The sequence below is a fragment of the Sarcophilus harrisii genome, chromosome 3, assembly GCF_902635505.1.
Source record: "Sarcophilus harrisii chromosome 3, mSarHar1.11, whole genome shotgun sequence".
NCBI classification, from domain to species: domain Eukaryota; kingdom Metazoa; phylum Chordata; class Mammalia; order Dasyuromorphia; family Dasyuridae; genus Sarcophilus; species Sarcophilus harrisii.
Window position 1 is genome coordinate 163,982,782 of NC_045428.1, and position 72,089 is coordinate 164,054,870.

Sequence of the window (72,089 nt, forward strand, 5' to 3'; positions counted from 1 at the left end):
GTCAGAGATCTTATTACCCAGCTCACTGTCACCTTGTATGTGAAGAATTTTCACCTCTACCCCCAAATGTTAGTGTACTTTCCCCAGGCTAATTTATATTTATTTTATTAATTGTTTCCTATTTATCCTCTGTAGAGCTTGCTTGGTACATATTTGTTTGTGTATTGTCTCCCCAATTAGAAGAAGAGTATAGTGTGCCTCTTTGCATCCTCAGTGCTTTGCACAGTACGTGGCACTTTGGCAGTTAATAAATAATGATTTGTTGATTTTATATGTTGTTCATTTTTTCTTAAAAATAATGTATTTTCCTAATTACATATTAAATAAGATTTTTAATATTTTAAAAAATTTTTTGAGTTCCAAAATCTATATTCCTTCTATGCAATCATTTAACTTTTCCATTAGTCATTTTGTACAAGAAAACTTCACCAAATTAAAAGAATGAAAGAAAGAAAGTAAAAATAGCATACTTGGATCTGTATTCATTTTTTTTCCTGCATGCAGATAGCATGCTTCATAATGAGTACTTTGGAATTGTCTTGAAATTATTATATTGGAAAGAATTAGCTAAGTCATTCATAATTCTTCATTATACAATCTTACTATAACTGTATACAATGTTCTGCTCACTTCACTTTGCATTAGTTCATCAAAGTCTTTCCTGATGTTTTTGAAATCATTCTGCTTGTCATTTCTATTTTTTTATTTTAAAATTTATTTTATTTGAAAAAACAGAGTAAGAAAAAAAGAACAGAAAAGAAATACAAAACAAAAAAAGAACATTATCTTGTGCTCATCAGAACATCAGAAAGGATTCAAAATATATAACAACGAATTGCCAAATCAAGAAAAAAAATATATATATATAATTAGTAGAAGAAATTATATTCATGAATGTCCATTTTTTTTCTTTGCTTCCTTGTAAATTGTTGTGATTTTCTGCTTTGTACCTTTTTTACTTTATTTTTTTCCCTCTATTTTGTCCCCTCTCCACTCCCAAGCAAGCTACAGTTAAGAAAAAATATATTTATGTATACATATATATATATATATATACACACCCCACATAAATATACATCTTTCCTATTCCTGCTGCCTCTTTAATTAAATTATGCTCCATAACTTGCCTTGCTATTACTTAACCTCCTCTTACCCAAGGATCCTTCCTTTGTCATCTTCCCTCACCCTTTGCTTCCCCATCCAATCATCCCTCTTGCCTTATTTCTTTATAGATTTAGGAGGATACTATACCCTTCCTGGTATATATGTAATGTTGCCTATTGAATCCAGATGTGAAAGAACTATAAGCCCTCCTTCCCCCCTAATGCTTCTGTGTCTATTCTTCTTCCTCTGCACCTCATTTGTATTACATGATTATTCTTACCCTAACTCTGCCAGTCTTTCTTTTAAACTACCCTATTGTTGATGTGAATCTTAAACATATAGTATACATTTCCCCATTAATGGAAAAAATCCCCCACAATTTGTCCATGTCTAAACAGTTTGTCCAATTTAAGTTCCTTAAAATTGATATATCGTATTAACCTTTAAATGTTAAATTTTCTGTTAAGGTCGGGTTTGGTTGATAGAAAGTCCTGAAAATCTGCAAGGTTATTGAATGTTCATTTTTTCTCATTCAAAATTATATGTAATTTTTGCTGGATACGATATTTTTGGCTGCAGACCTCTTTCTTTTGATTGTCAGCAAATATTCAGGAACTGCGGCTGCTGATAAATGCTGAAATAATTATAGCTCCAGCATATTTGAGGTGTTTTTTTTCCTTGTTTCTTGTAAAACTTTCTCTTTGATCCGGGGGTTTCAAAATTTGGCAATAATATTTCTGTGTGTTTTACATGAAGGATTTCTTTGAGGTGGTGATCGGTGGATTTTTTCTATTTCTACTTTCCCCTCATGTTCTATCACTCCAGGACAATTTTCTTGGATTATTTCCTGCATTACTGTGTCAAGGTTCTCTTTTTGGTCACAACTTTCTGTCAGTCCAATTATTCTTATGTCTGTTCTCCAAATCTGTCATTTTTCATTTAAGATGTTTTGCATTCTATTCTATTTTCTTGTTCTTTATAATCTGTTTTGTTATTTCTCGTTCTCTCATAGCTTCAATGGCTTCCCCTTTCCCAATTCTAATTTTAAAAATATTTTCATCTTTGAGATTCTGTACCTCCTTTTTCATTTAGTTAACTTTTTTCCCCTCATAAGCTTCTTGTTTTTCTTGAGTAGGTTCTTATTTTTTATTCTTTTAGTTTTTCCTCATCTCTCATTTCATTTAAAAATTCTTTTTTGAGTTCTATAAATTCTCTCTGGGCATGTTACTCTTCGGGATAGAAGTTTGTTTTTTTTTTCCTTAACTAAAATGTCCTCCTCTGAAGATGAACCCTGGTCTTCCCTGTTCTCATATGTTTCAATGGTGGGGTTTTTTCTTCTTTTATGTTTCATTTTTTTTTAATTAGAGCTATTAGTGTGATACCTGGAGATACCTGGAGGTATCTGAACTTCTGACAAGTTAATCCTGAGCCCAAGGTCTTTCTTCATATCTTCTCAGGTTATATCCACAATACCCGGTTCTGCCCCAAGTCTTTTTGTTTGTTTTTTTCCCACAATCTAAGTCTGCCTTGAGACACACATTTGTTCTGTTGAAATTTACCAACCTACTCCCCCATCTTCCCAGAATCCTCCCTCTGCTTGTCATTTTTTATAACATAATAATATTGCTTCAGAATCATACAAGTTGTTCAGTCATTCCCAATTGATTGTCATACTCTTCATGTCCAATTCTTAATCACCATAAAAGTTTTGTATAAATAGGTCCTTTTCCCTTTAAAAAAAATCTCCTTGGCATTGTACACAGTGACAATAAGATTATGTGATGATCAACTTGATGGACTTGGCTTTTTTTTTTTTCAGTCATGTTTAATGCTTCATGACTCTATTTAAGAGATTCTGGAGTGGCTTGCATTTTCTTCTCCAGCTCATTTTACAGATGAGAAAACTGAAGCATAAAGGGTTAGGTAACTGGCTCAGGGTCACACAAATAGTAAGTGTCCCAGATTTGAATTTAAGAAAATACGTTTTCCTGACTTAAGAATTAGCAATCTATGTGCTTCACCATCTAGCTGTTCTATGTATACTTATATGACAATGCATGTTGTCTCTTCTAAAAACTGCAAACTCCTTAAAGGTGGAAATGACTTCACTTTTTCTCTTTGTAGTCCCAACATATAATAATTACAAAGATAATAGCAATAATAGAATGGCAGCTAACATTTATATAGCACATACTAAGTACCAGACATCGTGCTGAACATTTTACACTTATTATCTCATTTGAATCTCACAGCAATCCTGAAAAGTAGATGCTCTTATCATCCCTAATTTATATATGAGGAAAAATAGGCAAACAGGAGTTAAATGACTTGTAAAAGATAGTGCAACTAATAAATGTGTAAAGATGGATTTGTACTTGGGTCTTTCTGACTGCAGGCCTGTTATTCTGTGAACTATATGCCTTCTAGGTGCCATTTGGACATAATGCCTGGCACTTAAAAGGCATCACCAGATGACTTCATTCAGAAAAAAAAAATCTGTAAGGTTCTGATTCTACCTTTTAAAGGATATACAAATGCTGTAATGTGTATTTATGTATAAGACTGCCCCTTTCAGATGGATACATTTTAATTGCTGAAAGGAGCAAAAAAAAGACATGTGGGAGAATTACTTTAAAGAGTTCTGAAGACCTAATAAAAATAGCCCCTCAGACAGATGTATGTAGGGGACTTGGTCCAAAGCAGTTTAAGGGTACAAGTTCCAACGAAAGATGGCAATGACTATGAAGCCTTGTCACCAACTAGTATATTGGAATGTGACTGTTTTCAGAGTCTTAAAGAATATATCTAAGAATATACACATTTAGGAACTCTTTAGGAACTATGGAATAATTAAAGAACTATGAAATTTTCCCCAAACTAAGTTAGAGATTAATCAAGTATAAAAAGGGCTTGATATGAATCATTATGAGCTATAGAAGAAGACAAAGGAGCCACCTTAAGAGAGAAGCTAATAGTAGAATCTTCCCCTTCATGCATGGGAAAAAAAGCAAAGTGAAGGATGATCAAAAAAGATTAGTTGCTCCCAATAGAATCTATTGAAAGCTTATAGGAGCCAACTAGTCTCTGAAAGATGCTAGTGGGTCATTTGAGGAAAGTGGAATCAGCTTGTGTGAAGAACTGGTTGAGTTTTAGCATCCTCTTGTAGAGAATATGTTGGACCCTAACTTTGGGCCTTAGGCTACACTACAGAAAATTACTAACATAATCATTTTGTAAAATCCCTGATTTAAGCATATTTAGATCTGGTAACAGCACAGGAGGAATGCTTTCCAAGTAACTATCCCTTGAACCCAGACAACCAGATAAATGTTTTGACCATTTATGTTTTCTGTAGATTCTGTGGCTAGGCTACTATCTAAAAAGATACTGTTTCTAACAAGCTCAACCTTTCTATAACATTTTAATATTCCTAACTATGGCTTAGAGCTAGAATTATGGTATATAAGCATCCTTGTCCCTGATCTTGATAACCAATTAGTTACCCATGGTACTCAGCCCACTGCTTTAGCCAAATAAAGCTTTGGTGAAAGAGAATCTTGTAGTGAATGTTCTCACTCCAACTCTGAACAAAACATTCTCTTAATAGCATTTTTCCTGATGCTGAAACCTGGGAAAAGAGATCCCCTTTTTGGATCCTAGGACCATCAGTCAAAAGGAAAAGTAGATGCTTCCCTAGACCATTCCCTGACTCTCTCTCCCTCTCTTTCTCCCTTCCCTCATCCTTTAGCCTCACAGATGGGTCCCTTGGAAGACCCCCTAACTTAGAAGCAGCCACTAGAAGCTTTAGATTTTGGGGGATACTGGCTGCTGTATAGATCTGGTACAAGACCTCCCTATAGGAAATGCCCTTTATGACATCTATTTCCCTTTTTCTCTATCCACCCTTTAGGGTGCTGAAGTTTGGAAGGAACCTGTGAGGGAAGGGACAGGGATCTTTGATGCCCAGAGATTCCCCTTGGAGTTGCTTGATGATGAATAGGGAGAAATTTGGGGCACATGATCTTAAACAGAAGCATTTAGTTTTTCCTCTGCAATATGATCTGGCCACAATACACCACAGAAGATCAAAAGAAATGGCCAGTGAATGGGTCACTAAATAATTGGACTTTTTCTGTAAATGGGAAAAGAAATAATCAGAGGTCTTCATATATGAGCTTTCATGACTCTCTCCCAAGACCCAGACCATAGAGATTCTCACAAAATGCTTTTGGCTAATGCAAAAATTGTCCCTAATGTATTAAATTTATAAAGAACCTACTATATGCTAGACTCTGAGCTAAAAATTGAGGATAAAAGAAAAGTAATAGATAGTCATTGCTTACAATAATCTCAAAATCTAATAAAGGAAACAACTTGCAAACAGAAAGCTACAAACAAAATGTACATAGGACATGTTAAGAGATAATTCGTAGAAGGAAGATTCTAGCTTTAGTGGGGATCAGGAAAGTATAAGTAGGTTTTTATCTATGACAGGAAAGTATTATTAGGTTTTTATCTATGACATGAAGGCAGGCAGGAGGTGGAGATGAGAAAGGAAAGAATTCTAGGTTTGGAGGAAAATCTGTATAAATTCATTAGGTAGAACTTCTTGCTTGAATAATAGCAAGGAGAAAAATGCAAAAAATTGCAGAGTGGATACTTGAGAGTTAAGGAGTAAGAAGACTTCAAAAGTATGAAGGGACAGGTTATGAAAGTTTTGAATATCATACAGAGAGACTTGTCTTTTATACCATAGGTAAACATAGGGATGAGGGTGACTAAATCAAACCTGTAAACATTTTGGCAACTGACTGAAGGTTGATTAGAGACAAAAAAGATTTGTGACAGATGGATCAACCAGTAGGCTTTTTCCAATAATCCAAGGATTACAGGATTAAATTATTGACCAGTATAGTGGTAATGTCAGAGGAGAGAGGGAAACTTTTTCTTATATCATTTCTTATTTTATTTCATTAGTTTTTTTTCAGTTGCTATGAGTTCTACGACCCTTCAAAATTCTTTCACATAATGATTTAATAAAGGAATGAAGTATTCTTTCACTTTAAACCTGGAAATATTTTAGTCTCTGTCTCTGTCTGTGTGTGTGCATATGTGTGTGTGTGTGTGTGTGTGTGTGTAATGAACAACTTCATATATGTCTTTCTTGCCTTCTGCCCCTATCTGCCACATATAGAAATTATACTTATGTATTTATTCCTGAAATATTAAGAGAATTAGAGGAAGACCCCCAAGGGAGCTTGGGGCAGATTTATTGGAGGACAAAGATGTTGCTCACATAGGATAGGTGAGCAGGGATAGATAGAAAGATTGCCATCTATATTGTTGGAGGTAAGAATCAAATTAGTTGCATCAAAAATCCATTTCTTCTTATTCTACATATTCTTATTCTACATATTTGAATAACAGTCCATTAGTATACCAAAAAACCAAATGAATATCTATATGTATATATCATTGTTTCTGTCTCTGTTTTGCTCCATTTGACATAATTGATGTTATTTTCCAATTTTAGCTCACTGTTCAGTTCTGTATGGTTTCTCTGCATGGTTGGGCCAATAGTGGAGTAGAGGATAGACACCTATGGAGTTATTAATTTCTTATAAAGATGAATTCATATATAAATATCATTAAAAATAAAATTGCATATGCAATTGAATTTTAAGTATATGTATCATTTAATATAGCACTTATCACAAACCAAAAGAAAATAGATATTTTCTAATGTGTCTTAAGTCTTCATTTTTGTCTATTGTTTTAATAACTAAAAAATAAAATAATTTTTAGCTCTCAATGAGAGATGTACATTTCTAATTTTACGTTTCAATGTAAAATTCTCCTCCAATTTTTTACCATGTACTTGAGTAAGCAAACAATTTAAATTATTTTAATTTCAATAAAAATACAAAAATAAAATTGAAAATAAAAGGATCTATTGACTAAGTCTTAGTAAAGTGAAAATATTATCAAACTATAGCATGAGTCTTTAAATGGGCCTCTAATGAATTCACCATTAGCAGTTCCTTCTTTATGTCCCGAATCATGAATAAAGAGATTTTCTTTCTCAACCAGAAGACTGTCTAGCTAGGAAGAATTACTCACATTATCATTTTCCAAAGATTATTTCCTCCTTCAACAAAAGTTTCTCACTAAAAGCCAACTATTTTACTTATCTGAAATTTTTCCTTATTGAGCAAGATTCTCTTATATCTAAGTTGCTTTCTGATCTAAATTACACAATGGACTTAATAACTTATTAAATTCCTTCTAATGATTTGAAGGAGGTTATGTAGTCTTCCCAAATGCCTGATTTATATGCAAAGAAAAGTTCATGTAGTGAGACAATCTATCCATATGCTGCTGTTCATAGGTCCTAAACAACATTACTTCTAAGATCACAGAAACTGACAGAATCTATAATAAGTATAAAATAATTGAATGTAGAAAAGAAAATCTTATACTTGATCGCCTCTTAAATGATACTGTTTCATTGAAGGAGAACTTGGTGAATAAGTAAAGAAGAGCTTTGATGTGCAGATGCTAATAATAATCTCTATGTTAATGAGACATTGGTAAAATAAATGCTTTAAATTCTTAGGATATAATTTTTATCTAGTAAAAGAATTTCCTTATAATAGATATCACTTTCTAGATTGTTATGATAAGAAGCATATTAAGGATTTTATTCTTTCCTTTGATTAGAGAGGTGTACTATAATGGTTAGTTCTCCAAAGTATTTAAATTAATTGACATTGTGCATAAATATGGAACCAGTCAGCCCTAATGAAAGGGATGTTAGAATTAAGGTTAAAGAACAGGGGAACAGAAGAGTTGTATTAAGATCATGTTTAATTGCCTAAAACTCCTGACCACAAATTGACATAAGGAATTCTGGATCATCATTTGTCAGGGATATCACATATAGAATTCCTGATATCATTAGATTCATATCATATGTCTTGTGAATTCTCTTTCAAATACAATATTTTATGAATGTGACCTCACAATTTAGTTATCTTTCTTCTCTATGGTATTGCACCTCTTAGAAAGACTAAGCAAAGTCTTTCTAACCTCGCTTCCATCTCACCCCCCCAAAAAAAAAGAAAAAACCCAACTCTACTAACTAACCAAAAACTTCAGTGTACCCTTTACTTTATCATGGTTACATGGTACCTTATACAATAATAAAAACCAATTTTCTGTCATTCATGTGTACCAGGCATGAGGAGAAGTGGAGACTGGTAAAGTAAAAGAATACCAGCCAGAGGAATATAAAGTAAGACTGCTCTTCTGAGACTGCAATAATGTGGTGAAGACTTGGTAGGAACTCTGAAACACTTGGGCACTGGCAATGCTATTCATTGAGTTACCACCCTTGCCAGTTATATTTTTCCTTCCTATGTCATAGACAATGTGGCAACAGTTTGTAAACTGTCACTACTCTATCATGATGACCAGCTTGACAATAAAAACAGTAGACCAAGTGACATTGTGTTGCAGTACTCCAAATCAAGTCAACAAGCATTTATTAAGGTCTTCTGTGTACCAAGCCCTGTATGAAGTGCTAAAGATGCAAAGAAAAAGCAAAACAGCTTTTATCTTTAAGGAATTCACAATCTAATGTGGGGAGACTTGCAAATAATTGTGGACAAATAAGATACAGACACAATAAATTGAAAATAATATCAGAGGAAAAGCACTAACATTTAGGAGGAATGGAAAAGGCTTCTTGCAAAAGGGATTTTAGCTGATGTTCAAAGAAATCCAGGGAATCCAAAAGATAGAGATGAAAAGGGTGAAAGTTCCTATCATGGGCAAGGGAAGGTGGCGGGGGGGGGGGGGGGGGGGGGGGGGGGGGGGGAGGGGGGGGGGGGGGGGGGGGGGGAGGAAGGATGGGGAAGCTATGAAAATGTACTAAGGCAGGATATGAGCAAGAAGTTCAGAATCACTGAATCATAGGGGAATAAGGTGTAAGAAGAATGAGGTCCATGTTATTAAGGGCTTTAAAAGCGAAGCACAGGATTTTATAAAACAATAGGGGGTCACTGGAGTTTATTGGGTAGAAATTTGCTTTAGGAAAAATCATTTCAATAGCTAAATGCAGAATGTAATTGAGTGGGGAGAGAGCTGAGATAAAGAAGCATAATACATAAATATAATAACAAATACCAAAGCCAACTTGGTTTGATGATACTTGGTGAAACTGCTTTGGTAAAGATATTACTGACCACTAAAGCAGACAAACTGTGAGTGATAATGAAATGAAGTGAAAATATATGAATAAATGTTTTCCTTTTGTAACATTACCATAGCATATCAAAATAGGAAAGAGGTTTCAAAAGTTACAGGGGCAACTTTATTCTGCTTTTGGGTAATAATATATCCTCAATTCTAAGCTGTACAATATATTGCAGATCAGTACATTGCTATCATAAAAAAATTACTTTATTACTGCATCCAGATTAGATTAAATAGGAGCAGTAATTGAAGAGTTTCTTGAATACTTCTTTGTTGTTGTTGTTCCGTCATTCGTGTAGATTGTTTTTGACCCCATGGATGCCAATATTAGAATGATTTGTCATTTCCTTCTTTAAAATTAATATTTAATGATATTTAAATGATAAAAAAATACTCAATAATATAATCTTGTGTATTATATAATGGCATTTTATATATTGCTATTATTAATATTATATAATACAATAGAACAACATAATAAATAATATTTAAACAAGAAGAGGGAAAACAGAATAGTTGAAGAGATTAAAAAAATCTCCATTTAGCATAAACTATAGGAATCTTACTTAATAAAGAAATAAATGGCAAAAAATAACAATGCTGTTTTAAAAGTTATATACAGAAGACAAACATTCTTATATAGCAAAACTTTGAAAAGTCCTTTTTGAGTTTTCTAGTATAAATCTAATTTCTAGTCCAATGATATTCAAAACAGAGCAATTTAAAAAGCTGATATCTTCAATAATCAGTATAAATAACTATTCTCCCATAATATTTGATATTTATTGTAAAATTATTTTGGTGCATGCATACACAACAGAATATGTCACAGTTGTTGCCATGATGTAGAAGGGAGGGGAGGGGGGGAGGGGAGGGGAGAAATGTGTTGAATAAAATCCAGAAAATTCAAGTATTCAGAAATCTTTACAAAAAGTCAAAAAAATGTAATCATAAAAGAAGTCAGATCAGAAAAAAATAGACAATTCAGCATGAATAAACAACTATATTGTAGATGCATAAGAAGTAAAGAACTCGGGGAGGAGAGAAAACCCCTGATAGAGGATGTTAGTGATTTTTGTTTATCTACATCAGGAGTAGAGAAGTAACTACAGGTGATGACAACCTCCCATTACTTGAATTCTTTATGCTGATAATTTTGTATCATTCACAAATGATGTTATAAATATCCAAAAGACTCCTGGCAGAAAAAAAAAAAGTTTCCTTACCTTTGAACATGGTTGAAAGAACTTCATCACAACAAAAATAAACCTGGATCAAAGGTGAAATAGAAAGCTTGCATACAATGAATATGATTAATGACAAATCGTTATATAAAGGGAGGTGACTGAAAGTCTGACTTCTCTATGAAACTGGAAGACAGCAGCTCTGGATAAGATCCTTCATTATTGACTCAAATGTTTCACATCAGTACATGTGTTACTAACAATGCATTTTACCAATTTCTTTTCTGATGTAAGTCTGATCAATCAATAAACAGCACTTATGTATCTACTATATGCTAGTTTCTGAATTTTTACAAATATAAAAAATGAAACAATCCTTACTCTTGAAGAATTTATTAATCCCATCTTTCTTAACAAAGAACATCATATATTTATTACCAAAATATTACAACATTAGGGACTCCTCCAAATAGAACTCAATTATATGTTTATATACTTTATATAAAGCATTGTATATAACTTGTGTCACTAAAACAAATCCATAAACAGTTACAAGAAAGCTGTATTGGCTCAGAAGCAAAAAAGATGTGCCAAAAAACCCCAGGAATAAGAAGAACTCATTATCAGTTTACTAACTCAGAAGTTCTCTAATACTTTACCTCCTTTATTATCTCAAAGTCGTCAACTCATTTTCACATATTGCATAATCTTATAACATATTTAAAATAGTGTCAAGCACTAGAATGCTAAAGTATTCATTGTCCACATGGAAACTTTTTTTTTCTATTTTACTATTTAGCACTCATATACAATACAATTTCAAGAACAATATATAAAATATGATATATTGCAATGATAATAGAATAGTGCTATGCTTTTTTTCCTAATCTTGAACACATTTTCATCATTTTTAAATAGAACTGAGTCCTTTCAGATTAATTAGGGAGTCATATTAAAATGTCACATAAATCAGGGCTTTTTAAACTTCTCCACTCATGACCCCTTTTCATCTGATAAATTTTTATGTGACCTTAGGTATATAGATATATGTAAAAGGTAAATTTTTAAAAAAACTACTGATAATAAGTGATAAATAAATTTATTTTAAAATAATTTGAGGTACACATATTAATTACTATTTATTAAAAAGAAAAGCAAATTTGCTTACTAATGAGATTAATGTTTTTAATAAAGAATAAAATCTCAGTGGAATGTTTGATGTCTTTTACTGTTGCCAAATTTTTCATGACCTCCACATTACACAGATCATGACCTACAGTTTAAGAAACTTTGGTATATATCACTGGGTCTACCTGGATGGCATCAAGTTACTTGACTCCACTGAAAAGTACCTTAAACAGCTAAATCATCTCTCAGAGTCTTTCTGTAGTGATATAAAAATGCCATTTTAATTCAAAAAACAGAAAATTCTTATTATGTGAAGAATAAAACTTGGAAATTTTGATCTGGGAGTCAAAGTGAATCATTGAATGAGAGCAATAGTTATAAATACCTTTTATCTTTGCTAAAAAAGATATATTGCATGTAGGTCTATCAGAAAGAAGGCTGATTTTTTTTTGAGACATCCTAGCATCCTGAAGTGAAAGTTTAATGGAAATAACATGTTTGGAACAATAAACATCTATACAATGCTAGTCTTCATGTATACTTTTCACATGGTAAAATGGACAACAGCAGATCTGGTAGATATATAAACAAAAAATCCTATATTTTGTTAAATAAAGTACAAATCTCATCACCTTTAAGGTAGCTACAGAAAAATGTATATTTCTCAGTCAAAAAAGAAGAAATTGACAGTAGTTCCCAGAACACACAATAAATTGCTTAAATTTTTTTCAGAAATTGACTATTTCAGACATCACACAACATTGTAAAAGTGAAGACTGACTAGATATATAGCACTAGATTCATCAAATGGAACTGAAAGTGTTCTCTCTCCAGAAGGAGTCTAGTATGTAGCTAAAATTGAAGAGTGGGATCAAAAGTCACTTCACAGGCAGTATCCACATGAGCTTAATCAACAATAGGTTAACAAAGAAGTATTTAATAAATGACTTATGCAGATATGTTGCTAGAAACAGAATGGATTACATTGATGATTTAGGGTCAGGTCATTGTTACTAAAGATTAGAGAAATGTTATGCTTAATGAGTATAGATTTATTGGTTGGTGCAGATTATGAAACAAATGGATAGAAATAAGGAAATATATCATGGCAGACTACAAAAAATTAGCATCCTTAAAGTGATGTGAGTTGAACCAGGAAAACATTGTACATAGCAACAGCAAGATTATACAATGATCAATTCTTATGAACTTGGCTCTTTTCAACAGCAAGGTGATTCAGGTCATTTCCAATAGTCTTGTGAGGAAGAGAGCCATTTTGCACCTAGACAAAGGACAGCGGTGATTGAGTGTGGATAATAACATGGTATTTTCTTTTTGTTGTTGTTGTTGTTTGCTTGCATTTGTTTCTTTCTCAATTTTCCCACTTTTTAATCTGATTTTTCTTGTGCAGCATGATGATTGTGGAAATATGTATAAAAGAATTGCACATTTATATTGTTATATATTGTTTATGTTTTATATATATATATATATATGTTATATAATGGATTATTTGCTGTCTAAGGGAAGGGGTGGAGAAAGGGAGGGGAAAAATTTGAAACAAAGTTTTGCAGGGGTAAATGTTGAGAATTATCTAGGCATATGTTTTGAAAATAAAAAGCTTTAATAAAATAAAAAAATAGTGCCTAACAAACACCTAGATTTTATAAATTAAAAGTTGAAAAAGCCTTGTATTATAAAACCTCCAAATGTCCTTAAAGATTAATTCCCTAAATTTAACTGAAATAAAAACACCCTTATAGAAAAAAAATATTGCTTAGAACCATCTGGACCTAGAATTGATTTATACATTTATACTAATACTTATAATCTAAAAAACTTATTTTATATAGCTCTAACATAAGAAAAAAACCAAACAAACAAACAATGCATTTAGGACAAGACATGAACTATTGGAGTTGTCCTGAAGAAGTTTTCTGTTAGTTTACAGATGAGCCTATATCCCATTACTCTTTATTCATTTGTAAAAAGCAGTTTTCCCCCCACTTGTTTAAATCTGACTTCAGACACATGTTATCTATGTGATCCTGTTTCAACACTATTTGCTTCAATTCTTTATTCATAAAATAGGATGGAGATAGAAATGGCAAGCCATGCTAATATGTTTGCCTAGAAAATCCCAAATGTGAAGAATCAGGCATGACTGAAAAAACTGAAGAAAAAAATGATTTTAAGATAGGCATACAAATCTTGCCTTGTCCTAAAAGATCAATATCATTTTAGAATATATTGCACTCTGTCCTATATTTAGATGCAAAATGCCTTATTAATAAATATCATATATTCTTGAAATGAATTAGCAAAGGACATTTGCTAAAATTATAAATATACTATATATATATATAGCACACTTAAAATTCATCTTAATACAATAGAATAAATATTTACTCAGAACCTTTTTTGGGGGTAAGGTACAATGCTAATCAGTATGGAGTAAGGAAAAGAGGACAATGATGAATAAAAGAAAGCATTTTTAAAAATATAAAATAGAAGAGAAGTTCAAAAGAAAATGCTGCATTTCACTTTTGAAACTGTTTATATGTTATTTTTATTTTCAATAGTATTTTATTTTTCTTAATTACATGTCAAGAAAACATTCAGCATTCATTTTTACAGAATTTGAGTTCCACATGCTCAAAAAGGTCTAAATATAACAGTGCATACCCTTTGCTCCAGCAATGTTTCTACTGGGCTTATATCCCAAGGAGATCTTAAAGGAAGGAAAAGGACCCACATGTGCAAAAATGTTTGTGGCAGCCCTTTTGTAGTGGCAAGAAACTGGAAATTGAATGGATGCCCAACAGTTGGAGAATGCTGAATAAGTTATGGTATATGAATGTTATAGAATATTATTGTTCTATAAGAAACGACTAACAGGATGACTTCAGAGAATCCTGGAGAGATTTACATGAACTGATGCTAAGTGAAATGAGCAGAACCAGGAGATTATTATACATAACAACAAGATCATATGATGATCAGTTCTGGTGGATGGCTCTCTTCAATAATGAGATGATTTAAACTAGTTCTAATTGTTCAGTGGTGAAGAGAGCCATCTACACCCACAAAGAGGATTATAGGAACTGGGTATGATTCACAAAAGGGCATTTTCTCTTTTTGTTGTTGTTTGCTTGAATTTTGTTTTGCTTCACTTTTTCTCTTGTGCAGCATGATAATTGTATAAATATGTATGGATATATTGGATTTAACATATATTTCTACCATGTTTAACCTATATTGGACTACTTGCCATCTGGGGGAGGGTGTGGGGGAAAGGGGAAAAATTGGAACACAGAGTTTTGCAAGGCCTACTGTTGAAGAATTGTCTTCAATTCAATTTAAGAATTGTGTTTTGGAAAATGAAAAGCTTTAATAAAAAAAAAATAATTTGAGTCCCAAATTTTTCTTCTTTACTTCCTTCACTTCACTCTTCTGAAAATGGAAGGCAATTTATTATATGTTATATGTATGTTGTCATGCAAAACAAATTTCTGTATTAGTTACAATTGTAAAAGAAGAAACAGAGGAAGATGAAAACAAGAGAGGAAAAACAAAAAAAAATAATAAAATAAATGAAAAAAATATGCCTTGATCTGCATTCAATAGTTTACCAGTTCTTTATGTGGGAGTGAATAGCATTTTCCTTTCTGAGTCCTTTGTGCTTGTCTTAGAGCATTGTGTTGTTGAAAAGAGCTGTTATCCATTATTGATCATTACTCAGTTACTAATATCATGTGCAATGTTTTTCTAGTTTTGCTCATTACACTTTACATCAGTTCATACAAGTCTTTTCCAGGTTTTTCTCAAATCTCTCTGTTCATAATTTTTTGTTGCATGAGAGAATGTCATTACATTTATATACCACAACTTGTTCAGCCTGTCCCCAATTGATGGATGTCCCTATCCAATATTTTGCCATCTATGAAAAGAGCTACTATAAATATTTTTTGCATATGTGGGTCCTTTCATCCCTTTTAATGATATCTTTAGGATACATACCTAATAGCGGTATTATAGAATAAAAGAATTTGCAGTTTAGTTGCCATTTGTGCATGGTTCTGAACTGCTTTCTAGAATCGTTGGATCAATTCACAACTCTACCAGCAATGTATGTTTCCCACATCCTTTCCAACGTTTATCATTTTCCATTTTTTGTCATATTGGACAATTTGATAGGTTTGAGATAGTTCCTCAGGATTGTTTTAATTTGTATTTCTCTAATCAAAACTGATTTAGAGAAATTCTTCATGTGCCTGTAGATAGCTTTGATTTCTTATCTGAAAACTGCCTGTTCATATTCTTTGATCATTTATCAATTGGGGATTGGCTTGTATAAATTTGACTCAATTCTCTGTATGTTTGAGACCTTTATCAGTCACTTGCTTTAAAAATTGTTTTCTAGATTTCTGCTCTCCTTCTAATCTTGGTTGACATTGGTTTTGTTTGTATAAAACTTTTTTATTTTATTGTAATCAAAATTCTCTATGTTATATGTCATAATGTAATTATGTAATTAGCTTAACTTTTCCTTTAAGAATTTAGATGCTATACCATTTGGTGCCTATATGTTGAGTACTGATAATGCTTCATTTTCTATGGTAACTTTTAGCAAAAAGTAATTTCCTTCCTTATTGGTTTTAATTAGGTCTATTTTTGCTTTTACTTTCTCTGTATCCTGTTTTTTAAAACTTCAGTTAAAGCAGAATATATTCTGGGTTTTGATCCATTCTGCTGTCTATTTCCATTTTATGGAAGAGTTCATTCCATTCACATTCACAGTCATGTTGATTAACTGTGCATTTCCTTCCATTCTAGTTTTTCTATTGTTTGTCCATTTCTTTGATCCTTTCACTCCTCATCAGTGTTTTTTAAAATTCTTTTTGGTTTTTAAAAAAATTTCCATGAGTCATGTTCTCAACAGTGTTTTTGCTTCTGTCAACTACCTCTCCCAATTTGCTCTCCTTTTTGTCATTTCCCCCTCCCCCTACCTTTATTTAATCTTCTCTTCTGCTTCCTTTTTGGATAAGATAAATTTCTATATTCCACAAATTGTGTATATTATTTCTCCTTTGGGCCAATACTAATGTGAGTAAGATTCAAGAAATGCCTATCACCCACCCTCAAATTGTTCCTTCCACTGTAATGGGTCTTTTGAGGCTCTTCAATGAGAATAATTTACCTCATTCTACTTCTACCTTCCTTCTGCATCCAATGTACTCCTCTTTTTCATTCATTCATTACTTTTTGCCATTCCCTCACATTCACCTTATATCTATGTATATTCTGTCTATGTATATTCCTTCTAGCTGTACTATTAATGATCCAGTTTTTAAGAATTTTAAATATCATCTTCCCATGTAGGGATGTAAACAGTTTAGCTCTGTTGAATCTCTTTTCCCTTTTTACCTGTTTATTCTTTTCTTGGGTCTTGATATCAGAGTTTGAATTTTTGGTTTATTTCTGGTCTTCTTGTGAAAGCTTGAAATCATTTTATTTCATTGAATGACTATTTTGCCCCTTTTATATTATGCTTAATTTTGCCAGGTAAGTAATACTTAGTTGTAGTCCTAGCTTCTTTGCTTTCTGGAATATTATGTCTGACCTCCAATATTTTACTGATGCAGCTACATCTTCTGTAATCCTTATTAGGACTCCCCAATATTTGAATTATTTCTTTCTGTTACTTATATTATTTTTCCCTTGATCCAATAGTTCTGCAATTTTGCTGTAAGGTTCCTTACTTTGGGATCTCTTTCCTGAAGAATACCCATTTTGCTCTTTGGTTCTAGGATATTAAGGCAGTTTCCCATGATGGTTTCCGATGATGATTTCCCAAAAGATACTATCCTAATCATCCTTTGGATTATGACTTTTAAGAAGCCCAATGATTCTGATATTGCCTTGAATCTATTTTCCCAGTTAATTGTTTTTTTTCCAAGAGTTATTTAATATTTTCTTCTATTTTTTCATTCTTTTGAATTTGATTGATTCTTGATGTCTCATGGAGTCATTAATTTCCACTTGCCTAATTCTAACTTTTAAGCAATTTTTTAAAGCAGTTGTTCTCTTTTTATTCATAATTCTCTTACATTACTCTCATTTTCCCCTCAATTTTCTTCTATCTCTCATATATTTTTTAGGTTTCTTTTTGAAGTCTTGTATGACTTCTTTCTGGGCTTGCGACTACTTCCCATTTTTCTTTGGGTTTTAGTCTATAGGTGTTTTGATATTGTTTTTCTCTTCTGAGTTTATTTTTAATTTTCCCTGTTAACACATTTGTATGGTCTATGGTCAGATTTGCTCTTTTTTTGCTCATCTTATTTGCCCTTTTTCTTTTCTTTTGAATGTGAGCTCTACTCCCAGAGTAAAAGTGGCTTTAGGCTACAAGCCCTGACTGTTAACCTAGTACTGTACTGGTGTTAACCCTGAGGCTCCCAGGAGACCTTTATATCTGAGGCTGCACTGAAAGGGTCTCATGGTGGGTTAACTGGCCCTGATTGATGCTATAAGGGTCTGGCATCCTATTGGTGGTATCTTGTGTGTGCTGGGGCTGATAGTGCTTTCTATATTTCTCTGGGGTTCTTCTGGGGTTCACTGAAGCAGTGAACTGTGATCTGAGCACTGGTAACTGTTTTCCCAGGGCTAACCTGAAGCAAGTGGCAGGGCCCATTAAGGGCAGCTACCTATTTATTTTGGACCTTAGAGATTTTTCCAGGGCTACATTGTAACACAGAGAGGTCTGGACACTAAAAACTGCCTGTTTGCATAGAGGCTATCAGGAAGCATGTAGGTAGTTCTCAGAACTGGAGTCTGCCCAGGCCCCTGAGGTACATAAGGGATCATGTTGTTGGTGTTAGCCCCAGCACAGTAGATTAGGCATAGGATCTGCTACTGATTTGCAGAGGTAGGCCTTGCTGCTGGCTTGTTGAGATTATTCCTATCCTGAATTATGCTCTCATTTTACCTGAGTGAGACTCATATTTCCTGTCAATCTTCTAAATTTTAGGGCTCAAAGATTCTTTCACTTCATCTTTTTCTGTTTCTGCTATTCCAGGATTTATTTTGGGAATTTATTTCATGGTTGTCTGGAAGTGAATATGGGAGAATTACATTGATTTATGGCTCACTTTTCCATTTATGCTAACTGAAACAAAATGAAGTGCTAAGAGAACATTGCACATAGCAACAACAAGATTATGTGATGACCAGCTATGATGGACTTGGCTCTTTTCAACAAGGAAGTGATTCAGTCCAATTCCAATAGACTTGTGATGGAGAGAGCCATCTGCATCCAGGAGGAAGATTATAGGGACTGAATGTGAATCACAACATGGTATTTCACCTTTTTGCTTTGTTCTATTGGTTTTTTTCTTTCTTTCTTTTTTTTCCTTTTTGATCTGATTTTTCTTGTGTAGCATGATAAATGTGGGCATGTGTTTTGAAGAATCGTTCATGTTTAACCTATATTGGTTTACTTGCTGTCTAGGGGAAGGGGGAAAAGAAGGGAGAAAAATTTGGAACACAAGGTTTTTCAAATGTGAATGTTGAAAACTATGTTTGCATGTGTTTTGAAAAACAAAAAGCTATTATTAAAAATAAATAAATGTTAAATTTAAGATGTCTATGGGGCATATAATTCAAGATGTCTAAAAGTCAGTTGGTGATATAAGACTGGAATTCAGGAGAGAGATCATGACTAAGAAACTAAAGAGATCTGGGTATTTCCTACGTGGAAATGAAAAATTGAACCCATGGGAACTGATTACATGATATGAAATACCATAGAGGAAGAAAACAAAAGGGACCAGAATAGAACCTTGGGAGATGCCCAGTTAATTGGTATGATCTTGATGAAAAACAGAGAAAGGTACTGAAACGTGATTAGATAGATTGGAGGAAAAACTGGGAAGAATAGTGAAATGAAAACCTAGACAGAAAAGAATATCTAAGAGGAGATAGTGATTTTTGTTTTTTATCCTTCATGCATAAAGAGAACCAAAATGACATCATGATGTTGAGGTCAATGTACAATGTATCCTGCTGTGGTATGTGATTGATATGGTAGTTTCTATGTTTATAAAGAGGTCAAGAAGAATGATGATGGAGAGAAAACCATTAGGTTTAGCAATTAAATATTACTCATATACATAGTTATGGAGAGAATAGTTTCAAATAAAATAATGAAATTGGAAACCTAACTGGAGAGGTTTTAGAAACGAGTGGAAAGTATCAAAGTGCAATAACATAGTATAGATAGCTTTCTCAAATAGTTTAGTTCAGAAGGGTGAGATATAAGGCAATAAATAATGGGGATGGTATGATCAATGGAAGGATAGAAGAGATATGCATGTTTTTTATAAGCCTGGAAAAAAAGTCAGTAGATAGTGAGAGACTCAAAATTATAGAGATTGTGGATAATAGTGAAGACAATCTGTTGGAGAAGATGGGAGCAAGGATAGATTCAAGAGAAGAATTTGTCTTGGCAAAAAGAAGGGTAAATTTTTTATGCAAGTTAAAAATTAAGGAGAAGATCTGACCTTTTATATTGGAAGCACATGTGCATTTTGGGAGTTCTTTAAATGTGGAATCTGATATTAATCTAAATCTGATTTCTGCCAGATATGTCAGTTTTTATAGAGGTATTTTTCCCCCACCAACAGAAACCCTTTTTCTCAATGGCTGAAGTTCTTAGATTTATCAAACATATATGAATATAATGTAGCTAATACTTTATAAGTATAATGTATATGATATACTTGTTTTGGGATCATATTACTCAATTTGTTCCACTGATCTATTTTTAAATATTTTATCAATAAATAATTTTCATCATTACTGCACTGTAGTATACTTCTTTATTACCAATTTTCATTTCCTCAATATCTTTATGTTCTATAAGTGCTATGTTTAGAATTTCCAGGACCAAGTTAAATAATAGTGATAACAATTCATATTATTGATTTACTGAAGTAAAACAAGTATCTTATTAGAGCAAATATCTTATCAGAAAGAAGTTTAGTGTTATGAAAAACATGATGCTAGTATTGTTTTATATAGATATTATATACCATGTTAAAGAAAGGTTTGTTTATTAAGATGGTTTCTAATATTTTTATTATAAAATGGTTTTATATTTTGTCAAAATGATTTTCTTCATCTATTTACATAGTTTTGATTTTTATTCTTTTTATCATTAAAATAGTCATGTTTGCAGTTTTCTGATTTTGACCTAAACCTACATTCCTATTGTTGTATTATAGTTTTAAACTAGTCTTTTTACTAATATTTTATAAAAACATTTTTGCATTGATATCCTCTAAAAATGTTAGTCTCTAGTTTTATATCTCCCTAGTTTTAATATCAAAGCTTTGTTTGTTTCATAAAAGAAGTCTGGTAAAATTTCCTCTTTTATTTTGTAAAAAAAAAATATAAAAGATTGAGATTAATTTTTCCTTGAATTTTGAAAAAAATTCACTTGCAAACATTTTTTTCATTGATGGTAGTTCATATTTTGTCTGCTTATCTTTTTTTTTTCCTTCTGGAAACTAATGTATATTTTTTATTTATTTTTCTTGTGTTATAAATACATATATAATATGTATTTATATACATATGTATATAAATATATATAATATATATTATATATATGTAAATATAAATTATATAATATATAAATATGTATGTATATAATATATGTGTATATAAATGCATATGTAATATATAAATATAAATAAAATCGGGTCATTTTATTTTTTTGTAAATATTGATCCACTTCATTCAAGTTACAATTTTTTAACATAAAATTTGTCTGGTTTCCAATAATTTTCCTAATTTCTTCTATACGCTATATGAATGATCTTTTTTTTTTCATTTTGTGGTTTAGCAATTGATTTTTTTAAATAGTTGAGTTTGCCTATTTTATTAGTTTAAAGAAACTATTTTTAATATGCACTTACGGAATCATTCTTTCTTTTAAGACTTTTTGAGTGTTTCTGGGTTTTTAAAATGTCTATTTTTATTTAATTAGAGTTTTGAGTTGTTGTTTTCCTTTTTTTTCAGTTTCATATGCTATTCTATTCTTATTCTCTCTCTTTTTCTGTCTCTCTCATTTAAATGTTAAGAAATATTCTCTCCTAATGACTGCTTTGTCTACATTCCAAAAGTTTTTGTATATTCTTTTTTTGTTATTTTGTGTAGTGAATTTTTTTTTATTTTCACCCACATATTCTTTACAGCTATGTTATTAGTCTCTAGTTTTATCTGAATATTTTCTCCAAATGTATGTGATATATATTGTTTTGTGGACAGTTAGGTTACATCTAATATTTATGCTTTGCATATTTGTTTGAGTTCTTATATATAATGATTGTTATGTACAATAATTCTTGAAAAAAGTATTATTCACAGTTGAAAAACATGTACCTTTCCACTCAGTAATTATCAGAGATTTATCACATCAAATTTCTCTAACATTCATTTACATGGTTAATTCATTTATTATGTATCTTTTTTTTTGCTAGATTTGTGGATCTAAATGGGGTTCATTGAGGTCCCCAAATGTTTTACATTTGCTATTTATTGCTTGCTATAGTTCAATTAGTTTTTCTTTTAAGTGCTCACCTGCAATGCCTTTTGGTATATTTATATTAAATACTGATATGATTTCATGCCTTTGATGACTTTAAGCATAATATAGTTTCTTTTTTTTACTTCTTTTAACTAAGCTTATTTGTACCATTTCCTTGTCAGAGCCCATGATTTCCACCCCTGCTTTTAAAAAAATACACTTGAGGTATTATAACTTATTTTCCAAACCTTCATTTTAATGCCCCATAAATATTTATATTTCAGTTGTGTTTCTTATAATTTGTATCTTGTATTTATATATTTTTAATATTTTGCTTTTCTACTATATTCTACTATAGCATTTTACCATTCTACTATAGTCCTCCATTTTATGTATAAATTTATACCATTCACATTTACTGTTATGATTATTAATTCTGTATTTCACTTATTAATATTTCTCTTCTTAATATCTATCTCTTTTTTTTACTATCCCCCTTTAGCAACAACCAAAAAAAGTAGCAAGAGAATTGGAACTGTCAATACTAGTAATCTGTAATTGAAGTGTTCTAATTCCATTTTATACTGCCCAAATTCCAATCATTGGTTGTAATTCTTTATTTCTTTTTGTTCTTTTAATTACAATTCACCCTCTGATGTAGAAGTTGGTTTTTCTTGTAACTATTCACTCTGCAATTCTACCTTTTATCTTAAAATCCCCTCTTCCTTTTTTCTATGACTGCTTATTTCTTCATTGAATTTATTGATTTTACACCAAAATTGAATATGTTTGTGTGTGTGCATGCACATGTATGTCCTTATTTTAATGTGCTCAGTCCTATTCTTCATGGTTCAAATAAGAATTCCATTCAAGAGATTTATGCTTACTCATTCTCATTTAGTGCTTCATATTTTTATACTCTTCTGATAATAATGATGAGAAATAATGGCTTCCTGACATACTTTTCATTTCTTTCCTAGTGTTTCTTTTTCCTCTCATAAAATCAAGAAAACAAAATCAAATCACACTCAGGTTTTGCATTTGTCTTTTTTCATTCCTGGAAGACAATGGAATTTTGAAGAGATATTTTTCTTTTCTCTTTCTTTAGAATACATATACAGTTGTTACCTGGTTACTTTTTAAAAGATTCTTTTTTTTAATAGCCTTTTATTTACAGGATATATGCATGGGTAACTTTACAGCATTAACAATTGCCAAACCTCTTGTTCCAATTTTTCACCTCTTACCCCCCCCTCCCCTAGATGGCAGGATGACCAGTAGATATTAAATATATTAAAATATAAATTAGATACACAATAAGTATACATGACCAAAACGTTATTTTGCTCTACAAAAAGAATCATACTCTGAAATATTGTACAATTAGCTTGTGAAGGAAATCAAAAATGCAGGTGTGCATAAATATAGGGATTGGGAATTCAATGTAATGGTTTTTAGTCATCTCCCAGAGTTCTAAAAGATTCTTATGACTGTTTTTGGTTTCAAATTTTCTATCCAATTCTGGTTTCTTCATCAGAAATGATTCAAGTATTCTATCCATTAATCAACCAACATTCTTAATCTCACTTTATCTTTGTTTGACTTAGTTTCACCAAGTATAAAATGAAGGAAAATTATAACATCTACCACCCAGGATCAAATGAGATAATATTTGTAAGGCACAACATAGAGTGCCTGGCACACAGTGGATGCTTAATAATTGCTAATTACAATTATACTAATATTAATAATGTATGTACTATGTGCCAGACAGTTTGCTAGTAGCTAGCTATACAAATATAAAGGACAGAAGAATTTCTAATTACAAGAAACTGATATTCTAATGAGAGAAATAAAAAGAAAATGTACAAGTCCATCATGTGGAATAAATGCAAACAATATAAATGTTGTTTAATTGTTTTCAGTTGTGTGCAACTCTTCATGATTCCATTTCATATTTTATAAGGAAGATACTGGAGTTATTTGTCACTTCTTTCTCTAGCTCATTACATAAATGAGACATTAAGGTAAAAAGTGTTAAATGACTTACACTGCTAATGAGTATCTGAGGCTAGATTTGAATTCAGAAAGATGTCTTCCTAACCATAGCTTAAGTGCCATTTAGTTAAGAGGTAAGAGCATTAAAAGTAGGAGAGATCAGGAAAAGTTTCATTTAGAAAATGATGTTTGAGCTACTTATTAGACACAAAGTAGAATGGATGCTAAAGATGTTAATAGAAGTATAAATTGCCATATTTGTCAACTGATTGAATATATATATAGTAAGAATGAGCAAGTATGAAGTGAGGATAACACCAAGGTTACAAATGTAGAAAACTACAAGAGTAGCATTACCTTCTGAAAAAATAACACTTATTTCAAAGAGTAATGTGTTTTTTGGGAAATGATTCTGAATTCAGTTTTGTCATGTTGAGTTGGCCATATCCAATTTAAAATGTACTATAGGCAAATTGGTAATAAAGGACTGAAGTTCTGGGGAAAGTCCAAGGCTGAATATAGAGATCTTTGAGATGATAATTAAGCCCATGGAACATGATAAGGACATCAAGAAAGAGGGTAGATGAGGAAGAAAAGGAGGCCCAGGACAGAATCTTAAATGCAAGATTCAAGGGATATGATAAATACCTTGAGTAATGAAAAGAGTCTGAGGAGTGATAGGACAGGGACACTGAGAACCAGAAGAATGTAGTGTTATGAAAACTCAGAGAGAATACTCTACAATGTCAAAATATAGATAACTCACAGCAGTGATTGTCTCTAATCTGTAATGATTTATAACATTTTTAAAAATGACAATGTATATAGCTTTGATTTCTTGAAAACTACCTGATCATATCTTCTGACAATACAAAAATTGGAGAATGTCTTATTTTAAAATTTATTTAAATCTGAGTCAATTCTCTGTATGTCTGAGAAATGAAGCATTTATCAGAGAAACTTGCTATAAAATTCCTGACATTATTTCATTATTTTAGCAAATTGAAGTTTGCCTGATCATCTTTCAATTTTTTGCTTTTGCTTTGTCTAAGATCATGATGACTACTCCTGTATTTTTTTTTACTTCAGCTAAAGAACAATATATTCTGCTCTAGTTTCTTATTTTAATTCCACATATATCTTTCCATTTCAAGTATGTCTCTTCTAAACTACATATTGTTGGATTTTGGTTTCAAATCCATTCTGCTATCTGCTTCTGCTTTTTGGGTTAGCTCATCCCATCCACATTTAAAGCTATAATTACTTTATATTTCCTTCCATCTCATTTTCTTAGGTTTATCCTTCTCTCTCAGTCTCTCTCCTCTTCAAAAGTTTAGTTTTGCTTCAGATCACTACCTCACTTGATATGCCCTGCCTTTTATCATTCCCTCTCCCATATCTATTATCCCCTTTCTCTCCTATTTCTCTATTTGGTAAGATATTTTTATACCCAACTAGGCATTTATATATCTTTTTCTCTCTTTGAATCAATTCTTATGAGAGAGAGGGTCAAGCACCATCATCCAACTCTACTGTAGTTTCCCCTCCACTCTCAAAACTCTTCATTATGTAGCCTCTTTTATGTGAGAAAAATTCCCCCATTGTACCTATTCCTTTTCCCTTCTCCCAATGTATCCCTATTTTTCACCATTACATTTTTTATATAATCCCAATGTAATCAATTCACATCCATGCCTTCTGTCTTAATATTCTCCTTATAATAACCTTAACAATGATAGTATATTTCGGAATCATTTTCCTATACAGAAATATAAATAGTTTTTTCTCATTACTTTTTCATATTTCCTTTTTATAGTTCTCTTGAATATTTTGTTTGAAAGTTAAACTTTCTATTGAGCTGTGATCTTTTCACTGGGAATGCTCAAAAGTGCTCTATTCCATTAAATATCTGTCTTCTCCTTTGCTTCCCTCACAAAGAATTATATTCAGTTTTAGTTTTTAGATTATTATTTTTTTGTAATCTTAGCTCCTTTGCCTTTCAGAGTATCATATTCCAATCCTTGTACTCCTTTAATATGAAGCTGCTAACATTTGAGTTATCCTCGCTGTGGTGCCATGATATTTGGACTGTTTTTTTTTTTCTGGCTGATTCCAATATTTTTTCCTTGACCTGGAAGTAAGTAATTAGTAGATTCTTTCAATTTCTAATTTACCCTATTGATCTAAGATAAAAGAAAAATTTTTCATTCTGCTTATTTGAAATATGATATCTATGTTCCTTTCTTAAAATCATGGATTTCAGTGCTTAAATTGTTCCCTTGATATAATTTACCAGTTGTTTCTCTAAAGAGATATTTCACATTTTCTTCTAGTTTTCATTCTTCTATTCTTCTGTTTTTTCATTCTTTTGATTTGATGTTACTATTTCTAGAAGTCTCATGACTTCAAGTTTTTTTTACTGTTATTTTATTCAATATTTTCATCTCTTTTATTTAGTTGTTAATTCTCTTCATGATTTTCTTTCATCATTTCTTTTCCCATTTTTCTACCACTATTAATTTTTTCTTTAACTGTTCAACAAATTCTTGTTTGCCTTGGTTCCAGCCAGCATTTTTATTTGAGATTTGCTTGTAATGATTTTTATAGTGCTGTTTTCTTCTAAGTTTATGTCTTAATCTTTCCTGTCACCATAGTTGCTTTTTACAGACAAGTTCTTTTTTTGTTATTTGCTAATTTCTTCTATTTCTTCACTTTGAACTTTATGTTAAAATTGGGATCTGTTTATTTGGGATGGGTAGACACTGTGACCCAGAACTGCTTATGGATCATAGAGTTGCTAATCAGTGACAGCAAAGAATTCCTGTGATCTCTTTCCAGGCTTTATTCCTTCTCACAGTCCCAACTTTTGCCACTATCTTCTGATGGTCTGCTGCAGTTTCCCATCTTAGCTCATTTCTGTCTCCTTCTGATAAGATTATCCACAGGGAAGTGAGTCTTCTCCCTACTTTGGCTCTGAAATTCCTCATCCAGATATTGGAGTCTCTTGCACTAGGCTCTGGTCTTCTGGAAGGCCCTTAAATATATTCTATTTGATTGTTGCACCATCTTCCTCCTTGGATAGCTAACTATTTGGAAATGGATTTATATCTTGCTGTGACTTTCAGGAGCAATGGCTTCAGTACTATTGAGGGATGTCAAGGCATTGTCTGTATCTCTGCTGAGATAATTCACTACAGTCCTGGCTTAATCCCATAGAATAGGTGTGATGAGTCAGGACCTCTTGGTTTCATGCCCTGTGTCTACAAAAAAAATCCATTTGGCTTTTGGTGCAAGCATCTCACTTAATGTTTTCACAGATTTCTGGACATCTTTTTATCTATCTCTGGCCTAGATGGAGGAGCTTGCTGGTACTGTTATTTGTTATTGTAGTTCAGTCATTTTCAGACATGGCTGACTTTTCGTGACCCCATCTGGGATCTTCTTGGCAGAGATATTGGAATGGTTTACCCCTTACTTCTCCAACTCATTTTACAGATAAAAAAAACTGAGGCCAATAGAGTTAAAGTGGCTTACCCAGGATCATACAGCCAGGAAGTGTTTGAGGCCAGATTTGAACTCAGAAAATTGAGTCTTCTGACTCCAGGCTTGATGCTTTTTCCATTATATCACTTACTGTTCAGTTATTGTTGTTGATTGCTGCTTAATCAGTCTACTGCACTGGGCTCAGCAAGGTTCTTTCACATCTTTTTAGATGTAAAATTTTGTTGATACAGTTTACTTTTTACATGAACCAGGGATTCTCTTAGCATTTATTCTCCCCTCCCCTCCTAGAGAGTGTGAATCGGGTACTTTTCTTATAATAGCATGCAGCTTCTACTTCTTCCAGAGCTGGTTATGTATACAACCTCCTGGCATCCACATTTAACTTTGAGCATTTTATAAATATCACTATTCTAGAGAATATAGCCAAAGTCAGTGAGGGTATAAGGGAGGGAGTTGAAAAACATTTATTAAGCATTTTGTTTACTATGTGCTGGGCAATGTGGTACAAAAGCACAAATGGCATTTTCTGGATTATATCTGGTTGATTGCCAAATTCATGTTACCTTTTCCTATATTGCCATATTGCTTTACCTTTTCTGGCAGGAGGGTGAAGGAAAGGTTCTATATAATAATGCATCAACTACGTCCTCCAAATATCTCTCTAGCTGACAACAGTCACCTTCAAGAGAGAAAAGCTTCTCTTTTCCTTTGAGAATCTATGAGTTGCCTGAAATTCAACAGCTAGGCTCTATGTTATTAATCATACTTTCCTTTTGTGTGCCAGCTCATAAAGGAAGAGTTTCTGCTTCTCTGCATTGACAATATCCATTTTTTCCTTATTCACCAAGAAAGGGAAAAACCTTGCAAGCTTCCTTGACACTGTTCACAATTCTGTATCTCAAAGATGAGCCAGGTGGAATGAAAGATAGATTAGATTTCAGTAACTATCTGGTCCTTGGCCTCTTAATTAAGCTTGTTGATGGGAATGCAAATTGATACCTGGTAACACAAAATTTTCTCCCCTGAGAAGTAGAAATGAAATCACTAACCTGATTCTAAATGCCTCTTGTCTATTGGATTGCAACTACTTTTACTTTAAAATTTTCTCAATTCCCTTTTACTTGAGGCTACTTCTGCTTTATGGGTGCTTATGAGCACTATTATTCTTGGACTTTGCCTAAGAGCCAGTTACTTTTTTTGGGTTACTGATTTGAGTTCATTGGAACGGATTGATCGAACTCTTGTCTCTGAAAAAAAAATTCTATTAAGCACTTTCATGTTGCAAACAAATGTAATTCCAATATTTACTTTCTTTTTCTCTTTTTTGTCTCAGTATACAGTCTGTTTTAAGTGCCAACTAGCAGTTGTTTTATAAGTTTCAAGTGTTTTTTTCTTCTGTGATGGTATGATTGGGACCAGAGCCACATCATTTCTCCTTGTGGTTTTCTTTTTAGACAAAGGTTCTGTTGGGAAGTTATACAAATGAATTGCAAAAAGCCAAGTCATGCCTTGGTAGAATTCTAATATTTTCTAGAACCCCTTTTCTTTCTAGTTCTTCCAAAGTATTCTGGTCAAAGAAACAGAAAATATGTTCTATAAATGCTTCTCATTGAAAACTGAGAGCATAGCTCCAGCTCAAATGATCTGGAAAATCTAGGAACTGCTTCAGTGCAAGACTATACCCAAAATACTTCTAGATAATTTATAAGTAATAAGTAATAATAATTTAATAAGTAATAAACTTAGAGACAACAGAGGATGTTGAACAAAGAGCTGAGCCTTAGGTGAAGTAAGACCTGACTTCAAGTCTTGCTTCTGATTCAAGTGGATTGTACGATCCAAGTACACCATTGAACTTCAGTGCTTCAGACAAGTCTCTTTGATTCTACATTAGATACAAACACCTCAATTGGTGTAGATCAGCTGATCTACACCAATTGAGGTGTTTGTATCTTGGGAAAGCTCCCCGCATTAATAACATCACAAGTCTGGATCAAAGAAAAGGAAAACTACTACCAGGGATTAATGAATGAATTAATTCTACAGGCTAATCTAGGCAAATTCCCTTGATGTCACTATATCATGCTCAGTGTTGAAAGGGAAGCCAGATGTCCCCTCTTTCTCATACCTAACTATTAAACCACAGCACTGGCAAAGTACAAAAAAAGATGTTGACTTCACAAGCTCCAGGGGGGAAAATGTCCATCATCTCATTAGTCTGATCAAAGTTAAAAGGAACCTTTGGAACTTCCTTTGGAAGCTCCTTTTGGAAATATGGCCCCTGTGTTCAAATCCCAGATTTTCTAAATATTCTCTGAATATCCCATATTCACATAATTTAACCTTTTTTATTTTTTTTCAACTGTAAAAGGAGGAGATGGGACTAGATTACATTTAAGATCGCTTCTAAATCTAAATCTATGATGGTATGACTATCTAGAGAGCTTTACAAGTCATGCTTGTGAAAATCTTATTTTGAATACAGTCCCATTCCTGATTCATTATTACAAATTTTTCCTGTTTGAATTTTACTTTTTCCCCTGCTATGAATACAGATTTTATTTATATATAGTTGATTGTCCTTCATGCCTTTCTTTCCATTGTACTTCAATTATATAGTTTTAAACCACTTCTCAAGTTTGTCAACTTGTCTTTAAAGTCTAATTTCATCTTTCAAAGAACAATTAGTCCATGGAACAGTGAAGTAAGGCATCAGCTCTATAGTAGATAGAGGAACAATAGTCCTCTGCCATACCCAAAAAATTCTTCTTGAGAGGTTGTGAACATAGGAATTTCCCCAATATGTTTATGGAAGTTGGCCAACCCACTTTTTGAATTGCTGACAACTTTGAGGTTTATGTCATCAGCAGAGTTAACATAAACACATACTGGACCCCCTGTGGAATAGCAATCATTATGTCACCTCATGTTGCCACCAAATCCAGTGATTTTGTCCTAGAGTCATGTACCTATAGAATAAGTGATATGGATAAATATAGAAACTCTGACATAAAAAGGAGCAAAGAGAGTATCATTAATAAGTGCAAGGAAAACACATTTGGTGTATATGTGTGTGATAGGAGAAGAAATGAAGCCTTCTGATAGTAGAAGACAAATTCAATATTTCATTTTTGTGACTTTTGAATGTTATGCTTATGTTTCTCTATTACTTGCCTTAGCTAATCTGATAGCTCTAAATATTGGAAGGAAATCCAGAGGAGTGGATATTGATGTAAAGATTAAGTTAAATGCCATTATAATGTGCATCCTATAGTTGAACTGTTTAATCTATCATTGTTATCTGTTAAATTACTTGATGATTGAAAGCAATTGCATTACCAATCTATAAAGCTAGAGTTTCTCAGTTGGTAATAATTGATCAAATTTGGATTTCTATTCATGCTAAAAAAAAAAAAAAAAGAAAGTAAAAATGGGTTCTGTCCAAGTACAGCATTTGACTGTGCTAATAAATGTGATAATTGGGTTTGGAAATGCAACAAAATGCCTTCCCCAAATAACTCAGGAGTGCAGCATGCATGGTGTTTGTAACCCTATAAACTCTGAGCTGGTTATTTCTGCATAACTGTGTTGATTATATTAGTATTATCACCAATAACCTTTGAGATGATGATATTTTTGAGAGAGAAAGTTCCAAAGTAAAGGCAAACAAAGAAACCCCTTACTGTCTTATTTCCATCTCTTCCATCCTAAGTCAGCACCCCTGGAATTGAACCATCTGCAGACATGTTAACTGGCATATCAGCAGAGCTCACTTGGCAGTAGCTTCCTTAAACAAGCAAGGAAGGTCAGCCAGCATCTTGGCACTAGAGCATAGGCAAGCTTGTGTAGTAGGCATTTTGCCATATTTACTTGTCACGTTCTTCAAAAGGATGCTGTGACCAAATCCATGTTCCTGGACAATGGGGCTGGCCTTTTAGTGGGATACCAACTGCTTTATATTAGTACTCTACCTTTATAAGCATTTTTTATCTTTATGTAGGATCACAGATTTAGGATCAGAAGGTGATTTTTTATGAATTGGGAAATTGAAGGGAATAATGCTAGTAAGTGGTAGAGCTGAAAATGGAATCCATGTATTTTGTATCAAAATCTAGCGTTATTTCTACTGTACAATACTACCTCCCATATATGGAGTATTCCACTTAGAATTGCAAAAAGAAGGCTAGCAAGCTGACAGGCACTTTAAGTGATCTGACCAAAAGTTGTATGAATTCCAATCATGGATTGCCATTATCTTGTTGAGTTGTTTGCTTTTGAAGCCCAAACCTTAAACTAGGGTACACTATGACAAAATGGCTTTGGTTAAAATGGATTACATTGCAGAAGGGTTGTGTTCTATTCTTAGTCCCTGCTTTATGCTGAGACTCTAAGTCACCTTTTCTTGATTGGGTTACTTTGTCTGCCAGGTGATAAAGCTTTGCTTGTTCTGAGCTTTGGGGAAAATAGACATAAGTAGGAGGAATTTTATTTCTATGGCTTGTACTTCAATTTATCAGACAGCTCCTGCAGGATTGAGTGTTACCTAGGGCTCTTGTGTCAACCCATTCTTATTCAGAGATTCTTGGTCTAACCCAACATATAATATGACTTAGGATTGATGCTACCGTGATAGTGCAAATGTAAAAGAGGATGATATATTTGGAGATAATAAAGTAACTAAGTGGTACATTAGATAAAACAGAGAACCTGGAGTTGAAGAACTGAGTTCAAATTCCATCTCATTCATTTACTAAGTCTGTGACTCTGGGTAAGTAAGTTAGCTTCCATCTGTTCCCATTTCTTTGTTTGTGAAATGGAGTAACACCTAACTCCCAGGGCTGTTGTGAGGATCACAACCTGGTAAAGGCTTTGCAAGTCATAAAGTATTACTTAAAGGCTATCTATGATTATCAAATAAGAATAAATAAACAGCCTGCTTAAAAGCATTCATAACAGGACAAATTCAGAAATTCCTGGATTTTTCTAAGCCTTTTTCAACTTCGCTCTTTATGGACTATGTTGATGAAGTATTCAACTAAGGAAATGGATATCAATAAAACAGATAGCGGTATCAGTGTGAACCTTCCTATTTTCCTTTTAGGTGCTAAAATGCTTTTTAAGTTTCAGTTTGTTAAAAGCACTTATTGTTGTCATGAGCCTTTCTCTTTTTTGTGGTCAGAAGTCTCTGAGAAAATAAATAGAAAATAAGTGGTAAAAGATGTAAAGAATAAGAGAATTCTCCAAAGGGCATTGACAGACCCACTTGGACGATTACTTTCTTTCTCTCTCTCAAGCTTCCTGAGAAGTCTGACAAAACTTGACAAAAGAAATAACTGACTACATTAAAAACTAGAGATCCAGAAACCAGAAAAATTCTTTCCTCATGCTTTTCTTAGGAAAAAAATGACTTTCTTGAGTGGATGCCCATCAGTGAGGGAATAGCTAAATAAGTTAATGGTATTTGAATGTAATGGAATATTATTGTTCTATAAGAAATGATCAGCAGGATGATTTCAGAAAAGCCTGGAAAGACTAACATGAACTGATACTTAGTGAAGCAACCAGAACCAAGAGAACATTGTACACACAACAGCAAGGTTATGTGATGATCAACTATAATGGTTCTCAATAATGCAGAGATTAAAGACAATTACAATAGTTTGGGGAAGGAAAATGTCATCTGCATCGAGAGAGAACTATAGAGATCTAATATGAATCAAAGCATAACGTATTTAAAAATTATTTCAATAGGCCCAGAAACCCTTTCATTTCTGCCAACTCTAGTTCCTATTTCTTATTGTTTAATCTAGGAATTTATTACCTTTCTGCCATTCCCTCAATTTGCTCCCATCCCTCAAAGCCACATAGTTTCTGGAAAGACTATATAGCTACCCAACCTGTTCTTTAGAGAACCAAAGGGGTATTTCTGTGTGACCACTTATTCTAATAAGCAGCTAGGCAGCTCAGTGGATAGAACACTGGGTCTGAAATCAGGAAGACTGGACTTCAAATTTAGCCTCAGATTTGGTAATTGTATGAGCCTGGACAAATCAATTAACTTTTGTTTGCCTTAGTTGCCTCTTCTATAAAGTGGGAATAATAACTGCACCTATCATAACACCTATACAGTTGTTGTGATGAATAAATAAGAAAATATGTGCAAAGCACTTAGTACAAAGCTTGGTCCATAGTAAGTGCTAGCTATATAAATGCTTATTTTTTTCCTCTCCTCCTCCTTCTAATCTGTTCAAAGTCATATCTCTCTACCCTTTCAATCAATGGAATTTAAAAGCTTCTTTTAAAAAGACAAAGTCCACAGTAAATTAGGCAAAAATATTCATGCTTCCTTTATCGAGTTGTTGACTTTTTTTTTTTTTTTTTGGTGATTGTCTCATATTACTTTCATTTCTTTCCCCATTTTTCCTTCTATGCCTATTATTTGATTTTTTAAAAAAATCTTTTTCAGCTTTTCTAGAGTTTTTTTTTTTTTGGGGTGGGGGGGCTTGGGAGTTGGGGATTGAGACCAATTCATATTTTTCTTGATATCTCACAAGTAAGTGTTTTGATATTATTGTCCTTTTCTTAGTTTATGCTTTGATCTTCCCTGTTACCTTAGTAACTTTTTATGACCAGGTATTTTTGCTTTTATAAAAGTTGGGCTTTGCGCCAACCCAAGTTTCTTGTGTAGAGCTATGAGGAGTTACTGTTAGTCTGCACTGGGGACTAAGAGCCACAGAGCCTTATTACTGGGCCACACCATGGACTGTTCTGTCTTGGCATTTAGGGACTGACTTTTGGCTTGCTGGATGATGGGAGTGCTACTTACTTGCCCAGAGACTACCTGCATTGGACTGCACTTCTCTTTTACTCTGAGACAGACTCTTTCCTGCCAACCTTCTAAGTTGTCTTGGGCTGAGTTGTTCTTGGTACTTGAATGCTTTCTTTCTGACTATTTGCAATATTTTCCTTTAACCTTTAGCTTTGAATTTTAGCTATAGTTTTCCTGGGAATTTTCATTTAGATGTTCTTTCAGGAGGTGATTGATAGATTCTACTTTGCCTCTGGGTCTAGAAGATATGGGCAGTTTTCTTTTAATAAATCTTGAAATATTATATGTATATATATATATGTGTGTGTGTGTATTTGTATGTCTACATGCATGTATAAATGTATACATACATAAGTGTCTTTCTCTGTGTATGTTAGTTATGGCATTCAAATAGTTAACTGACTCTAATTTTTGTTTTCTCTTTTCCAGGTCAATTGTTTTTGCTATAAAGGTATTATATTTTCTTCTATTTCTTCCAGTCACAAACTCTTTACATTTTGACTTCTTTTTACATAAAAAAACCACATCATGTCTAGAATGTTTTAACATCTTTTTACTTCTTAAGGAAATAGTAAGAATCCCATTTTGATTCTAATTTAAATGGTAAAAAAAAAAAAAAACTTTAAAACTAAAAAAGCAACTTAAAACAACTTAAAAAACTAAATTATTAAATGAGAAAATAATGAGGTTCTCTCTCATTGAATAGATAGACAGACAGACAAATATAGCCAGATGGTACAGTGTATAGAGTTCTAAGACTGGAATCAGGAATTCAGCCTCTGACATTTTACTAGCTGCATAAGGCAACTGACTTAACTTGTTTGTCTCAATTATCTCAATTGTAAAATGAGGATAATAGAACCTATATTTCTTAGTCATTGTGATTATCAGAGATAATATTTGTAATGCAATCAGAACAGTAACTGGCACATCGTAGATGCTATTTAAATGGTAGTTATTTTTTGTTGTTATTGTTGTAAATATTGTTGCTACATGGAGAACTATGGAGCTGGAATGTTACATGTGCTCTGAAACAGGGTAACTTGATTGATTGGAGGGAATTCTCATTAGCAAGAAAGAATATATCTGGAAACAACAATGATGTAAAAAATCATCAAGAAAACTTATTTAATAAAAATATTAATTTTCTTTCTTCTTTCTCATCTTAGGTTTATGTTTAAATACTATAACTATACCTATATTGTATAATAATAATATTTCTAGGTTTTTTTAAATTTATTTCAGACTCTGTGATCACTGACCATGATTAGTTTTGGCTGTATCACTTAGAAATCCCTTATGATTAGGATAATAGGATCATAGATTTAAAGCTGGAAGACACCTTCTAAATCATTACTTCTAACCCCTTCATTTTCCAGATAACACATTGAGAATTAAAGAGATTAAATGACTTGCCTATGGTTGCTTCATAAAATGCGTTAATGAATGAAGATAGATAGTAGCATAATAGAGATTTTAAAGGCAGTGCTATGTATTTTTCTCCTTGGCAAAAACTACAAGGTTTGTGTACATAATAAATTATATTACTTTAGTAAGATACAATTACAGGCAACTAAATGCTCAGGGGATTGAGTCAGGAAGTACTTTTAGTATGCTATGAATTGAAATCAGGAAGATATGAATCGAAAATTCTGCCTTTGCAACCAGAAAAACATTGTAGTCAGAACAACATTGTACAAGGATCAACTATGATTGACTTAGTTCTTCTCAGAAATATGGTAATTCAAGAAATTCCAAAAGATTCATAATGGTAAATGCTATTCCCCCTGCCCCCAAGAAAGAACTGATATAATGTGAATGCAGATCAAAGCATACTATTTTTATTTTCTTTGTTTTTTCATATTTTCCATTTTGTTTCTTCTTTCATAATATGTCTAATGTGGAAACATGCTTTACATGACTGCACAAATATAAGAAATATAGGTTATTTCAAATTAATTATTATTTTAAGGAAAGAAAAGGGGATGAAGAAAATTTGAAACTCAAAATTTTATTTTAAAAAGAATATTAAAAATTGTCTTTACACTTGGCTCTTCTCAATAATGCTATGATCTAAGACAATTCCAAAAGACTAACGATGGAAGATAATATTCATATCCAGAGAAAAAATTATGGAGTCTGGATGCAGATATTTTCACTCCCTTTTTGTTTTGTTTTTTCTTTCTTGTGGTTTTTCCCTTTTGTTCTGATTTTTCTTTCACGACATGACAAATGTGGAAATATGTTTAATATGACATATATAACCTATATCAGATCACTTGCTATCTTGAAGAGAGAGAGGCAGAGGAGAGAGGAAAGGAGAAAAAAATGTAAATCAAAATATTATAAAAGTAAATTTTGAAAGATAGAAAAATATATAATAAAACATCTAAATAAAAAATGTCTTTATATATAATTGGGAAAAAAATAAGCACTTTAAAAAGAAAATAATAATCCTGCCTCAGACACTTGTTAGCCTGTCTCCATTTCCTCATCTCTAAAATGGGAGTAATAATTGATTCTATATGTAGGGTTGTGAGTATAAGTAAAATATTTATAAAAACCTTTGAAAACCTTAAAGCACTAAATAAATACTATTTTAACCTAGCTCTTATCCAGGAATGCTGAGAGGTTTAGCGAAATCAGCAGGCACTGAGCTTAAGAAATCTTAAGCTAGGTTAGCTGACTACATATCTCCATAGCTATACATCTTATATGTATAACTTTTGTTGTATAACTCTTGTTATACTCTTGTATACTCTTGTATAACTCTTAACTTTTATTGAGTGCTTGTTTTGTAGAAAGTTCACAAAGAAAGTGAAAATAGTATGCTTTAATCTGCATTCACATTACATCAGTTCTTTCTTGGGGGCAGGGGGAAAAGCATTTACCATTATGAATCTTTTGGAATTTCTTGAATCACCATATTTCTGAGAAGAACTAAGTCAATCATTCTACATTCTATTTTATAGAAAATTACAAAAGTGATGAGGCATATTCCCTGTCCTCGAGGAGCTAGCTTACAGTGGAAGGGAGGAGACTAGGGGAAAGAGAGAGACATGGAAGAAATAAAACTAATACAAATGCCATTTTTAATATGAGATTGTAGTCCCTGAAATCACACTGTTCAGTTATTATGGAGGCATGAATATTTGGATTTGACTTTTCATTTATAGCCCAAAAATATGATAGAAAAATGCAAAAAAAAATCAGAACCTCAGAATTGGAACAGATCTCAAAGGCCAGCTTCTTGATCCAATCTACACCTGAAAAAGAATTTCCTCCAAAATCTTATAAGTGAACAGTCAATTTTTGTTTGAAGACCTTAAGTGTCTTAAAGAGGCAACTAGATGGTATAGTCAATAGAATTCCGGACAAGGAATCTGAGTCAAGGTAAAAATCAGCTTTTACCTATTCTTTTCCCTTTCTGTTTGATCTAAACACCATCTCTTTTTAGTTACTATACAATATTATATTGTATCAAAATTAACTGTAGTTTATAAATATAAAACATAAAAATCATGGGTTTTAATATTCTACTTTTGATTTGGATAACTTTGTAAAATCAAAATTTTGACTATCATTTTAATCAACAAAACAGTTGATTATGTTTAAGATACTATTCAGGGCAATGTGAGAAATTTAAAATATCATCTTTATTTTCTTGATTTAACCTTAATAGTAAGGGCGAGACATGGCACTATATAACTAACTTTTTGATGAATATTATAATAGTTCTCTTATTTCATTATGTAATAATTCATCCTAAGAATACAGAACATAATCCACAAACCCATTCTCAAATTAGTGGTCATAGTGGTAATAATAGTATTAGTAGTAGGAACAGTTTAGTAGTGGTGATGGTGGTGGTGGTGGTAGTAATAATTCATAGTTAATAGTAGTAATTAATTAGTAGTCCCATCTATGTTTGTGATTTCATTCATTGTGAGGTAATTCTAATGATTTTACCTTTACTGATATAGATGGGCAACTATTCTTCAATTTGTAATCTTCTTGAGTAACTTGGGACACTGAGAGGTTAGAGAACCTCTTGTCCAAGCTGCAGTCACTAGGCAATCAAAGGGAATACTTAAATTCAGGTCATCCTGAACCACACTGCTTCTCATCTTCTCCATGTTCTCTCCTGAATCATTTCAGCATCTTTACTTAATCTACTGGGTACATTCCCTATATTTCTGTTAATACTGAATGGACATGGGAGAACACATGAGCTATATTTCTGTCCTTACTACCTGAACAACTTTCCCCCCTTTCTGGTCATGCATCTTGCTGACCATGATATTTATGCTGCCCCTCTTGCCAAATTATTTTATATAAGATATTTGTAACCTACTCACACCTACCACATGCCCCTCCATTCTCTTTGTGTAACTATCAATTTTGATGTTTTTTAAGAGACCGGCATTCATTACTTCCAGAAATGCCTGATCACTAGAAAAAATATTAGGGTTAAAAAGATGGATAGACTTTTGTTTCAGGTAGAAATTTGGATCCATGAAATAGACAATTTCTCAAAGCAATCCAAGATATTCACCTCTCTCAGTCTGAATACTGGTTAAGTTAATTGCAGTATCTGCCCAATATATATGAACTGATGAATCAGTTTTATAGGTGTTCTGTTCAAAGACCTTTTCATCCACTTGGTTTTTCCTCTGGGAAGAGATTAGCTGAACTTTTGAGTGATTATAGTTGATACTTTTTAAGGAGGCTTTGCAGTGTTTTTAGATGATATAATCAGCCTAATGTCAGTCAAAAACAGGAGCATCTGGAGGACGTCATCATCTATAAAATTCTTAAAAACTGAGTTCTGAGCTAAACATGTTTCATTAAATGAAAAGCACCTTTAGGCATTTTATATTTTCCTTTATATTTTATGAATCACAGTATAATCAGAGGGTCATCACGCAAAGATACCTCTGTCAGTACATTTTCCAAGGAATATTTTGTTTTTAATATATTCATGGGAGAAATCTTGTTGAAAGAGAGTTTATTGTGACATTTTGCTTTATTAAATCAAAAGGTTTATTGTAGTCAACAAACAATAAGCACAGTAGGACCTTGTATATTCAAATTTATGACTGTAAAGATGGGATCTATTATAGAATATCATTTGATATTGAAAGCCTGCCTATTTACCTTCTCATACATCTATTAATAATGCCACTCATATGTATGCAGATTATTCTCATAAAGATTTTATAGAGACGAGAAAGTAGGTATATGGGTTGGCAGTTTTTGATCTCCTCCTTTCAATGTCTCAAGCATGAATATATCAGTGCCTTCAAAATCATATCACCCCAAGTGTGTAGCTCTTCTTTGTGTACTTGGTTGAATCCAGTTGTTTTCATCTTTATTTCCATTAATGGATTTCTACTTCTTCATGAACCATATATTTGATTGCAATGTGAGACCAAATGTGTTGTCTCCACTGTGATTTATCAAGAAAAATAGTTTGTTATAGATAGAAGATCATTTCTATTTTTCATTTGTTTGTTATTTCAGTTTCATATCCAATGATTTTGGGATAATCTGATTTAACTAAGTGTCTTATTAAAATGTCTATAAACTTACTTTTCCCTCTTCTGCTTCTCCCTATTTCATAAAGTAACATTACTCATAGTATTTTATCATAATTATCAAATATTTGCTTTTTAAAATTGGAGTTGCCTTGATTACCACAGATGAACATTTAGTACAAATATCTTCACTGACTAAGGTTTTTTGGCTCTTTTGGTTTTATGTCAATTGATTTATATCATTTAAACTTCTCATAGGAAATCATTATGGTCTGTTCTTTATAATATTTTCCCATTTTTTGCATCTATATCTTATTTCAATAAGTCAGATTGGACTTCTCTTAATTGTAAGGTACTTCTCATTTTACATTTTTTCCCCTCTAACTTGGTATTTATTTTCATTTTTGTATTAAAAAATCAAACTTTTTTCCTTCAGAAGTCAATTCTTTCAAAATGTTTCCCCCACATCAGTAAACAGGGGTTTCCTGTGTTAGGTAATTATTTTTATTTTTGTGATTGATTCTGTGTTTGCTATGTACAGTACCTCTTAAATATTTTCTTAAAGAAAACATTAATGATATATAACTCATGAGACTTCTGTATAGGTGGTAGCCCTTTGTTATAAAGGGTTACCACCCTTTGACTTCTCTCATTTTTGACTCCTAACCTTCACCACATTTTTTGCTGTTCAACCCTTCTGTCTACCTTTACATTAAAAGTACAGCATATAGTGATATGGAAGGATATTTTATATTCTTTATTCAATTTTTTGCCTTTTATCATGTGCAACAGATGTTGGCACAGAAGATGCAATTATTTTCATGGTGTTCTTTTTGCAAATGCTTATCATAACAACAGTAATATGAAATGACCTTGTTCCCCATGAAAATGTGTTTCTTGTTGCTTTTGGATATGATAAAACCAGTTTTATTAATTCCCTTATTTTTCTCTCCACAAAAACCATCTATTCATTTAGTTTCAAACTAATTTTTTCTTCTGGTTTCATTTACCGCCAAAATTTCAAGACTGATGATCTATTTCTTCTAATAATATGTACACTGGACAAACTTCTTATACTTGGAGTATTAATAGTTAAATAAATGTTTATTAATAGTACAAATAAGTGTAGATAGTGCAGTTTTAAAGTACTCTTTACCCTGATTTCTGCCATTATCCTACTGTCACAACAGCAACAGAAGAGTATAACACAGGCCTGAGAATTATTTTATGTTTTTTATTCAATGGATTGTCATTGCTGAAGAGTTAATTACCAAGTGGCAAGTCTAATGGTGGTGAACCTCTCTGCACTTAGCTTACCTGGTCCTCCCTCCTCACCAGGGGATCCAGTGCAAGTGTAGATCCTATCAGTTTGCTAAAATGGCATCATCCAAATGGAAAATGTTAGAGAGCTACTGTTGAGAGATTAGGAGTACTGGAGAAGATACAAATGTTTTATTTTCCACTTGATTTACCACATGGTTAGGAGCAGCCTAACTTGTTAGAAAACTAACTACATTGATTGTGTAGCCAGAACTGTTAGTGTTTTCAAGTAGGGATGAGTTAGCACTGGCCAGGGCAGTGTTATGAGGTTATTCCTTCATTAATTAGTTCTGTAGAAAGAACCATGTTATAAGGGGAAAGAATGTAGGGTCTTCTCCCAAAATTTGGATCATATACTCCTCTGAGAAATAGGCACTGTATATATTCTTTTCCATTCTATGTGAAATAAGTAGAGTCTTTAATCTGTGCCAGGAACATGAACTACAGAATAGCTGTGAAAAAAAATTAACTTGAAGAGTGAGATTTATATAGTGCAATATTGGAAAGATGGCTGGTTGTGTCAGTTGGAACTAAATTTGGGGGAGCTTTGAACATAAGATTAAATAATATAGGCTTAATCGTCAATGCAAAGATTCTTAGATCTTAAGCAGCATAGTATTGATATATCCTAAAATGTTAGCAGAAGCATAATTGGGCAAATTAAATAAAAAGAAACTAGAAGGGTATATAAAGACCTCAGCTAAGGGGTTTTTTGCAGCATCCAGATATGAGAACATGACAACTAATTCAGGATAGTGAAATGAAAAAGAATGGTATACAAGAGATACTAGAAAGGCTAAAATAGTAGCTAGTTCACTGGATTTAGAGTCACTTCTTCAGGACACTTACCAGCTGTGTAATCCTATGTAAGTCATTCACTATGTAATTCCCTCAGTCTCAGAATCATCATATAAAAATATAGTTAAAAAGCTATGTAGCTAGTAGCACTATAGAACATAGAGAACTTAGTTTCTAAGAAGAAAACTTGATTTGTGATCTGGTCTTAGATATTTACTCATTCTGTGACCCTAAACAAATCATTTAATCTTTTATAATTCCAGTTTCTTCAATTGAATATTGAAGAAATTGAATTCAATGATTGCTAAAGTCCCATTCCATTCTAAATCTAGGATTTTACAATCAATGAGAATTAACAGCCGACTAAATTACTGTTGTTACTCAGCTATTTCCATCATGACCCCATTTTCGGTTTTCTTGACAACCTACTAGAGCGGTCTGCCACTTCTTTCTCTAAGCTCATTTTACAGAAAAAGATCATGTTAGTGTCTGAAGCCAGATTTGAACTTGATGATTCCTTGACTGCCAGCCAGGTATTCTATCCATTGTACCACCTAGCTGCCCTCAACTGATGGAATATAGGGAATCAAAAGATTATTTATGTTTTTCAAGTTAATTGAATGAAACAATATAAGTCCTACTAACAGAAATAAATAACTTGAAATTTGAACTTTTTCTATAGTGGAAGTTGAGAAGAATAGGTGAAAAGTTCAGTTTTAGACATATTGATTTTGAATTGACTATGGAATATACAGATAAAAATATTCAATATGAAATTAGAGATAACAAAAACATCAACATTTGGAGTTTTGCAATCCCAAATTATATTTCAAAGTCAAATTAAAAAACAATAATAATTATTATGTTCTTCCAATGTATAAATTCATTGAAGAATTAATACAGAAACATGTCAGGAATGTCGAAGAATAACGTTGGGAGAGCTAAAGTTCAGAATAAGGAGAAGCTAGAATTAAATACTTAAGTCAACAAAAGATCTGGAAGTTTGAGGATAACTAGTTAACTATTAGCCAGCAGAATAATGCTGCTGCTGCTGCTGCTGCTGATAAAAATGGAATACTAGGCTGAGTTTAGAGATTTAGAGCATCCAGAAGATAGGAAGCTAGTTGGCGTAAAGTGGATGGCACTTTGGGTCTGGGGTTAAGACCCGAGTTTAAATTTAGCCTTAGACTCTTAGTACATGACCTTGGACATGTCATTTTAACTTTGCTTTCCTCAGTCTCCTCAAGTCCAAAATGATAACAATAGCATATGCATTTGTAAAGTGCTTAACACAATATCTATTTGGCACAGAGTATTAACTATATAAAATACTTCTTCTTTTTTGTTATTATTATTATTACTGAAAGTGATGGTCCTGTTAGTCAAACTATTGCTGGCATATGGACCTTAATTAAAGACGGATTTTGAACCAAGTCTTCCTGATTTGATAACTAATTTCCTATATCCTACATCATGCTACCTTTCCTAGATCACTGATTAACACAGATGCAAGGCACAAAGGGCAACAAGAACAATGAAGGGCATATTCTCAGATCTGTGTTGGACCCTCCTAATTATTTCTTTTTTTTCAGCTACTTTATTTTGGGAAAAAGACTGCTAAGTTCTGGTCTAGAGGGTTCTGTCTTCTAAGTTTTGCACTCATCTGAAATCTGTCTTAAATGAGGTTTTCCTCTGGAGACATCCTCCCACACAACAGAGCATCTCCTAAGCCAATTGCACTTGTCTCCATTTGAGGAAATATTTTAATTTCTCCCCAATCATTTGGCACATCTCCTTTTAAATGATATTATTGAACATCGAAGCTTTACTTAATCTCAAAGTTTCGTGGTTCATCCAAAGTTTGATGCCTTTTCCAACACTGATGTAGTTTTAGAATACTGTTTAGTTTTATGCTTCTCTCTTCTTTGACATTGTTCTGTAAGTGCTGTCTCATTAAGAGTAATGTTTCTTCTGTCATGGGTATTCCGCTATAGTTGTTCCATCTCCAAATATGTTTTTTTCCCCATATCCACATGTCAATCAGCAGCTTGTCTTAGGCTAGCAAATGATAGTCAGAAGAACTCAAATTGTTCACACTTTTAGCACTGAAACTTAACTACTCAAGGTTCAGAAGCTATAGAATATAGTGCTCAATTCAAATGCCTTTAAGGCAAGACTCTCAATGATTATGGGGTGTCAGTCCTCAAGGGTAGAAGGCAAGTCTGCCAATGATTATGGGGTGTCACCTTCTCCATTCAGAAAGAACAAGGATTTTTAAAATGTGTTTAAGTTGATCCTGCCATTGGGCATCTAATTTGGTCAAGGAAAATCTGTTGAATTCCTAGCTGCTGTTTCTTTGCTTCCCCCCCCCCCTTCCTCCTTTCCTTCCTTGTTTCTATCCTTCATTCTTTCCTTCCTTCTTTCCCTCTCTCTCTCCTTCCTTCCTTCTTTTCTGCCTTAGCTTTCATTTGATAAATACCTCACAGCTTATTTTACTTCTCACTGCTCTTGCTTTTATGTCATTCATATATAAAATTTAGGGATTGTGAATGGTGTCAGCATTGATTAGAGTAGGACCACTTAGCTAGAACCTTCAAGGGGCATGTGAGGATGTTGAAGGGATGGCATATTTTGTCTATACTTTGAATAAAAATGACAGTATCAATATTTTCTAAGATCTATAATTGAATTTATCTTATCATTTCTTGACAAGTCACCTTATTTGTGACCTCAGACAGTGTAATTTAACCACACTGGTGTGGCATCCCACAGGCAAAGGCAAAGTAGAAATCAGAAAGGGTGTGACCACAGGTATAACATGAACATTTGACATTGACAATGATTTCTGAGAGGGCAATAATAATAATGAATATCATACTCAATGAATTCTAAGTGATTTCTAAGTACACGCAGACACATCTCTAGCTTGGCCTAGAGCACTTATTTAAGAAACGCTTCAGATAAGAGTTGGACTTAATGACCTTTTAAGTCTATTTTTCTATAATGCAAATAATTGTTAAGGATTTATTATGTGTTATCAGCAGTGAGTTGGCACAGTGGATAGAGTACTAGGCATGGAGTCAGAAAGATTCATCTGTTTTAGTTAAAATCTGGCCTCAAAACACTAGCTGTGTAACCTTAGGCAAGTAACTTAACCCTGTTTGTCTCAGTTTCCCCATACGTAAAATGAGCTGGAAAAAGAAATGGCAAACTAGTATCTTTGCCAAGAAAATCCCAAAGGAAGTCACAAAGTGTTAGTCATGACTGAAATAAACTTGTAGTCCTAGAGAACTGCCTCAAACACTAGGTAGTTCTCTAAAGCAGGTTACTTGCCTAAGGTCACAAATCTAACATGTATCAAAGATGAGAGTGGAATACAGGTCTTTCCTCATTTAGAGGATGGTTTGCTTTGCATTATTCCCGACTGCCTTTTCAACGATTATTTATAAATGTTTGATGAAATGGTTTATCATTTGACAAAATTCATTCATTCAAATGACAGAATATTTTTTCTTCCTCTTCCTTTATTGCTTTAATCCAAAGTAGCCTACTAAAGAATTGTGAAACAAGAAGCTTGACATTAGGAACCAGCAAGCAACCAGGGAACAAGACAATACTTTAAAAATGACCCAGACTAAAAAAAGACCCAAAGCTTAAAAGCATGCAAAATAAACCTTCTGTCTTATGCATATACCTTTTGAGCTTCGTGGTTTGCATATTTCAGCTTCTTTTTTCCTTTGAGTTTGTACTTGCTGTTATTTGTACCTGATTTCATTTATATAAAAATATTTAAGAAAGAAACTGTTTGATTTGGTCAGTCCCCCTAATTCCCTAGGGTTATTCCTGGGACCCACATCACTCTAGTGATGAATCTGTTCAAAGTTGAGACTCCTTTTTCACCATGAACACTTTATGATACTAAACATGGTTCCTTTACATATACTCTTTGACTTGGTACAGTATAAATAGAACACAGAGACTCACATATATAGGACAGAATGAAGAAGAAACATTCCATGGGCCATCTTGTTGAAGGCAAACCAGATAAATAGCAATATCACTATCTCTTTGATATCATTTGCAAACCCTGTTCTGGTAAATATCAATATCTTGAAAAGGGCACTATTTGTGTACAAATTAAATACAAATCGGAGATTCATCACATTCCTAATGAGGTTCTCTCTTAATCTTTTCCTTTCCTAAGAACAGAGACTCTTCTGCTTGACCCTGACCTTTTGGAATAATTGAGCTCTTTGTGAGGTTATATCATTCTGGATGCTCTCTGTCCTTTCTTTCTTCATTTCCATGATATGCCTTTTATAAGGCAGGAATTTTAGCTTAGTATACTATTTCTACTATGGTTTTATTCACAGCATCCTTATAAAATTGCTGCAATAACCTCCTCAAAAATATTTTAGTTGCTGATCCTCCTGTAACTGGACTTTTTTAATTAAAAAAAATCACTATTAACCACTCTAATGCAAGGTTTAGATCTTTATCTACTACTACCTCCCGACCTTATTCAATGCTGGTGCTATGTGATTATTTGGGCCCTGTGCCCTTTCAACATTTTTTATCCCTAATCTCATTATCTTTCATTTCTCTCTCCTTAATTGCATTCACCACTTATCCTACTTGGAACCCATTCTGGCAGAGGCATACTGACTTTTTTCACCTTCATCTTTGTTGATTGCCTCCATCTAGTTTGTATCACTAGCAAATGTTACTACCTCCAGATCTGAAGTAGTCCTACCACTGACCTTAGGACATTTTAGCCTCCAGTTAGCTTTAGTCCTTCTTTCTAGAATCTATTCTTTTTGTTTAAATTGTTCAGCATCTTCACTGTTCCCCCTCCTACCCCATACCCCCACTCTCTGTAATATCTCCTAGGCATGCCTTTTTTCTCTTATTTAATATATATATATATATTTTTTCCTATATAGAATAAATTAGGCTAAAGATATTACATATTATTTTAGGAATAGAGATTGGCATAAGAATAGGGATAGAGACTGGACCTGTGAATTCAGTACAGAGAAGAAATCCCCTTGATGAATGTGGATTGGCATTTTCTCTTAAGGTCTTAAGATACTGACAGATTAATGTAATCAAAATGTGTCTGAAGCAGGTCTTGAACCTAAATTTTTCTAACTCTGAGGCTACTAGCTTTTGCTCCACTTCATCACACTGTCTCTCATTTTAAATATTTATTTTAAAAAATATTCATAGAATCATAGATATAAAGCTGGAGTAGACCTCAGAAACCATTTATTCCAACCTCCTTATTTTACAGCTATGGACTTCTCCAAAGTCATATATATAGCTAGTAAGTATCAGTGCTTGAATAGCAATCCAGATTCCAAATCTAGAACATTTTGCATTGTACCATACCATTTCTTATTGATTTTCTTTTATTTCTTCAAGGATATTAAAAGACTAGACTAAGAGACTAGAGTATAAATTCATTACAAGGGCAACTGAATGGTGCAGTGGATAGAGTGCTGGGTTTGAAATTAGAAAGACTTCTTTCCTGAGTTCAAATCTGGCCTCTGATATTTATTAGCAGTGTGATTCTGGGCAAGTCACATAACCTTGTTTGCCTTAGTTTTCTCCTCTATAAAATGAGCAGGAGAAAGAAATGGCAAGCCGCTCCAATATCTTTGTCAGGAAAACCCAAATCACAGAGTCAGACATGTTTGAACAACAAAAATCATCTCAAAATAACAGCAAGAGCAAATTAATGATAATTAATGAATTAGTGTATTTGTAATGTGTGTCTGCACATCTCTAAGGATGGTAGGAATAAGAGGAAAATGCATATATTATCTCTTGGAGAAAGATGACCAAGTAGAAGCATTCAGAAATGACTTTCCTAAGGCAGAACTAGAGGGACCCAAAATTTTCATGTTTATCATTAAAACCTTAAACATAAACCATTTACTAATTTTTAAAGGTCAAATTCTGTGACTTTAAATTTCCCCAGGCTTTTCCCACAGGATCTTAAGATTGATATTACCTAACCCTTGGGAATTACTGGTTGTCAGATGCTCTAATTTCCTGATCACCCATGTTGACATGATCCTGATTTCCTTAGTATTTCTTCCTCCTCCTTTGGGAAATGTGTATATTGCTATCATCTGTTCCATCCCCCTTTGTGAATGATGAGAGGAAATATTAATTGATTTTTAAGGAATTAATTATCATTGCCATGTTTTAGAATCCCCATTATCTCCCTCAGTGACCTATTGCTCTACAAAACTGCATTAAAATTGCATAATCTATCAAAATATTTCATTGAATTTTCCTTTCATTTTCAAGTATGGCTTTGTTATTACTTGTTAATTTTTTCCAACTTCTTATACTTTAATAGGAGTCCATTTTCATCCTGTTCTGTCTCAGTACTTAATATCTTACAGGTGTTTCTCCCTTAACCTTCTCTATTTTCACCCTGACTTTCCTCATGTAATGATGATACTTAGCATTTAAATACTGCTTTTTATCATCAAAGTACTTCGCAAACTTATGAAGGTTTAATTATCTCGCTCCTGGTGGTCACTGATGCTATGATCCCAGATGTGCTTTCAGAAGTGTGTGGTGGGTATTCCCTTGGTACCACTATCATCCCCTTGACCTCACAGTCAATTCTGTTTGTAAGGCACCCACCCCATAAATGATGAAGGGCATAGTATCTTTTCAGAGGCAACTTTCATTGAATGCTTACATGTTTCACCCCATGTTTGAAATATCTACTGATTGCATAGTACATTTGAGATTGTGATTATGAAGTGCAAAACTCATTCAGAAATAAAATTTATATATATATATATATATATATATATACATACATACAGAAAGAGAGAAAAAGAGAGAGAGATGTCCTTTTGGAAAATCTTTGACTTCTGATAACTACTTAGTAACTATAATTACAGTGAAAAATAGCACCTTGTACTATAGTTATACTCTATTAAAAAGTTGTAATATTTTGTATAACAAAGTACCTTGTCTCTCCAATTTGCAAAAAATGGCCCTGTGTGTTCAATCAGTATTATTTTTGTTAAAGAAACTCCAGAGTTCAAGTACTTTTTTTGCTGGCAGTGAGGCCACATTTTCCTTAGTAACTAATGATGAAGCTCAAGTTTTTACTTTAATATCTTATATTTACTCTGTCTTTAGCTTTCATTAAGGAAGATTTCTTATAGATAAATATTGTTTTACCATGATTGTTCTCAATCCTGATAATGGGCAACCTACACAAACTTTTAGCCCTTTGCTCATCCTGTTTATCATATCAATATTCTATTACATTCATATACAGTAATTTGTTCAGTCATTTTCCAGTTTACAGCAGCAGTTCTTTGCCATATTTAAATGTGGGGTACCATTATTACACTCATAATATCTATTTCACAAGGTTGTTGTGGAACTGCAAAGTATTATAAATTGATATTATTATTATTATTATTTGTAAAATCCATGTTTTTCTCTAAAGGAAAGAAGGTGGACTTATGATTGAATGGCTACAGAGAAATCCTAAATAAGGAAAGTTTCATTTTCCACTATAAAAACAGCTACTTTGTCCTGTTTCTTTGATTTCTTTGGGATACGGGCCTAATAATGGCATTTCTAAGTAAAAGGATAGACACAATTTAGTAACTTTTTGACTTAAGTAGCAAATTGCTTTCTAACATGGTTGGATCAATTAATTCACAGATCTACCGATAGTATATCCACATGCCTGTTTTACTATAACTTCTCTAATATTTATCATTTTCTTTTTTTTTGGAGGGGGGAACTTTACCAATCTCATGGGTGTCAAGTAGTACCTCAGAATTGCCCTGATTTTCATTTATCTAATTATTAGTGTTTTGAAGCATTTTTTCACTTGTCTTCAAATAGCTTGAATTTCTTCCCTTGAGAACTTCTCATTTAAAATATTCAGCCTTTATTCATTGGAGAATGCAAATTATTATTGTTCAAGTGCTTTGGACAAAAAGCTAGAAGATAACCTAGTCCTAGTCCTAAATTCTGTGTCTCCTCAGTAATTCGTATTCCCATGTGACCCTGATCAAATCATTTAATTAATCTTAATTTTAATTTTCTCAGCTTTAAGATAGAGTTAGTATTTCCTATCCTTCCTTACACATTTGTGAGAGAAACAGAAGTTTAAGTTGTTAAGTGAAACAGGAAAATATGAAAGTATTTTGAAAGTTGTGAAGCACTTTGCAAATTAATACATATTACTTAACAGTATATCACTTGAATGCCAGGAATAGGATTTATTTTTTAAATCTCCATTTTTGCATTAAGTGGGTGCTTAATAAATATTAGTCATATGAATTATCATGAAATAAATATTAGTCATATGAATTATCATGATTAGCTGGCTTAACATAAATCCTCCATTTCTCTTCCATATTACCAAAGGTAGTTGTCTATGCAGGAAGAAAAACAAATAAACTCAAATTTCCTCTTTTCTGGGGCACAATACTCTTTACTAGAGCTATAGTATGGTTGTAATAAAGCTACAACAAAGCTAATACAGCCATTTCATGTGTCAGTTTTTAAGATTCTCATCTCAATGAAAGCATATATTACTTATTCTGTTACAGTCAGGAAGTACAAATAGAGGCAGGACCTTATAATGCTGGTGAAACATTAAAATTGAACCATACAATTAAGTTGCAATAAAGAATGGGGGGGGGAGGAAATATTGAAAATTTGTACAGATAAATTTAACTCATTTTCTATAAAATATAATTCAATAGAATGTGGCTCAATATCACAATTACAAGTGGTCCTAGGTCAAATACAACCATATGTAGTCTCCATCCATTTCTTATTGGTTTGGAAATAAATGGGATTAAATGACTAGAAATAGCTGATAATATGAGGTTTAGTCTATGGGACATGAATACATTTCAAGGAAACTTTACTATAGATACATTATCAGAGGTTCTTTCCCTTTTCAAAGGATAAATCAAAAGAGTTGGTGTCATATTTGAGAGCAAGCTTCATAGTCAAGAAAATCTGGGTTTAAATAGTGTTGTGACTATGGACAAGTCACTTAACCTCAGTATTCTAGGAAACTCTTCAAGGTCATAAATTGCAAGAAAGGTGCCCACCTACATAGGTAGAGGAAATTTCCTTGTCTGTTTCCTGAAGTAAATTCTCAATCCTACTAAATCACAGAACTCAAGTATCTTCAAAAATTATCTGATCCAACCCTGCCCAAAGCATGGATTCCCTTTATAGCATTGCCTTTGAAGTATAATAAAATCATTGCTAGAATATATCTGCTAAGAGCTTTATTCTTAATTTAATTTCCCTTGATGATCCATTAACATTTCAGGTCCAAAAGGTGGAGTATTTCTAAGTTTATTATTATTGTTTAAAAATATAGTTGTGACTTGCATTGTAAAAAATTCTGATACCTTCAGGGTATAACAACAAAGTTCATATGGAAAAACAAAAGGTCAAGAATTTCAAGGGAATTAATGAAAAAAAAATCAAATGAAGGTGGCCTAGCTGTACCAGATCTAAAATTATATTATAAAGCAGTGGTTACTAAAACCATCTGGTATTGGCTAAGAAATAGACTAGTTGATCAATGGAATAGGTTAGGTTCAAAGGACAAAACAGCCAATAACTTTAATTATCTAGTGTTTGACAAACCCAAAGACCCCAGTTTTTGGGATAAGAATGCATTATTTGACAAAAATTGCTGGGAAAATTGGAAATTAGTATGGCAGAAACTAGGCATTGACCCACACTTAACACCGTACACCAAGATAAGGTCAAAATGGGTTCATGACCTAGGCATAAAGAATGAGATTATAAATAAATTGGAAGAGCATAGGATAGTTTACCTCTCAGACCTGTGGAAGAGGAAGGAATTTATGACCAAAGAAGAACTAGAGATCACTATTGACTACAAAATAGAAAATTTTGATTATATCAAATTGAAAAGTTTTTGTACAAACAAAACTAATGCAGGCAAGATTAGAAGGGAAACAATAAACTGGGAAAACATTTTTACAGTCAAAGGTTCTGATAAAGGCCTCATTTCCAAAATATATAGAGAATTGACTCTAATTTATAAGAAATCAAGCCATTCTCCAATTGATAAATGGTCAAAGGATATGAACAGACAATTCTCAGACAAAGAAATTAAAACTATTTCTAGCCATATGAAAATATGCTCCAAATCATTATTAATCAGAGAAATGCAAATTAAGACAACTCTGAGATACCACTACACACCTGTCAGATTGGCTAGAATGACAGGGAAAGATAATGTGGAATGTTGGAGGGGATGTGGGAAAACAGGGACACTGATACATTGTTGGTGGAATTGTGAACACATCCAGCCATTCTGGAGAGCAATTTGGAACTATGCTCAAAAAGTTATCAAACTGTGCATACCCTTTGATCCAGCAGTGTTTCTACTGGGCTTATACCCCAAAGAGATACTAAAGAAGGGAAAGGGACCTGTATGTGCCAAAATGTTTGTGGCAGCCCTGTTTGTAGTGGCTAGAAGCTGGAAAATGAATGGATGCCCATCAATTGGAGAATGGTTGAGTAAATTGTGGTATATGAATGTTATGGAATATTATTCTGTAAGAAATGACCAGCAGGATGAATAGAGAGAGGTTTGGAGAGACTTACATGAACTGATGCTGAGTGAAATGAGCAGAACCAGGAGATCATTATATACCTCAACAACAATACTGTATGAGGATGTATTCTGATGGAAGTGGATTTCTTTGACAAAGAGAAGATCTAACTCAGTTTCAATTGATCAAGGATGGACAGAAACAGCTATACCCAAAGAAAGAACACTAGAAAATGAATATAAACTGCTTGCATTTTTGTTTTTCATCCCGGGTTATTTATACCTTCTGAATCCAATTCTCCCTGAGCAACAAGAGAACTGTTCGGTTCTGCACACATATATTGTATCTAAGATATACTGTAACCTACTTAACATGTATAAAACTGCTTGCCATCTGGGGGAGGGGGTGGAGGGAAGGAGGGGAAAAATCAGAACAGAAGTGAGTGCAAGGGATAATGTAAAAAATTACCCTGGCATGGGTTCTGTCAATAAAAAGTTATTAAAAAAAATTCTGATACCTTCAGGGTAATTGATCTATAGAGAGAGTCATGTGCCTTCTCTGCTTTCTCTTATCTTTAACATTCTTTGATTATATGGAAATAAATCTATGAAAATATTATTAAAGGCACCCAGAAATGTTTTTTTCTATTTATCTGAGCCCTTCTTTCCTTCAGACAGTACATTTTTGCTGTTCTCCATATACTTTAATTTGATGCGATAGTTAAAAACTAAGAGACAATAGTATTGTCTCATTTACTAAGGTAATTTCATTAGTTATTGAAATTTTACACATGAATTCTAGATAATTAAAGTTTTTAGAAGCCAAGATTTTTTTTAAATTACATATTTGACAGACTTTCACAAAGTTTTAAAAATGTTACATGCTTTTCTTATGTAGTATGCTGAATATATTCTATAGATTTCCCTTTTTACTCACAAATGAACATTATTATGAATTTCAATAATACATTACTATATCATGATACAGTGATATTTACAGGCCTTTCATATATACTAAGATTTAGTATTATTTGCTTTCAAGACTAAATGGCCCTAGACATATATTTTTAAATAATATTTATACCTATCCTTATAGTTTTACCTGCATTCTCCCTTGTTAATAGAGTATCAGTCATATCCTACTATATTGCCAGTATACTTTCTCTGAAAGCTTTATCTTTGTTTTTTCATCAGATATAGCATATTTAATTTGCCATAGGCAAGTAAGTCATATAACCCTGTTTCTTTGGATTCTGCATAAAAAAGACAAGATAATCTAAGTAAGGATGAAATAGAACAAAATACATGCCACTAAGAAATTGAGTTTGGGGCACATAATCATGATGAGGAATCAATAATAATGATTTCTTGAATTATATTCAGATGGTTAATATTCTCATAGATTTATATAGCAAAGGCAGTATGATGTAGAGATGGCTAAGCAAGTATTATTTTTCTTTAGCCCTTTTCCTTCCTTTTTCCCTTTCTTCCTCCCTTCTTCCCTCTTTTCCTTCTCCTTCTTTCCTTTTTTCCTTTTTTTCCCCTCCATCTTCCTTCTTCTTTCCTTCCTTCCTCCTGTACATTTTTACTTATCACTTACAGAATATATTTGCATGATATCAGAACACTAAATTTGTTTATGTAGAGAGATAAAAAAAAAGTTCCTATTACATGCCCTTGAAGAACTTTAAATCTACTTCAGAAAAAAAGGTCATAAGTTTGGTTTTCTGTATTTTTTTACAATCTCAAGAAGCTAAAAACTCATGGCATCCTGACCTTTTGCAATAAAATAATGGTTGGCATTGGAATATGAGTTTACTGTCACAGCCCTAAGATGTTTCTTAGAGAATCATTTCAACCATCTAAAAGCCACATGTCCAACAAAACAAAATGTGCAAGTATCATTTCCTACAGATTCTACCTCATTACTTTTGACTTCATGAAAACCAGAAGGTCTGTGGGTAGTTCAGCTTCAGCGGCTGGCTGCTGTGTGCCTGCTGTTGTTAGAATTTTAAAAATAATGATTTGACATCCATCACTAAATCTCCTGTGGTCATGGTTACACTACTTGTAATAATAGATACAGGTGGTATAAATTCTTAGTTCTTGATGGTGAGTTGAAAGCAGTAACTGTCCATTGACCTATCAAATGTCATAATATCTATGCCGTGAGAAATGAAGCTAAATATTGTTATTTCAAAAGAGTCTATAATTTCATTATTTGGACAAGTCATTAATTCCACTCTTCAAAAATTAGTTATTATTGTGTTCTAGATGCTAGTAGAGATGTAAAAATTTTATGAGGCTAATACTACCCTTTCCTCATGTGGTTTAAAGTAAAAAATGAGACTAGATACTTAGCCAAATGATTATATTCATTGTAAAGTTGTTATTGTATCAAGGAGGTGCAGAACAAAATATTACTGTATGAGATCTAAGATCATTACAAGTGAGCAGTGGGATTAGTGGGAAGTCTTTGTGAAGGAGGTTGCAATTGAGTTGGCTTTATAAAATAGTTAAAAAATGAAGATCCAAGAAATGAAACCAAGATGGTGGAGTACAGGCAGAAACCCAGCTAGATTTTCCCAATATTTCTCTCCAAAAAACTTTAAAATAATTCCTCAAAACAAATTTTAGAGCATCAGGGTCAATAAAAAGCTAGTGTGGGACATTATTAATTTATATCTCAGAAATTAAAGGAAAAGGAGAGGTAATTAAGTAAATGTACACAAATATTTATAGTAGCTCTTTTGTAGTGGTGAAGAAATAGAAATTAAAAGCATATTCATCAGTTGGAGAATGAGTGAACGAGAGTGGTAAAAGATTGTGATGAAGTACTGTTATGCTTTAAGGAATGATGATGGAAAAAATGATGAAGAAAAACATGGGAAGATCTATATGAACTGATGTGAAGAGATGTGAGAAGAACTGGGAGATCATTGTGCCCAGTAACAGCAATGTTGTAATGTGAAAGACTTGGCTACTCTAATCAATACAATTATCCAAGACAATCGTAAGACTCATCATAAAAAAATGCTTTTGATTTCCAAAGGGAGAACTGATGAACTTGAAATATAAAATGAATGATAGTTTTCTCATTTTCTCTCTCTTTTTTTAATCATATATCTAATATGCAAATTTTGGGGCATGATTTTTTTTTTAATCACCAGCCAAAAAGAGATAGGGATGACATTTAAATAATTGGGAAAAGTATGACCATATGACATGGATGAATTTAGTATAAAGCATGTCAAGGAAACAATAGAAGTTATGACTAGAGTATATAATATATGAAGGGAAGGGAACATAAGAAAGGTGGTGTAGGTAAAATGAAAAAAAATTGGTGACAGACAGTAGAAGACCATATATATCAGTTCACAGAAAATGAACTTCATTGAGGGGAAAAACAATAGCTATTCAAAATTTTTGAGCAAACGATTGATATGATTGCTTAGGAAAAATTATTCTGCACTGAATAGGGGAAGAGAATAAAATTAGAAAAGCCTGTAAAAGCCATTCCAGTGGTCAAGAAAGGCAATTATGAGGAGCCATATCCATGTGCTGGCAGAAGAAATTAAGGAGAAGAGGATGAATTTGAGTATTATAGAGGTAGAATCAATAATACTTAGTGTTATTGATTATTGATTTCATATGAAAAATAAAGGAACAAGAAAAGTCCAAGGTAAATCCAAGATTTTAAAAATGGAAAAGTTTATAAATGTTGTGCCAAGACACAGATGGCAAATTCAGAAAAAAAGAGAAAATTTAGGGGAGAAGATAATACAGTCAAGTTTGGACATATTGAATTTAAGGTAATAGTGTAAATCTTGACAATTGATAATGTGTAACTGGCACTAAGACATGAAGTCCATTTTCAAAATATATGGTTAGAAGCCTAGAAGTGGTAATTAATTCAAGGGATGAATGAAATGATCAAAGTATAATCTATAAAGAAAAGTGGGCTAAAGATAATCTTTAAGAGATCGAGTTGAAGATTAAGCACTATTGAAGAGGACCAAGAAGCAACAGATGAGGGAAGAGGGAGGAAAATGAAGAAAGTATGACATATCTAAAGCCAAGGAAAAAACCAGGATCTAAAGCTTCAGCAAGTTTGAATATGAAGACTGAAAAAGAAGCTATTGGCAAACCTTGTGCTAATGTATATTTTCTTAATTAGCCAACATGATAGAACGTAAGATGACAATTTTGAGACCAAAGTTTTTGAACTCTACATTATTCTTGTAGAATATAAACTTCCTGAGGTAAGAGACTTTCATCAGTTTTTTATCTTGTATCTTTAATGCCTGCCTCATAACAGGTGATTGGTTGATGATGAGTTATCAGGTGAAGCCTTCAATGGAAGGAATTAGTAATTTTCAGTCTTTTACATAAAATCCCACCCTTTACAGAAAGTATTTTTTGGTAGATCCTTGTTAATAATTGTGTCTTCCCTCTCTTGATTATCTCCAATGGTTCCTTTATGATACTGTTTGCATGTTATCTTTCCTATTAGATTGTAAACTCCTTGAAAGCAGAAACTTTTATTTTCTTGTCTTAAAAAAAAATTCCATTGAGGCAACTAGGTGGCGCAGTAGATAGAGTACCAGCCCTAAAGTCAGGAAGATATGAATTCAAATGTGATCTCAGACACTTAACACTTCCTAACTGTGTGATCCTGGGCAAGTCACTTAACCCCAATTGCCTCAGCAAAAAAAAAAAAAAAAAAAAAAAAAATTCCATTGCTTAGATCCAGGTCTAGCACATAGCAGGCACTTAATGAATACTTGATTTAAGAAAGTTGTTTGCTACTTTCTACAGAATGAGAAAGAAAGCACAGAAGTTGTTATTTGGTGTTATAGATCTAACAAGCATGACAGTGATCATTAAAATCAACATCACTTCATTTCCAATCACTATATAATCATATTCCCATATAACTTTTGATAGTTAATAATAGCTAACATTTATGTTTTCTCATGTTACCACATTTGTAAATCATTTTACAAAACTCATATCATACATATCTATGTGAAATTATTATATCATTTTATTTGTAACATTTATATATACTTTTCATGTAAAGGGTGAATTTAAATGGGAAATTGTGATGAAATTCGGTTTTCTATGTAAAGCATTCTTAAGCTTGGAAAGAAAAAATATATTTTACATACATTCTATATTAAACATATGGAATATTCTATAAATATATGTATGTATAATCTTATTTCATCCTTGTAACAGCCCTGTGAAGTAGATCTAATTTATTGAAGAGGAAATCGGTAGAGGTTTGTTAAGTGACTTTCCCAAGATCAGAAAGCTAGTATCTGAGTGAGGCTTAAAAAATCCTATATTAAGTAAGAGGCAGCTTTGTGCAGTGGAGAGTGCTACACCAGAAGTTAGGAAGACCTGAGTCCCAATCTTGTTTCAGACATTTCATAGCTATATGGCCCTGGGAAAATCATTCAACCTCTCTGAATTTCACCTGAAAAAAAATGTTTTATATTTGGATGAGATAGAAATAGCATTTATTAAACACCTACCATGTGTCACTCATCGTGCTAAGTGCTTTACAAATATTTCCTTTGATCACATTTAGTCATAAAAACCCTGAGTTAATGACCTAGAACCACTGTTTACTAGCCATAGGACTCTAGATAAGCCACTTGTCAGAATATTTGTTTCCATAGCTATAAAATAGGGATGATGATCCTGTCATGACCTATTTTGCAGGTTCATTATGAAGAAAGTGTTTTTTAAATTGAAAATGTTTTGATCTTCCATAGATCTATATTTTCATTTCTACGAGTATTCTCTCTAGCAGTATTGATGGTGTGTCATTTGCTTCTTCTCATCACAGTATTTTTGTTGTTGTTCTTGTTGCTGTTCTGCTCAATGTGTTCAAGTCCATCATGTGGACCATTGAGGCCCTGAGTGGCTGTCTGCTCACTTTCATTTTCTGTCCATAACTAGCCTATCTCTTTTTACAGTTATACATATACTAGCAAGTATTCTACTCCTCTTGTTGCAAAAGAGTCATTATTAATAATATATTACAACTCACTTTCTCACAACTTGAGATTTTCCATTGCCTTTCTATAGATATTAAGGTATGACAAGTTATGTAAACTTATAGAATCACTGGTAGAATGCTAATGCAGAAAAATATAGTTACATGCATATGCGTATGTATGTGTATATATATAGAGAGATTTCATATCTATCTATAGTTTATTTCATATATGTAAATATGTATATACACACACCCATATACAAATTTGGGATTCAATTATGAATTGTTAAAAGTACTGCAATTTCCCAAATGCATTTTAACTAATTCTCCTCCTCTAATATCATACTTAGCATTTATAGAGCACTTAAAACACTTTGCAAATATCCCATTTTATCCCTAAAAGAACCCTAGGAGATGGTTATTGCTTTTATCCCCATTTTATAGGTGAGTAAACTGAGTCAGACTAATGTTAAGTGCCTTAAGTGTCTTGCTTAGAGCCACAAAGATGGTATCTGCAGCTGGCTTTGAACTCAAGATGTATTGATTCCACTCTGATGCTCTGTTGCTTCTAATTTGCTCAATGTTTCAAAAATACATCTACTGACAGAACAAGTCAATGGGTTGTTTGAACAATTGCATACTATACCCTGAAATATCAACCTTCTTCATCCATTTTCCCCTTGTGTAGATTGTTAAAGTGATCTTTTTTGAATAGTCATGAATCTCATTAAAGAAGTTCTAATATTTTAGAGATCATGCAATCGGGAGAATGCCATCTATATGACAAGGAATATTTTAAGGACCTCAAGATCTATAATAAATTCTTCTTTCAGCTCTTTGCTGAACAGTTTCTGTGACCCTGATGAATATTATGGCAAGCCTTGTGTCCTTTTTTTAGATCTTATTTGATACTGATAACCAGAAAAAATGTTTAACAAAATTACCTCTATGCTTATCAAAGAAATATTGTGTAATTTTAGTATATTGATAGGAGATACCTTATTGAAGGAGGCTTAAAACTGAAGTTTCAATACTGAATAAATATTATATAAGATCAACTATTATACTTACTCTTAAATTAGTTGAAAGCTGTTGCAAAAGAAAATGGAATGCTATATGAGGCAATGAGTTATTTGTCATTTGTTAATATTTTCATCCATTCTGTAAAACCACCTATCCAGGATAGTAGAGCTAGTTTTCTTGCTGAGGATAGGAGATTTGCCTCAATGATCGTTAAAAATTTTTTTGCAATTTTAAGGCCCTATAATTCTTTAAAAATTTCTTTCTCTGAAACTTACAAAACATATAATCTGTCAATTTACAGAAATCACATAATTTTGTCCAAAGACAAAATAGTGCTTTATGTTAAGATGTAAAAGCTGTGCTCTAAAGTTATGGTTTTGAAATATACATCTGGGAATGATAATAATAATTTGCACTTAGAGAAGGGGTTTTCTTCCTTCAGTTCTTCATAGTAGAGCACTCACTGCACCCATCTTCACAGTAGCCCGGGGAAGTAAGTGTGCTTTGCATTTCATATAGAGAATGGACTTGCTCCAAATATAATGACAAAATTATATTGGGGTTTTAACTTATAAGAGATCCTAGGGACATTTATGTATCCCCTGAAGTGGGATGAACATTACCAGGGATATATCCACTGGTCACATTGATTCTTCCCATCTACAGGGTAAATAAATAAATACACACACACACACACACACACACACACACACACTTAATGAGACTACTAAGAGGCAATGTGTCATTGTGAATGGAGGAAAATCGTGGGGTCAGGAAAACCTGGATTCAAGTCCTGCTTATTTCTGTGACCTTGGATAGATCTTCTAACACATATTGACTGTGTGACCATGCGTATCTCCTTCACTGACAAGGAGAGGCAGTAGTTCTTAGAATGATGAAATCTCAGTCTTAGGGAAGAGAGAAACAAAGATAGACAGAGACATACACAATTGCTTGCTGTGAGATTCCTAGAATGAATCTCTTTGCTTTCGCGCTAGAAGGCATAACAGCAATAGAGTTTTAAATGCATGGTTTTTATCATATGGAATCTATAGTCCTTTAATTAAAGAAGGTGCTCAGCAGAATACAAGAAATTGGGAACAAAAATTAGACAATCTTATTAAGAATCTTACCATTTCATATTAGTATATGAAGCATATGGACAAGTCAGAAATAAACAATGTGTGTTATTTTTATAAAGGAAAATATATTATGTTTTACAACCAATATCTAATTGAATGTGCCTATGAAGTTACATTGTGGAACAATATACTAACGTGAAATTTCCTAGTCTTAACTGCACTAATCACATACCTAGAGATTTTATAAACATTTCGAATTTCTCTCTCTCTCTCTCTCTCTCTCTCTCTCTCTCTCTCTCTCTCTCCTCTCCTCTCCTCTCCTCTCCTCTCCTCTCCTCTCCTCTCCTCTCCTCTCCTCTCCTCTCCTCTCCTCTCCTCTCCTTTTCTTCCTTCCTCCCTCCCTCACTCTGTCCTTCCCCCTTCTTTCCCTTCCTCCTTCTTTCCCCCTTCCCTCTCTTCCTCCCTCAAGCTCTCTCTCCCTTTCTCCCTCATCTCCCTCCTTTCTCTCCTCTCCCTTTCCCCCTCCTCTCTCTCTGCCTCTCTCTCTCACCCTCTCCCTCATCCTTTTCCTTCTCCCTCTCCTTCTTTTCTCTCTCCCCCCTCCCTCTCACATTCATACATATACAATATAGTATTTGTGAGAAAATAGTTCTCTCCATCTTCAAGTAATAATAATACCAATTTAATTTAGGTATATTTGCAGTGACAGAAAGGGGAAGAAACAAACCAATGCTTTTTTTTTTTTAACATGGCAGTTACAATTCAATTATTTAATTGGTGAATATCTATTATATCATTGGCAGCTAAATGGTACAGAGGATAAAGTGCTGGGCCTGGAGTCAGGAAGATGAATTCAAATTTGACCTCAGACACTAGCTATGCGACTTGGGCAAGTCACTCAATCCTGTTTGCCTCAGTTTCCTCATTAGTAAAATGAGCTGGAAAAATAAATGGCAAACCATCCCAGTATTTTTTCCCAAGTAAACCTTAAATGGGGTCATGAAGAGTCAGAAATGATTGATACAATTGAACAAAAATTAAAACAGCAGCAGCAGCAACATACTTTTATAATTGTGCTGTTCTATAGGAGATATCAAAATAATAGAAAACATTTATCATGAACAGAGTATTTGGACTCTCTGGACTTCAGTTTTTTTGTAGAGTGGATATGAGAATACTTCACCACCTATCCCTCAGAGGAATGCTTCCTATAAAGAAAGAGATGACTCTTTTGGGTCCCATAGGAATAACACAAAATGACAATAATTAGGGAAATAAATATGTTTAATAAGGTATTCAATAGAGGAAAAGAATTTGTTTGAATAAACAAGTTCTCTCTCCAGATCTACCAATATGTCACTGAAGTGGATAAGCAAAAATTCATGCAGGGATAAATTCAAAGAGTTCATTGGGTGTAAATAAATTCAAAGATCTTATTTTGGGTAGTGAGGCAGGTAGAGGGTAACAGAGAAGGGGAAGAAACAGTTGTTATAGAAATGAAAGACAGGATCAACACAGAATAGGTCAAGTCCATACTTGTCCTGCCCTAGAAAACAAAGATTTCCCAACATTGATTGCCATCAACAAGTGAAAATCAAACAATAAAGTAGAGAACTTGATCCAAAGCAGACTGCAATATTAAGTCTCCAAGGTACCTGAAAGGTTTCTCTAGCTCTTCCTCCTTCTATTTGGGTATTTAAGCAATAACAATGCTCTGTTGTATCATCCTAGCTTTCTCCGAGACATAATGAAACAACTTAACATGAATGTGACACCTCGGAAATAAGAAGTATATTTATTGCCTCTCATATTATCAGATGCTTTCTAATTAATCTAGCTACAGTAGCTGTACACATTACTGAAAAAGGAGGAAGGAACAGAGAGATGTCTATTATATCCGCCAGCTGGCAGTTCACCAAATGCCCAAAGTATATCTCAACTTTCAGCAACTGAGAAAACAATCCACAAAATCTCTAAGCACTGAAAATGTCCCTTTGGGAGCCACTTTTGATTAGAATTGTTTTCGTTAAGCCAGAAGTACACACATGTCAGAATTACTTCTATAATGCAGAAAGGACTTGAGAACTTTCAAAGTTGTTTTCTCAAATTTTTATTGTGGTCATTTTGTATATTGTTCTCTTTTTTGCTCATTTTCCTCTGTATGGGCTACAGTGATAAACATGAAAAAAGATCATCAAAGAAACCTTTCCCAAAAGGCACTGATGATAACAGAAATTTTGACAAATGAAATATTTTTGTTATTCCTCATTCAATTTAATCTGTCTTACTTATACTATACTATTTCATAATCTTTATATGTATGTGTGTGTGTTAATGCCCAAGACAATCATTTTTAAAAAAGAAAAAATATCAATGGAAACATACAAATTCATGCCCTTTGCTCTAATGATTAGAATATATTATTGAACACAATATGTTAAACAAAAGCATTTTATTGGGGGAAGGGTAATTGAGCATGGTAGTGGCAAGGATAAATGATTAAACAAAATGATAAAAACACTGGAAGAATAACTTACAAATTTGTGAGATATTCTGTGATGCCTTCCTTTTCTTCTGAATTTTTTATCTTATCTAGACTACTCACATTGGCAACTAATCTTATGCTGTCTTTTTATTGTTATTATTTATAGTTTTATATTTATTGTTATTATTGTTCAATTTTTTTGTTTTATTGTTGTGCAAAGGAGTATGACTATATCTATAGAAGATAGAATTGGCCAGGAACTATTTGACCCTTCAGCAAAGCTGAATCTTTTCCAGGCCTTTCCCATCTCCTCCTTTTTATCTCTGAAGATTTAATCATTTATATTCAGCTAAAAATTAATTACTGTTTTTGCCTAGAGGTAAAATAAAGGTTTCTATCAGAAGAAAAATTAGTAATTAAAGCACAGTAGCTCAGAGCCCCCAGTTAAGAAAATCCCAAACATTAAGGCTGAGGTATGTTTTTTTGCTCTAATTGAACTGTATGTTTATCTCTAGCTAAACCCTGACCTCTTTATGCTTGAGACTAAAATCAGGATACACTAAACAATTAGGCAAAAGAAATAGGCTGGCTAATACTAGTATTACAAGCATGGAGAGGAGAAGTTAGGGAAAGAGATGATCTTTTGGGGGGAAACTTCCCTCCTTGAAGAAGTCAATATAATCCATAACTTCAAATTTATTTTCCTTTGAGCTGCCTACAGGGGCTCCTTAATCCTTCTCTACCCATCTCAGCCCTCCTTTCATTTTTTTCTCTTCAGGATCTTTTTGATTATTGATTTTTTTTCAGGCTCAGCTAAGTAAATCTTGTGTGGGGCCAGGGATACCATCCCCCATACAAAGTCCTCTGCTACTTCTACTCACTGTTAGAGAGAGAGAGAGACAGACAGACAGACAGACACAGACAGAGAGACAGAGAGAGACAGAGGCAGAGAGAAAGAGAGAGAGAGAGAGAGAGAGAGAGAGAGAGAGAGAGAGAGACAGACACAGACAGAGAGAGCATGGCACTGTAGGGATATATAAATATAAATATCCCTTTAAGAACTCATCACCTTCCTTTTTTTTTTTCTGCCAACTCTCTCTCCCCTCTGTAAGTGTACTTTCTATATCAAAACTGATGATCATCCTGAATTGTTCTCAGAATTTAGAAGAAAATGCTTCCTTTTAAGTTTTGTGGTCATAATCCTCAAAGAAGAGCATACTACTTCCCTTGTCTTCCACTTAGGAATGGATTTTAAGATGTAGAGTAAATTCTAAAGAATTAACTATTAAATATTGGATTTTAAATATAAGCACAATAACAATCTTTGTTTCTGTAGTCTAAGAATTATACTAGCTAAATTCAGATATGTTTGTTATCAGCAATTTGGTCACCTGATGATAATTTAAGTAATTCATCAAGACTATGCTTTTATATGGTAAGAGATTAAAATTAGGAAGAATTAAAATTCACCTGAATGGAGAGAGTACCCATACTAATAAAAATCACATGTCTGTGAAGTATTGAAATATAGCAATCTATGTATCATGACCACTATTAAACTTTAAATTCTTAGAAAACAAGGGTCGTGTATTTTCTGAACTTCCTCTTCCAGAGCACAGTGTTCTACATATACTCTATGCCAATAAAATATATCCCCCTCTCCCCACTCTGTCCAATAAGTCACTCATCCCTTTTTTTTTTTTAACAAAGAACAGAATAAGGGGGGAGGGGAGGAAGAACCTCAGCATAATTAAGGAAAGTACTACCCAAGATCAAAAATATATAATGTCAATATGCTCCACCTTTATAAAGAAAGGAAAGAAATAAATTTCCTCTTCTATTCATTTTAATTCCACCACACCTGTTCATTATTATTTAGATAGTGCTCAGTTTTCTCTTTTTTGTTCTCTCCACATATTTCAACTTAGTCATTGTATATATTTATCCTAGTCTAGATTGTTGATGATTGGAGAGCAAAGTACTATCTGCTATCACTCTTTCCAAATCTATGCTTTGGTACCTTTGAACAATTGTTTGAGAATTATGAGAGCAAGGGACTAGAATTCTACTTATCTGAGTTTAGCTTACAGGAAATATTGAGGTTCTTATCTATAATTCCCTGTTATATGACTGTGTGGACACTTTATCTGTAAAGTTATTATTAGGAAAAGGGGGAGCCTCCATTCTGATTTTAGAATTAAAAAGAAAAAAAAGAACAAGTAATCAACATTTAGCAAGTGCCAAGATGATGTTACTGGGTTAATTTCTCAAGTGAGGAACCCAAAACTTTCAAAGATGTTTATGTTGTTCCCTTCCTTAGAATTCAGTACATGAAATGCTAAATCAGATTCTATAGACAAAAGGGGAATAAACTTTTGTATATTAAGGTCCTAATAAAGCCTTAATTAGTAATAAAATCATGTACAAGTATAGGTGTGCATGTATAAGCAGGTATTCATTCATGTAGGAGGCAATATTGATTCATCCATCTTTCTCAGAATGAGGAAGAATAGCATCTGCAGTTTTGAAATTTTTAGAAGCAAAATTCTTATAATGAAGTTTTAAAATATATATATATAGAACTAGAAACACCAGATATTATTAAAAACATTGTAGCAGTTAAACACTTAAATTTGATACAGATATTGTATTGTATTATATTATATTGAATTGTATCATAATGTATCATCATATTATATATAATTTCTTCCAATAGAATGTGAACTCATTAAAGGCCTGGAAGGAACTGTTTAATTTGTGTCTTTTTGTGCCTAACCCACAATAGGTGCTTGATAAATGTTTGTTGATTAATTGTGCATTTATATATAATTACCTCGGGACTTATAAGTGACTGAATGAATAGCTTATTGAAGCAGAAAGAAAATTTGTAATCCAAAAAAAAAATGGGAATTTGGTTGGCATGTAGACTGACTGAAGTCTGGAAAAGTAGGTTGTATTCAAATCATAGAGGTTTAATTGCTATGTCAAAAAAAATTATATTTTACCCTGGGGGGCGGGCAATTGGGAGCCAGGGAAGATATTTGAGCTGGGGCATGACATCCACGTCTGGAATATTAATTTGATAGCTGCAGGTAGAGATGATACCTCTTGACTTGCCCATCTTTCCTCACTGGAAATTCTTGCCTCTAGGTATGGAAGGCCATCCTTTCATTTCTTTCATCCTCCCCAGGTTTAGTTCAGTAATGTAAGACTACAGACTTGGGGGCAGATTCTTTACTACTTAGTCCCTTCCTTCCTACAGACGTATTTCATTGCTGGGTCCTGAGGAATTCCACCTTTCCCTGCTCTCTGCTTGCTCTGGGGCCATGGCTTCTCCCCCCTCTCCCCACTTGCATTTGCTCAAAGCCTAACAGAGCTACTGGAGTGATTGGGACTCCATTAGGGCGTTGTTAGGCCTGTCGGGGCTTACAATGGCCCATTTCTGGTGATTGGCAGCTATTTACGCTCAACCTCCCACTGAGCTATTGGTGAATGTTCTTGTTCTCTGCAATTTTAAACTGTTCCTGGCCTGAATATTAATATGTAAGGTCCAGTACGCAGAAAATATAATGACAGTTAAACCCCTTAACATCGAACCTGCATATAGCGAAATGATTTTAAAGTCTCCCTGGAAAGCTTTTAATTTAAGGTTTGGGAGGCAGAAAGGGTGAAGGTTGCATTGTTAGCAGTTTCTTTGGTGCATATTCATATTTTCTTTTTAGGCAATGTTAGGCCACCTTTATTTGGAATCACTAAAAAAAAAAAAAAAAATGGCTCATGCTTAAATAAAATGTGATAATTGTTTAGCCTCCCCTCCCCCACCCCAGGCTGGTTCTGGATATATTCATGTTAATATATGAAACATTAAAAAAAAAAAAAAACTTGTCAGCTAAGGGACAATTTAGAGCCAATTATACAGAACACATCATTTCTCACATCCTTCTCTGAGATGTAAAACAATTCTTGCTTTTAATGTCATCCTGGGGTGTAATTTTTTAAAGGTAAATTATCCAGAATGTAAGAAAACACATTTCCCTACCTCATTTAAATAGATCCATTCTCACTTTTCTGGCCACATAGTAAAGAGGAAAAGATCAGACTTAAAGACCATTAACTGGTGGTGGATGGATAGAGTGAGTTGACAAGGAGAAGAATAATCCAAAAACAACATACTGGCTTCTTAAAAGTTGTGCTCCAAGTCATAAATGGTTTGGTGGGGGCTTCTTTTCCAATCTTAAGCCTTATGCTTTTCATCTATTTAACAGTACACACACCCATCCACCCCCATCCACAAATACACACATAATATACATATATGTGTGCGTTTTTTTGTGTAGTTTTATATATATATATATATATGTATATAGATATGTATATCTATATACACATATATAATCATTTACTTTAAAATAATATACAAATTCCAAAATGGTTCCAGTAGCATAAGAAATGTTTTGGTTTTGTTTTGCCCTCAAATGTATATTTACTTCTACAGGAATAAGGTAGTATAGAATTTGTATGTATGATGGTTATTGTAGTATGATTGGGTATGATTTTTATTTAAATTGAAATTTTAAAACTAGTCAAATTTCTTTGAGACCCATAAGTTTTCAGAGTGAATAATAAGCAACATTTATGTTTACAAAGTGTTTTGTAGTTACATAAAGTTTTAATATGCATTGTCTCATTTGATAATAATGCTTGTACTTTTTCATGTCAGTGTTTATGCCTACTACAACTACTCTTACTAAATTAATTAGTGCAACATGATACAGTAGAAAGCTTGCTAGAATTAGTCAAAAGTGAAATCAAATTGTGTTTATACAACTTTGTAGTCAGGTGATCTTATTAAAATACTTCACTTCTCTCTATCTTAATTCATTTATATTGAGACAGCTAGGTGGTACAGAGGAAAGAATAAGGAATATGGAGTAAGAAAGACTTGAGTTCAAATTCAGTCTTAGATACTTATTAGACACTTTTTTGAGAAATTCATTTAATTTCTCTGCTTCTTCATTTGTAAAATAAGGATAATTATATGGAGATCAAATAATTTAGCATAAAGAACTTTGCAAACTTCAGACTTAAATAAATTCCTTTTCTTATTCTTCTTGGTCCTCTCGGTCTTTGTTCTTCTTGGTCTTATTCTTCTTCTTCCTCTTCTTCATTCTCCTCCCTTTACTCCTTGTTCTTTTCCTTCTCCTCTAACTCCTCTTTCATCTCTTCCTCCTTTCCTTTCCCCTTCCTTTCTTATCATCATCATCATCATCATCATCAGTAATATCAGATTATCTCTAAGTGCTTTTCATCTCTAAAGATATGTTCTTAAAATTCTGAGGCTAAAGGAAATTCTAGGACTTAGTCTAAAGACTTAGATTTCTGCCAGAAGTTATTACAGCAACCCACATATTTGGTAGCAGGAGCAAAATTGAAACCATGTCTTTCAATTATCTTTTTTTATTTGAATAAAAATTAGGATTACCAGAATTAGGGAAACTGAATGTATGAAGTTAGCAGCACAATGTCTTCAACAACTATTTTCTGGAACTTTGTTGCTCCATGTGATCTGGACATGGATTCTGTGAGAATAAATCCATTCCAGCAATATATTTCCTTTTAAAACATTAAATGTGAAATTATATACAACCAGAAATGGCAATTTTTCCATATATAAAAGAAGTTTAATTTTCTCCAATTTGCTCCAGAAATTCCTTAAATCTTTTTTTATTCCATGGCTATTCCATATAACTTAGTTTACCACACCTATCTCCTACCCAGCATTTATGGATTCTACAAATATACTTCGAGGCCCTAAGCATTTTGTAACCAAATGAGTTTAAGAAATGTTTCCAGTTCAAGCACTTCCTCTGAAACAATGTTTTAGGTATTCAAAAAAGAAAAATAAACACCTGTTCTTAAAATTTTTATATTGAGAGAGTGTCTAAGAGGGAAGAATCAAGATTTATGATTAAAGGTCTAATATGCCTACGTGTTGCTTACTTAGAACCCAAAATAACTCTATATGTCCTATCATTTTGGGGGGGTTAACCTGATAAAGATGACATAAATAAAAAATCGAATAAAGTACTTCCATGGATAAACAAATTCAACTTTATTTTATGATAAAGAATCAATCATTACACATTTATTAAGCATCAATTGTGTGCCAGACACTGTATTAGCCACTATGGATGCAAATGCAAACAACAAGTTATTTAATCCATTTTCTTGAGGAGTTTCCATTCTAATTGGGTTCCATTCTTTTAAAAATAGGAAAATTTGGAAGAAGTTTTTATGTATTGATAACTTGTCAAGAGCTTTTATGGGAAAGATGATGATTTGTGTTTTGGACAGATTGACTTTGAGATATCTGAAAGATACCCAGTTAGAAATATCTAGTAAGTAGTTGGTGATGTGAAATTGGGGACAAATACAGAATGAGAGAAATCCCAAGGATCTCAATTGCCATATAGATCAATATATGCATCAGAGCAATCCCAGATATTACATGATCAGCAAATGGCTATTCACTTTCTACTACAAAATCTTCAGGGAGGAGGAATCTACCATTCTATAGTATCTCAGTGTACTTTTAGATAATTCTGATTACAAGGAAATTTCATGTTTTTTTCTGCTATCCAGTCCAAATTTGCCTTTTTGTATCTTTAAAAAAAATTTAAATTCATTTTTAATTTATGGAATAATACAAGCATGTCCATAACATTGTATAACTAAAATGATGGTTGTATATGAAATTATAAATTTATTATGTATATCTTCCTATTCCTTTTAAATATACAATAAAGTTATCATATAAATTTTTTTCCCTCCTTTTTTCTTCCCTTCCCCCTTCTACCCCAGAAATGGCTACCATTAGACCATATATGCACACACACACACATATATATATAAAATTATTCTATACATACTTCTATTTATCAGTTCTTTTTCTGTATGAAAATCGCATTTTCATCTTTTTTGTAGTTAATTTGGATATTTATAATAATCAAAATTACTTATTAATTCCAAGTTATTCTTTTTTTTTCTTTTTTTTTTTTTTTTGTTGTTATTGTTGTGGCAATTAGCTTAAGTGACTTGACCATGGTCACACAGCTAGTAAGTGTTAAGAATCTAAGGCCAGATTTAAACTCAGTTCTCCAGACTTTAGGGCCAGTGTTCTATCTACTTTGCCATGGAGCTGCCCTAATTTTGCCTTCTAATTCTTAATTTTGTTTTGTTTTGGTGAAATAGTTGGAGTTAAATGACTTGCCTAGGATCACATAGCTAGTAAGTTTTAAGTGTCTGAGGCCAGATCTGAACTCAAGTACTCCTGACTTTAGGACTAGTGCTCTATCCACTATCTAGCTGCCTCTCTATCTAACTGCCAAAGTTATTCTCAAAATATTACTATTGCTGTATACAAAGTTCTCTGAGTTCTGATCATTTTGCTCTTCATTATTTCATCTGAATCTATCTGTTTAAAAAAAGATCGTCAAGATCATCATTTCTTATAGCACAATAGTATTCATATTCAAAATCTTATTCAATCAACTTGTCCAGCCATTCCCCAATTGATTGGTTATCTGGCTAATTCTCATTTTTTTTTACCATCACTTGTATTTTCTTCCATCCATTGCTCCTGGTACTGTTCACTTAATCAAAACAGAAAAAAAAAAATGTGTCCTTCACAAGTCCTTTAAACACTTGAAGACAATGATCATGTCCTTCCTGAGTTCTAGTCTTATCTATGCTATATACACCTAATTCTTTCAAATGATACTCACATGTCATAGATGGGGGATTATGCTTTGATTTCCCTTCTCTGATCATCATTCAGCTTATCATTGCCTTGATTAAATTGTGGTTACTAGAACTGAAAACAATGCTCCGAATTCAATTTAATGAGAGCTATTACTTTTTTATTTATTATTAGAATTTATGCCCATGTAATTCAAGATTATATTATCTTTTGGGGGGTTAACATCTCACTGTTGACTTTTATTCAACTTGGAGTCCATGAAAATGCTAAAATATCTTTTAGAAGTACTCCTTTTTATGTATTCCTTCTCTATCTTGAACATGTAAAATTTTTTTTTAATATTCAAGTGTCAGAATTTCAATTATCCTCATTGAATTTCATTTTAGATTCTGTTCAAACCTTAAGCCTATTAAGATAGTTTGGGCATCTGACTTAGTCACCTATTGTATTAATAGTTTTATGTCTCTCAATTTTATGTCATCCCTAAAACTAATGAGCGTGTTTTTTGGCTCTTTCCAAGACTGATAAAATAGTTAAAATGAAAAAAAAAAAAAAAAAAAAAAAAAAGCACAAACTCTTTGGATATTTCCCTTAGGAATCTAATACCAGTTTGACATTAAATGATTAATACCTATTCTTCCAGTCCAATCATCCAACTAGTTTTGAAACCATATGACTGCATTATTATTTAATCTATATTCCTCCATTTTCTCTAAGAATTCTGAGATACTTTATCAAAAAAGATTTTAAAACAATCTATATAAACTTTATCCAAAAGATTTTTCTCATCTACCAGTTTAGTAATCCTATAAAAAAGGGAAATAAGGTAACCCAATATGATCTGTTTTTGATGAAACCATAGTAGCTCTTTG